At 39.0% G+C, this 72,089-nt stretch overlaps 1 protein-coding gene across 1 annotated transcript; it reads right to left on the bottom strand.

Annotated features, from left to right (window-relative positions):
- Positions 1 to 49,948: 49,948 nt before the first annotated feature.
- LOC121994795 (protein JINGUBANG-like) lies at positions 49,949 to 51,277 on the bottom strand. Its single transcript, XM_042548713.1, has one exon. The coding sequence runs from the start codon at positions 51,275 to 51,277 to the stop codon at positions 49,949 to 49,951; it is 1,329 nt and encodes a 442-aa protein (XP_042404647.1).
- Between the last annotated feature and the right edge of the window lie 20,812 nt (positions 51,278 to 72,089).

Below are 72,089 nucleotides of genomic sequence, written 5' to 3' on the forward strand. Positions count from 1 at the left end.
ACTAAGAACATTATCTCTGTTTCTTGTTTGGACAAGAAAGGATTTTCATTTGTAATAAAGGGCAAATGTTGTTCCATTTATTTCAATGAAATGTCTATTGTAGTGCACATCTTTTGAATGGACTCTATGTTCTAGACTTTGACAACCCACTCTATAACATAAATACCAAATGGTTTAAGTCTAATGATTTGAACTAAATATATCTCTGGCATTGTCACTTGGGTCACATAAATGAGAGTCATATATCTCAACTCCATAAGGATGAAATTTTGGATTCATTTGATTTTGAATCATATGAGACATTCGATTCTTGTCTTTAAGGCAAGATGACAAAGACTCCATTTAGTGGACATAGAAAAAGAGCTAATGACTTGTTAGGACTCATATATACAGATGTATGTAATAGTAGTTAGAGGAGGCTACCATTACTTCAGTACTTATACTAATGATTTCAATAGGTACGGCTATATGTATTTAATGAGACACAAGTCTTAATCCTTTGAAAAGTTTAAAGAATTCAAGAATGAAGTACAAAATCAACTTGGCAATGGTATTAAGATGTTTTTATCAGATCGAGATGGGGAATACCTTAGCCAAGAATTTCATAACTATCTCGTTGAGTGTGGGTTCATATTTCAAGTCATTCCACTTGGAACACCACAATAGAATGGTGTATCAAAAAGAAGAAATCATATTTTATTAGATATGGTAGATCAATGATGAGTTAAACAGAACTTCCTACTTCCTTCTGGGGGCATGCTCTAGAGACGACCACTTTCACACTTAACTGCATTTCATCTAAGGTCATCATAAAGACACCATGTACGATATGGAATAGGAAAAGTCCCAAAATATCTTTTATGAAGATTTGGGGTTGTGAGGCTTACGTTCAATGACAAGTCTCAGATAAACTAGGACCTAAATCTGATAAGTGTTATTTTGTAGGATATCCCAAGGAAACAAAGGGATATTACTTTTATAATCCCACACAAGGAAAAGTGTTTATTGTCAGAACTAGTGTCTTTTTAGAAACAGAGCTTATTTCTAGAAAAATTAGTGGGAGTCAAGTCGATCTTGAAGAAATTCAAGATGCACAAACTAGCACCGAAGACTTAATGGAAACTCAACAAGTACCATAAAATTTTGTGGATTATGATTTTGTTACACCGCAAGAAGTTGTGGAGCAATAACTTGTTCAACTAGAACAAGCTCTAAGCAGATCTAATAGGACCCCTCGTCAACCTAAGAGATATTATTTTCTCTTGTTTGATAACGGTGATGTAGTGCTAGTTGGTCTCAATGAGACTACATCTTATCAGGAAGCTGTATAGGATCCAGATTCTGAGAAATGGCTAGAGGCTATGAGATCCGAAATGGAATCCATGTACTCTAACCAAGTATGAACTTTGGTTGATCCACCTAAAGGAACTAAACCCATTGGGTGTAAGTGGATCTTCAAGGTGAAGACTGACATGGATGGACATATGCATACCTATAAAGGTAGATTGGTAGCTAAAGGATTCAAACAAATTCATGGTATAGACTATGATGAAACCTTTTCACCAGTTACGATGCTCAAATCCATTCGGAGCATGCTTGCTATTGCAGCTTACTATGATTATGAGATCTAGCAGATATGTCAAAACTGCATTTCTTAATGGAAATCTCCTTGAGGATGTGTACATGACGCAACCGAGAGTTTGTAGATCCAAAGCATTTGGTTTCATAAAGAATGAAAATGAACCTTGTGTCTACAAGAGGATTAGTGGGAGCACAACTATCTTTCTCATATTGTATGTAGATGACATACTTCTCATTGGAAATGATATCCCTACTTTTCAGTCAGTAAAGACTTGACTTGGGAATTGTTTCTCAATGAAGGACTTGTTGGATCGTAAGCTTTCGATAGAGGGGAGGGTGAATATCGATTAAAAATATTCAAGTGAGTAAGTGCACAGCGGAAAAAGAATGAACAAAAAAGGAAGTGACACAAGTAGGATTTTTACTTGGTTCGGAGCCTATGTTGACTCCTACTCCAAGGCCCGCACTCGAGGGTGCTTTCGATCGGCAATTCACTAGAAATTCAAAAATGTTTACAATTTAAAGTACATGAACGCTAATAAAGAAAATAATACTAACAAAAATGAAGAATGAAAAAGTAAAGCGTTGTCAACAGCGTCGCAGGAGCACCAGAGATCGAATTAAGAGTTGATGTTGGATCTTCAGCCTTGACCCTCCTTATATAGGAGGTTCAGGGTGGCTGGAACTTTCAGGATACCCTGAACATGACGTAGCCGAGTCAACCAGGGTGCTTCACGTGGTGAGGTGATGCTGAGGATAAGTTTTTACCTCCGGGCGCCCGGGTTCCTCCTGGGCGCTCGGATCCATCCCGGGCGCCCGGACCCTAGTTTTCCAGCAGTTTCCTCCCTGCAAGAAAACGTTAGTCCGGAGGCAAATATATAATACATATATCCTGCAAAACAAAGTGTTAGCACAGTTCAAGTTTAACAAGTAGAGTATTAATTAGATTCCGTCTCTCCGAGACCGGAATCTAGTCAAGATCTCGACTTAGAGTTCTGAAATGGTTCTAAGTCGGATCAGCACCTAAGTTCCCTTCCCGGGAACGCGTCCTCACAGTCTCTCCCCTCCAGTGACTTACCTTCACTTACCTGCCAGACGTCCGGTTAGCCCTTCGACCCATCTAGGCTTCATGACAGCTATCAGGTCAGCCCGTCAACCTAGCTGGACTTCGTGCCAAATGTCCAGTCAGCCCGTCGACTCATTTGGACTTTGTGCCAGCTATTCGGTCGGCCTGTCAACCTAGCTGGACTTCGTGCTAGACATCAGGTCAGCCCGTCGACCTGTCTGGACTTCTCCTGTACACTCGATCAGAGTGTTAGATAACAATGAAACAAACCTAACCTATTTTGTCATTAATCAAAACTTGAGTTACACTGTTAGTGCTAACCGCACCAACAATCTCCCCCTTTTTGATGCAATGACAATCTGGTTAATTTAGTGATAAATATGCATGTAAGAAACAAGCATAAGTTGTTAAGTTAGCTTTTAGATTTTGTTCTGTTTCTGTTTGTTTAACTAACTTAACCACCTAACCCTCCCCCTTTGGCATTCATCAAAAAATAACATAGAACAGCAAAGTAACTTAAAAAAATGCAAGGTAAACGATGCAGATTATTTTGGGGGTATATAAAAAATGACTTAAGTTTTAAAAATAGCCGCTATTAATTTTTTAACAAGATAATTTCAATTTAACTTAATCTTTCAAAAAGAGTTTTGCAATTTGGAAACATAATTTGCAAAAATATTAGGGTTAATTTTCAAAACTGAAGAATCCAATTTTCAAAACTAACTTTTTAAAACTAAGTTTGGAAGGTTTAAATCAGAAATCAAGTTTAGAATAAAGCAAATTTTCAAAAAATAATTTTTAACTTTCAAAACTAATTTTGAAAAATCCAAAGAAATTATAAAGTACTTAGTTTTGATTTAAAAAAATATTTTGCAAAAATTATTTTTAAACTAAGTAAAAAAATAATTAACCTCCCCCTGGACCTGACATTACAAAATCTGTCTAACCGGTTAGCTACTTACTGACTATTCAGAGGATAGCAGCTTTCACTTGGTTAGTCAAGTTAAGTCTAAGCATCAGTTAGTGTTTGACTAAACTGAATGACTTAACTGAATTAATATCTATTTGGTATTTAACGCTCAGACTTATATCGATGCACTGACATAAGCATCTTAAGTCCAGGCAATTCGCCTATGCATATCACCCCTTTCTATGCTTGACAATCACAAACAAGGAAATCCTAAGGTGTTGGTGAGATGCTTAAGTACTATCCCTAGGGGAACATGTTTTCTAAGGGATTGTCCTAGTTTAAAGCTAAAACTGTTTTGAAATTCTAAAAATAGGAAATTTTAAAAATATAAAAGTATTTTACCTTAGAATTTGAAAGTAACCATTTTTGAAACCAATTTTAAAATTCTTAAACAAATCAGAATCAATCATTTTCAAAGTTGAGAAATGCCTAAGTAGGTGTAGCCCAGAACATCATAAGTCAATATCAAAGTCAAGGTACAATGATCATAATAAAATATACATAGTGATCAGGAAGTCTATCAAGATAAGGAGGAGGGTGGTCTGGGTGGGCCAGATCCCAAGGAACGGAACATCTCGATCAGCTCAGTGTGACGGGTCCGGGCATCCTCTCAGGAATTGGATAAATCACATTGTAGGTCAGAGATATTCTGTCTCACATCTCGTCTTAAGTCAGAGACCTCCTGACGGAGACTCATCATGGATATCTCGAGTCCGACAACTCGATTGCCTAGAGTGCGAAGAGCAGGACGAGGTGCTCGGCGTGCAGGTGGAGGTGGTACATGGGTCGGAGCATCGTCACCGAATAATGCAACCATAAACCCATCATGCTCTACCTCCTCCTGAGCATCTGGGTCTGGCTGGTGCTCGCTCCCCTCCGAAGAAATATGAGTAAATTGTATCAAGAGTAAAGTGTGAGTAGGGATCACCAAATGGTAGATCCCTAAGAGGGTAACATTGAAAAGGACACATAGATGGTCGTAACTCTAAAAAGTTCTGAATAGTGGTAGGAGATAATGTAATATCCATACCAGTTACCCTAGTAACATAGGTAAGATCATCTATGCTAACCAAGTTATTATAAAATTCAGTACATAAATTTATGTTTCCCGAACTGGTACAGTAAACAAGGTTCCGGAAGTTATAGTGGCTAATAACCTCTACAACTGGAACACAGGAACGCAAGAAAAACTCTCTATATAAGCATTTAGTCTTAATAGGCATATAGATGGTCGACTCAAACTTAATCCTAAGTTCGTCAGTAGGAAACGTAGGGTCAATACTAGCAGTATAGGGCCCAGCACCAGAACTAGAACATTTTCTACATTTTTGAAAAAACAATACTAAGATTTTTGAAATAATTTTTAAAGAATTTTTAAAATAATTTAAAAAGATTTTAAATTTTTTAAAAGAAGTTTTAAAAGAATTTTTAAATATTTTTAAAAGCTTTTTTAAAATAATTTTTAAAAATATTTTAAAGTTTTTAAAAGAAGTTTTAAAAGAATTTTTAAAGTTTTCTAAAAGAATTTATAAAATGATTTTTTTAAGTTTTTAAAAGAATTTTTAAAATAATTTTTAAAGATTTTTTAAAATAATTTTAAAAATAATTTTTAAATTTTTTAAAAGAATTTTTAAAATAATTTTTTAAAGTTTTTAAAAAAAATTTTAAAATAATTTTAAAGTTTTTAAAATAATTTTTAATGTAATTTTTTAAAATATTTTAAAAGAAATTTTAAAATAATTTTTAAAGTTTTTAAAATAATTTTTAAAGTTTTTAAAATAATTTTTAAAGTAATTTTTTAAAAGATTTTAAATGAATTTGTAAAGTTTTTAAAATAATTTTTAATGTTTCTTAAAATAAATTTTAAAGTTTTTAAAAAAAATTTAAAAAAAATTTAAAGTTTTTAAAAGAATTTTTAAAATAATTTTTTAAGTTTTTAAAATAATTTTTAAAGTTTTTAAAATAATTTTTAAAGTTTTAAAATAATTTTTAAAGTTTTTAAAATAATTTTTAAAATGATTTTGAAGTTTTTTTTTAAAGAAGTTTTAAAAGAATTTTTAAAAATTAAAAGAATTTTTAAAATAATTTTTAGAGTTTTTAAAATAATTTTTTAAAATTTTTAAAAGAAGTTTTAAAGTTTAAAAAGATTTTTTTTTAAAAAAAAAGAAGGTTTAAAGGAATTTTTAAAAAGATTTTAAAAGAATTTTTAAAGTTTTTAAAATAATTTTTAAAGTTTTAAAAAGAAGTTTTAAGGTTTTTAAAAGAATTTTTTAAAATAATTTTTAAAGTTTTTTAATGAATTTTTAAAATAATTTTGAAAGAATTTTTAAAATAATTTTTTTAAAGTTTTTTTTAATAATAATTTTTAAAATAATTTTTAAAGAATTTTTAAAGTTTTTAAAAGAATTTAAAATAATTTTTAAATTTAATTTAATTTAATTTATTTTAATTTAAATTAATTTAATTTAATTTAATTTATTTAGTTTTTAGTCATCTCACCCGATCTACGTTTTCAATCAGGAAATCTTATAATTTTGTGAAATGAATTAGGTTCAATTTTAGGGTTTGGTTTAACTTTGTGTCAGATTCAGGTTTAGTTTTGGGTCCAACAAATAGGCATTCTCTGGATAAACTTCTAGGCTATGGTGAGTCACTTGGACATCATTAAAGTAACCATACCTTCGAGGTTTTCCAAATAGCCCTATCCATTGGACTTAGTACAAAACCTTGGTCTAACTGGTTAGGATCCATAAAGGGTAGGTTCGTTCAGTTCCACTTAGCCAAATGCACCAGGTCGAAGCCATATCTTCCTAGACATGCATAGACTGAGCTTCCCTAACATACTATCATCCAAAACTTCACTAGTATCATAGGTCAAGTTAAACTAGGTCCCTTTCTAATTAGTCCTTATTGCCCTACCGGGTAGGTTGGTTTGGGTTACCTGTCGGGTAGGTTAGTTTTAGAGGTGTCAGCTATTCTGGAGCCTCCCCCTGAATTATTGCCCTTAAATTTTTGGTTCTTGGTTTATGTCTATTATTTTTGTAGTTGTAATTTACTTGATGATATTCTAAGTCTTGGTGTGGCTTAAAATATTTAGATTTTGAATTTGTTGTTCTAGGATTATATTTTAATTTTTGATTTGATTTATTTGGTTTTATATAATGTATTTTTTCTTTGGGTATGTAGTATTGGTTAAGTCATACTTGCGTGGTTAAGCATGCTTTCAGAACCCAAGCTTTACTCAATTATTTGTGTTGGGTTATTAACGATTTAAATGTTTTATTCGAGCTTGACTTGTAGCTAAGTCCGGTTTTGTTGTAAATTACTTTTTCATTATTTAATATTAGATCTAAATTATTAGATCTAGTTGAAAATTTTTCTAACATTTCTTTAAATTTGTTAATTTCTATTTTTAGTGATAAATTTTCTTCCTCAAGTGTTGGATCTTGAGTTGGATTTGATTTTGTGCTTTGTTCCTTGAGGTTTTGATTTTCCTCAAGGAGCATTTTATTTTCATTTTCTAAAGTTATCAATTTCTTATTCAAGCACGAACTAATTTTAAAGAATTTTTTATTTAAATTAACATTTACCTCGTCGGGGCCTTCGGAAACGAGTACGGACTCGTGGCTCGATTTAGGTTCGAACCCGTCTTTCGATTCTTCGTCCAATTCTTCTTCAAGGGCCATCAGTGCGAGGTGGCTCTGGTGCTTCTGATCTTCAGCCTCCGATTCGTCCGAGGAGTCGCCCCAAGTCGCTTTGAGAGCCTTCTTCTTGGATGCCTTTGTTTTGTCGTTCTTCAGTTTCGGGCACTCGTTCTTGTAGTGTCCCTTCTTGTTGCATCCGAAGCACGTTACGTTCTTTGGTTTGGGGGAGTTGATCTTCTGTAGGTCCTTCTTGCTGAAGTTGTTCTTTCTCCCAGTGAACATCTTCCTTACAAGGTTCATCAGGTACTCTTCATCTTCAGTCTCCTTATCAGACTCTTCTTCGGGTTCAAACTTATTTTTAGATCTCTCCTTGGAAGAACCTGCAAACAAAGATACACCTTTCTCAGTCCTGGCGTTAGTTTGCTCATGCAATTCTAATTCACATAAAAGTTCATCTAATTTTAGTTTGGATAGATTTTTAGAGATTTTGTAGGCATCCACGATAGATGCCCACAAATTATTGCGTGGAAAAGCGTTCAAGGCATACCTTGTTAAGTCTCGGTTCTCCATTTGATGTCCTATTGCGTGAAGTCTGTTAAGGATGTCCTTGATCCTTGCGTGGAGCTGACTTGCTGTTTCTCCTTCCTGCATTTTAATGTTAAATAATTTATTTAAAAGCAAGTCGTGTTTCGTTACCTTGGCGTCGCTCGTTCCTTCGTGTAGCTCGATCAACTTGTCCCAAAGTTTTTTCGCATTCTGGTGAGGTCCTACCTGGTTCAGCTCTTCCTTCGTCAGCTCGCATTGCAGCGTGTTGAGGGCCTTGAAATCTATTGAAGCTTTCTTCTTCATGTCTGGAGTCCACTGCTCCGGCTCCAGTGGAATTCTGGAGTTGTCAATTGGTGCTCTGTAGCCTTTTGTGATGTTGAACCATTGGTCGAAGCCCGTCTTCAGGTAGACCTCCATCAGCTTCTTCCAGTTTGGAAAGTCATCCCCGTTGAACAAGGGAGGACATACTGTATTGAAGCCTTCAATTTGAGACATCCTGAACACAAGAAAATATAGACAAAGGAGTGTCCCAAGACTAGGTCTTGGATTAGCAGTGCGAGATAAGAAGAAATAAACTGAAAAATGATTTGATGTTGCACCAAATCAGATTAATAGCAATGAAAAGAATTCCCAAAAGGTAATAATACCAGTTTGGAATAAAGATGAAAAAACTAAAAACCGACAAAGAAAAGGAAAGAAAATTACACCCCCTGTCTGATTGGTGGTTGCACCAAATCAGAGCGGTACCTGCTCTGATACCACTTGTTGGATCGTAAGCTTTCGATAGAGGGGGGAATATCGATTAAAAATATTCGAGTGAGTAAGTGCACAACAGAAAAAGAATGAACAAAAAAGGAAGTGACACAAGTAGGTTTTTTACTTGGTTCGGAGCCTGTGTCGACTCCTACTCCAAGGCTCGCGCACGAGGGTGCTTTAGATGAGCAATTCACTAGCAATTCGAAAATGTTTACAATTTAAAGTACACGAACGCTAATAAAGAAAATAATATTGACAAAAATGAAGAATGAAAAAGCAGAGCGTTGTCAGCAACGTCGCAGGAGCACCAGAGATCGAATTGAGAGTTGATGTTGGAGCTTCAGCCTTGACCCTCCTTATATAGGAGGTTTGGTGTGCCTAGAACCTTCAGGGCGCCCTGAACATGACGTAGTCGAGCCAACTAGGGCGCTCCACGTGGAGAGGTGACATTGAGGATAAGTTTTTGGCTCCAGGCGCTCGGATCCATCCCGGGCGCCCGGACCCCAATTTTCCAGCAGCTTCCTCCCTGCAAGAAAATGTTAGTCCGGAGGCAAATATATAATACATATATCCTGCAAAATAAAGTGTTAGCACAGTTCAAGTTTAACAAGTAGAGTATTAATTATATTCCGTCTCTCCGAGACCGGAATCTAGTCAAGATCTCGACTTAGAATTCCGAAATGGTTCTAAGTCGGATCGACACCTAAGTTCCCTTCCTGGGAACGCGTCCTCACAGTCACGCCCCTCTAGTGACTTACCTTCACTTACCTACCAGATGTCCGGTCAGCCCTTCGACCCGTCTGGGCTTCGTGCCAGCTATCCGGTCAACCCATCGACCTAGCTGGACTTCGTGCCAAACGTTCGGTCAGCCCGTCGACCCATTTGGACTTCGTGCTAGCTATCCGGTCAGCCTGTCAACCTAGCTGGATTTCGTGCCAGACATCAGGTCAGCCTGTCAAACTGTTTGGACTTCTCCTGCACACTTGATCAGAGTGTTAGATAACAACGAAACTAACTTAACCTATTTTGTCATTCATCAAAACTTGAGTTAGGCCGTCAGTGATAACCGCACCAACAGGACTTAGGTGAAGTAGTCTACATTTTAGGCATCAAGATCTATAGAGATAGATCTTAGAGATTATTTGGTCTAAGTCAGAGTACATACATTGACAAGGTGCTAAATCATTTTGCCATGTAGAATTTCAAGAATGGATTCCTACCAATGTCACATGGTGTGAGTCTTTCGAAGACTCAATGACCCGCTTCTAAGGAAGAAAGGGACCGCATGGATCAAATTCCTTATGCATCTACTATAGGGTCTATCATGTATGTCATGCTTTGTACTCGCCTAGATGTCTCGTGTGCGTTAAGCATGACGAGCAGATACTAATCAGATCCAGGTGAAGGTCACTGGACAATAATCAAGAATATTCTTAAGTACTTGAGAATGACTCAAGATTATTTCTTAATTTTTTGAAGGTGATGAAGAGCTTGCTGTAAAGGGTTTCACTGATACTAGCTTCCAAACTGACAAGGATGATTCTAGATTGCCGTGAGGGTATTTATTTTATTTAAATAGTGGTGTTGGGTATTAAATACTACAGTTGTTCCATCTCATTCAAGAGATCGTCGAAAGATGAAATGTGAGGATATGCAGAGTACCGACCGATGCTAATATTGTGGATCCCTTGACGAAGGCTTTGGCAAAGAGGAAGCATAATGGTCATACTAGGTTACTGGGTATTAGATATTTCAGTGATTGAAACTAGTGCTAGTGGGACATTATTAGTATTAGCCCTAGTATCAATTATGAGATGATTGTAAATGGCTCCTTTTGTATCATATTTCATTACTAAAAAAAGCAAAGTTAGTTATTATATTTACTTCAATTCAGTGGCAAATCAATAAGTATAATAATGCCCTAGAGTAGGAGGTTCTAATCTACAGCATATCAATTGGTTAAATTGATAGTGAGATATTGTAGATATACATAAAACACTACTCTTAACTATTCCTAGTCAAGTATTAATATGCAATGATAATATTAATGCATTGAGACTAGCATGTAGGCCAACATATGACTTAATCTCACAAGTCATGGATATGAAATATCAGGTTGACACATGAGTATATATTAGAGAATATATACTGAATGACCAACCATGAAAATATTTCATGGATTGTTATATGAGTGTCATAACATTCTCATGTGACTATTAGTATGAATAGTCCTTAGACCTGAAGTCACTACAGTTCCATACATAAGGAGTTGTATACTTTAGTATTGACAAACGTCACCCATAACAGGTTGGACCATAAACTTGATCACTGGATATCCCTTCTATATAACGGAAGTGATATTTGTGAGCCCCTTGATTAGTAGGACACAAGAATGCATGGTCATGCTTAAATGAGCAATATGCGATATTGAGCTTATTTGATTAAGTATGTCTACTTAGAGATCAAGAAAAATAAAGATTGATAAGAGGATGACACGATCTATGCCTCATTGATTAATCTAGATATCAAGCATAGAAGGATTAAGTCATACAAGATAATAGCCACGAAAAGGTTAAGTCGGATCTCGACATTCTCGTCACTTGGGTAGTAATGATGTCTTGCTAGATGTCACTCATTGCTTATGTATCTAAATGTTGATTTGGATACATTGCCAATATTACGAGAACCTATTGGGTCACACACAAAGAACAAGTCAATGGAGATGGATTCATATGATGGATCATTGGATAAATCTAATTCAAATTAGACTCATTAAGTTAGACTCAATTGGATCCAACTATTGGATTGAGTCCAATTTAAATTAGACTCATTGAGTCAATTGGATTGATGATTAATGAGTTGGACTCATTAAGTGATTTCATGAATTTGAATTCATGAAGAAAAAGGAGTGTACAACTTGAATTACTCATGCATTGGATGAATTGGATGAAGAGTGAATAATTTGAATTGCTCATGCATTGGATGCATTTGATTCATTGGATAAAAATAAATATTAATGTAAATTAAGGTAATTGACATTAAGGCATGAGCAATTTCGTGAATCTATAAAAAGGGATTTTTTGGATTCATTTTATGATGAGATTTTAGTGTTCTTGCTATTCTTCTTCCTCCTCTCTTCCACTTGTCCAAAACTTCCAAGAAGCATTGTTAGCACAACCTTTGGTTGTTTCATTCTCCACTTTGTGAGTTTGTGAGACAAATGAGACTTGTTTGTGTGGATACCATAGAGGTGCGACCACTTGATCGCGCTAAGATTTGCATCTAAAGATGTCACGCCCCAGGTAGTCTCTGCCAGAAGAAATTTCGGCAGCATCTCCCCTGAACGGCGGACAATATGAATCTCAGTATACATATATCTATACCTCGGCCACACTCGGCCGGAACAATACACACAAATAGTAAACAACCCACGCAGTTATATTCAACATTTCTACATAGATATAATATGAACAATCCACGCAGTTATATAAAGAAAAGATGATATAGAAATCACGAAGATATACGTACACATCCTACTCCACTACAACGAAGAAACGAAATCCACGAAGTAATGAAATATTCGCAGCGGAAAACAAAGTAACAAACCCGAATGTTCGATATAAAGTCCACAATACAAACCCACATCACAAGTATACGTATAAAAGCTAATACAGAAAGCGATATCTAGAAATCCTCGCGACAAAGGGGCTAGCGACTGGAATCTCCCCGACGGCCTCAACCTGAAATGGTAATAAAAACGGGGTGAGTTCAATGAACTCAGCAGGCAATCCAATAGACATGTACAGCAATATATAACTACCAGCAATATCCTAATGTACAGTACACTGACAGTGTACCCTATGGTACAATCATCCTAAACCATAGAGCCTATAGTACAGTCTCCTAACAGTATAACAGATATGCATAGCTGAAATAAATTGTAATAACCAACAATAGGCACAAAGTATAGTCAATAGCAAGAATAATAAGAAAATGCATAACTGAAATAAACTGTACTCACCTGCGAGGCTTGTGCAACTGACTGTGAACATACACAGATAGAAATAGTCAGAGCAAAAGCATGTATCCTATATGCATGTCAATCATATGAAATCACCAAAATGCATCAATCATAAAGAATGCAATCCGTGCATATGATGCAATATGACATGGTCACCCCTACTGCCATGCTCAACCGTCTCACACGCGATGGCGAGACTGAGTGGTTAGGGCTATGACAACCGTGCACTCTGCCGTCACTACCCCTGATGAGTGACCGAGTGGACGGGATGCTGTCAGAGTACACCTATCCTCCTGCCTCAAACATAGTGAGGGAGCGCAATGCTCTCATCTCCCGGTACGCGATGACGGGGAGGGACCCCGGCGTGCTACCACGCTCCTGTCACGCTACCCATGAGCGTCCTAGCGGAGCACTACCGGGCAACCTACCATACACACCCTGAGTGCTGTGCCACTACCCATGCAGTGGTCACGTTGTGTGCAGGCCCATGTAGCCGGCCGACGAGCTCAACAATAATGGAGTCGTCAATCGCCCAGCATGCAATCATGCAATATGGTGCATGCGGCTACAGAATGTCATACCTGAACATGTCCTCCTCCATATGCGTAGGTGCCAAAATAGTGAACGCATATATATATAACAGAGATATAAACAACATGAATCCAACAATATATAACAAGTATCTCCAGCAACTAATCATGGGTAGATAAGCACTATAAGCAACCATAACCACGAACACATATATACATGGCAAAAGATACAAGTAAAACAGACTAATGTAAAACATCTAGCAGTAGAAGCATGTGATAGGTATCAACTAAGCTAAGATCAAGGAAGAGATAAATCTACCATCTATCACTAGTAACTATATATAAACTATACATATCATAAGACAGTATCAAAAGATAAGTCAAAGGGTACCCGCCTCAAATAGAAGGTACAATCCAAACCTGAAGTCGAGATGTCCGTCTCGAATCAGAGTCCTGTGTCAAGAAAACAGTATTATTTAGCTAAATCAAATGAATAGCCAAATAAAATCCCTAAAACTAAATTATGGTAAAACCCTAATCAACACAATCACAACCTACCTAATTAAATCTAGCGGTCAATTAGGGTTAGTTACCTAATCCCTAATCACCAATAGATTAGAAATCTAAACTTAGATTAAATCAAATAGTTGATTAGGGTTAATCGTCTTAACCCTAATTATTCCATTAGATTAATTTAAGCAATTAAGTCTAATCACAATCAACATAACCCTACTGCAATTCTACACATCATGTATCAACTAATCATGGATTAATCCAATATATTCCTAATCCAATACATGCCTAATTCATCAACAATATGAATCGATTACCATACACCTTACCTCCAGCTACTGTTGATGCTGGATTAAGGTGATTGTTACTGCCGAACCCAAGCAATCCACAGAAATGACACATTGCTGGAAATTCTTCCCACGGAACAGATCAAGATGATATCAAGCAAGAGTATCACTGATCAGAACAAGATTGAAGATCACGGATCAACTAGTAGATCACACCATGGAAATCATAGATCAAACAATACCCTAACCTTACCTCAACCAATTGTCTCCAGAAGGTGTCGCCCGATTCGATCGAATCTGTGAAGCAACGTACCAAAGATTCCTCTGATCCTCAAATCAACAATCAACAAGGAAGAGAATCCAAGACCTGAGCTAGGATCGCCAACAATCAGGGAGGCAACGAGCAAGAATCGGGAAAGAAGACTCGATCTAGGGCACAACCAGAGAACAGAAAAGAGGAGTAAGGTTCGGATTGCTTACCTTTGAAGCCCTAATCGCCCCTTCACGTCGGCGATCATGTGGATCTCGCTCGATCCAGTGGCATCAGTGATCAGCGCAAGGAGACGCGAGTGTCTATAACCCGGAGACGAAAGGCGTCGGCCAGATTTGAGCACAATCCAAAGGTGCCGGAACAAGAACTAGGGCTCGACAGGTAGGCGTGAGAAGACACAATGCTGTGAACCCAAAGAGGGAAACGCCAGCCGGATCTAAGCTCAAACGGAGACGATGCCGGCGGAGAAAGATCGCCGGAGTTGGGGCATCACTCACATCGGCGTCGCTCGTCCGCGAGGAAGAACAGAGAAGGAAGGGAAGGAGCTCGGGTGAGGAGAGGAACGGGATCGACGATTGGTTTATGGAAAGAATAAGAAAAAGAAAAGTATTTATATTTAAAACTTTTCCTCACTTAAACGGGTATCCCAACCAGGCTTTATCTGTACCCGTGATTGATCCCTTCAAAACCCATCGTACGAGCTCCGAAAAATTCCCATAAAATTCCTAAAATTCCGGAAAAATTTTATAAGGCTATTTCTGAAATAACCCTATTTATTTAAATTTTCTGAGATCTCACAAAAGAAACATTGATGTCAGAATTGCGAAGGACACTGTAATGCTCGAAAATTCTTAAATAAATTTTAAAAATATTTTATTATTTTTCTGAAATTTTAGAATATTTTTATGAAATTTTTGGAATAGCAGAAGTAGCAAAATTAAATAAAAAAACATAAAATAGCCTAAGCAGGAATTGAACCCGAGACCTATTAGACCCTACGATTTATAGATGACTTTAGTAACCAGGGGGGCCCAGCAGGGGTGTGCTGAAAGAAGAAGAGAGAAATTATATTTATGATCGAGTTGGGTTGTATTAATCACTTAATATAAATAGGGAATTTAAGTGGGAGATTATTATTTCGGATCGACAACTCCTCCTCACCCTCAAACCCTCACCGCCGAACCTCTCTCTCTTCTTCACCCTCTCGGCGCATAAGCCCAAGAAAACCTAGGGTTCCATCTCTAGGGTCGTAGGAGCATCGTCCGGCGATAACTCCAATACGAGGACGCTCCTTTCCGCGAGAAGAACGCGTAGACGTAAGAAGGTCGCCAAAGAGATCTTCTTCTTCGGAAACCTAGCGATCGGAATTGTAAGAAACTTAGCACAGGAAGTAAGTAACCCCTCACCTGTAGTATAAGTAGCTAATCGTATGCTTTTATGTTCTTAGTTCGCATTTATGTTCTTAGTGCAGCCACATGCAGAGATAGAGCACACCAGGTGCTCGATAAAATGACTAGTACAGTTATATGCTACCGTAGGCATTTTAATAACTCAGATAAATGTCATAGATGCATTTTAAATAGCATACATAGTCTTTCTTTAGTTTATATGGGACTACGGTCCAATGGGTGGGCTCCCATAGTCGCCTCTAGGTTCAGATAACCTAGCTCTAGGTTCAGATAACCTAGTTCTAGGTTCAGATAACCTAGTAAGAGCAAGATAAGATAAATCAATTTATGAACGGTATTTTACTTTTATCAATGGCACTGCACTGGACTCTTAGTTGTCCTTGGGTTGGGCTCCCATAGTCGTCCCTAGGTTTAGATAACCTAGTAAACCCTACTGGATTTGGAACTAGCTACCTCGGGTCTAGTTAGGGATGTGCGCATAGCAAGTACAGTTGTCGGGCCCATCAGCAGCATGATTATTATTTTATCTATTATGAAAGTAGTTTTCAAAGCTTCACAACTCAGTTAGGTGAATACAGTTCAGCTTCAGCATTAACATAACATAAGTTTTAACTTAGCTTATGTATCGGTTTAGTTTCTTTGATAATACAACAATTAGTTTTATGTTCAGTATTTGATTGCCATGACTTACATGTCCAGATGCCATGTTTTTTTTAGCATTTCAAGTATGATCATCAGCATGTATTTCAAATAGCATCTTTTAAAAGCATGATTTCATCGAATGCATGTTTTGTGAGGTAGATGGTTCTTACTAAACTCCCAAGCTTATAGTTTCCTTTTCCTTATACTGCAGATAAAGGTAAAGGGAGCATGGATTAGCGGAGGCTAGAGGGCAATGCAATAAGATGTGTGTGAGAAGGAATCTGGAATAAAGATCTTTTTTTGGGACTAGCAAATTTAAAAACTTAGTACTTCCTTATGCTGTTGCTTTTCTGCACTTTTAGGATGCTAAGTATCATGAATTGTGAAACTATGTATTATGTCATGCTTAAACTGCTAATTGTCTTGATTTTAGTTAGCAAGGTATGAGTAATAACATGCCTAGTAGTATTGTTTTATGTTTTAGTTGAATTCTGAAAGTTCTGAATGAGTTCGTGAGGGATTTCAATGAAATCAGAAACCCAATCGATTAGTCGATCGATTGAGGAGTCCTCAATCGATCAACCGATCGATTGGGAGGTAACTCCCCGCGAACAGAGAGCAGCTAAGTCAATCAGGTGATCGATTGAGAAGTCCTCGATCGATCAGCCGATTGATTGAAACGCGACTTCCGCGTACAGAGAGCTGCTGAATCGATTAGCTGATCGAGTGAGGTTTCTCAATCGATTAGCCGATCGATTGGGAGAATTCCCCGCGTACAGAACTTTACTAAATCGATCATTGGATCGATTGACTAGGCTGGATCGATCAACCGATCGATCCAGAAGGTTCTTCCGTGCACAGAAGCACGTTGAATCGATCAGTGTATCGATTGAAGACTTTTCAATCGATTGAGTCCTAAGCCAGTCGATTGGGGAAGTCTAATTCAGCTGGAAATAGTTAATTTCAGCTCCTAGACTATATGAGAAGTTTAGATTCCAGATTTTACAGCAAATAGTAGAGATTTTAATTAATTCAGCTTTGCACACACAATAGTTAGATAATGTAAGTAACCCCCGGCCTCACAGTTTAGCCAGTAGAAGGCGGGACGTTATAGAGTAGTATCAGAGCCAGGTTCTATACTTCCTCCACACACACATCAGCATTGAACCTGCAGCTTCCAAGTAAGAATATCTCTCACTTTATTTATGTTTCTTGCTTTCATGTTTATAGATAACTAAAGCATGTTTATATATGATAGCATCTAATATGATAGTAGTAGTTATATAAATATGATTGTATTAGTTATGCGTGCCCTCTATTTCCCTAGAAAATGGCACGAGGACGCCCAGCAAAAAGGGCACTAGCTACTGAGCCCTAGCATGAGGCAGACAGCTCAGTGCTTCCCCCAGACCTTACAGTAGTAGTGGTTCAGTTACAGAAGCAACTAGCTGAACAGCAACAAGAGATAGTCACCCTAAGGGCTTATCAGCAAAACACTCCCACTGCCACCTCGGAACCTAACATAGCAACTCCAGTAGTTACAGAGGTTCAACCAGTCCAGCCTACAGCACTAGCAGCCCCAGCAGCAGGGGCAAGGAGAGAAGTCTATCTGATCCAGTGGCAGAAAATCAAGCCAGAGAACTTCTTAGGCACCAGTGAACCATGGGATGCCCAAGCCTGGTTTAAAACACTAGAGAGTATGATGGAGCTTCTAGACTGGCCAGAGTATGAAAAGGTGAAATGCACCTCCTTCTGCCTGACAGGAGACGTATGTATGTGGTGGGAGAGGATTAAAGTGAAGCGCCCAGTGAACCAGATGACATGGGCCGACTTCGATAGAGATTTCTTTGAGGAGTTCTTTCACATGCGGGTCACAAACCGCCACTACGACGAGTTCACTGAATTTCGTCAGGGCAACCTTTCAGTTGAGGAGGCCATGAAGAAATTCAACAGACTGGCTCGTTTATGCCCCGAACTAGTCAGCACTGAAAGAGAACGAGTCCGATTGATGCTCAAAATGTTAAGGCCGGAAATAGCACTGAACGTGGCCAGCGGTGTCCATAGGCCGCAAACCACTAAAGAATTGGTGAGTAGTGCTCTGATCACCGAGTATTAGCAGAACAATATCAAGCAGCAGAAGCAAGCCTTCTCAGAGTCCAAAGGCCAAGGAGGCTCATGTACTCAGAAACACCAGGGCCACAGCTCTAACTGGAAAGGGAACTCCAGTCACAAATGTAAACCAGGGAGTTACCCAAAAGGAGGACCAGCTAGTAAACAGCCTAGCTATCCCAAGTGTTCTACTTGTGGGAAATTCCACCCCGGAGTTTGTCGCAAGGGCACATGAGGATGCTTCGAATGTGGCCAGGAAGGACATATGGCTAAGCAATGCCCAAACAAGACCAGTTTTCCCCCACCGCAGTCGATTCAGTACGGAGACAAACCAGCCCAGTTGCACCAGATGCAGGCTGCTTTAGATGGTCCACACATCAGTCAGGGCAGACTAGAAGCCCCCTCATCCATGACGAACGTGAGGATCTACTCACTCACCAGAGAGGATGTAGCGAATGCCTCAACAGTTGTTACAGGTCAGATCAGTATTTTACAGCAAAGTGTAACTGTCTTATTCGATACTGGGGCAACCCATTCTTATATATCCAGGGCATTCGTCGAAAAGTTAGCAATAACTCTAGATGCACTTAGTGGTCATTTTTTGACAACATTACCTTCAGGAGAAATCATGGCATCCACGCACTGGCTCCGAGCAGTGCCAATCATTATAGCAGACAGAGAGCTTTTTGGTGATCTTATAGTGCTCGATATGGCTGACTATGATGCCATATTTGGAATGGACTTCCTGATAAAGTACGGTACCTCTATAGAGTGTCGTAAATAGAAAGTTGTATTCCAACCTAAACCAGGAGTGCAGTTTGGGTACATCGGAGAACCAAAGAGAAAGGCCAAGAAGTTTCTCTCCGCTCTGAAAGCACAGGAACTACTGGATTCAAGATGTACAAGATTCCTAGGACAGGTAGTCAGTACCAGTCAGGACAAGGACCAAAAGCTAGAAGAGGTCCGAGTTGTATGTGACTACCCAGCAGTCTTCCCTGAGGAGTTACCAGGCCAAGCACCAGACAGGGAGATTGAATTTGAGATAGAACTTATCCCCGGTACAAATCCTATCTCTAAAGCACCCTACCGTATGGCTCCAACAGAACTGAAGGAACTTCAGGAGCTGCTCGACAAGGGCTTCATACGCCCTAGTCACTCACCATGGGGAGCGCCTGTATTGTTCGTGAAGAAGAAGGACGGGAGCATGCGCCTGTGTATAGACTACCGGGCACTAAACCAAGTCACGATTAAGAACAGGTATCCTCTTCCAAGGATAGATGACCTGTTTGATCAGCTAAAGGGAGCAGCAGTGTTCTCTAAAATAGATCTCAGATCGGGATATCATCAGGTGAGAGTTAAAGAAGGTGATATACCCAAGACAGCTTTCAGGACCAGATACTGACATTATGAGTTCGTAGTCATGCCCTTTGGCGTGACAAATGCTCCAGCTACTTTCATGGACCTCATGAACAGAGTATTCAAAGAATACTTAGATAAGTTTGTTATCATGTTTATCGACGACATTCTTATCTATTCTGGAACTCAGGAAGAACACGCAGAGCACCTGGAGATAGTACTGCAGACCCTTCAGCAGAACCAGTTGTACGCCAAGTTCACGAAATGTGAATTCTGGCTCGATCAGGTATCCTTCCTGGGTCACATCATCTCCAGAGATGGTATCATGGTAGACCCCAGTAAGATAGAGGCTGTGAGAAACTGGAAAAGACCTAAGAACGCCAGGGAAATTAGAAGCTTTCTGGGATTAGCAGACTATTACAGAAAATTTGTAGAGGATTTCTCCAGGATAGCCTTCCCACTGACAGCTCTCACCAGGAAGAACAGGAAATTTCAGTGGATAGAGGACTGTGAGAACAGCTTCATTGAGCTAAAAAGAAGATTGACCAGTGCTCCCATTCTGACTCTGCCAGAAAATACAGACAGCTTTAATATTTACAGTGATGCTTCAAAATTGGGGCTAGGAGCGGTACTGATGCAAAATGGAAAGGTGATTGTCTATGCCTCTAGACAACTCAAGGACTATGAGAGGGACTACCCTACTCATGACCTTGAGCTTGCAGCAGTTGTCTTTGCCCTCAAAATTTGGAGACATTACTTGTATGGAGCTCAGTGTAGAGTGTATACAGATCATCAGAGTCTGAAATACTTCTTCACCCAGAAGGATCTTAATATGCGACAGCGTAGATGGCTCGAGCTGGTCAAAGACTATGACATAGACATCCTCTACCACCCAAGAAAAGTTAATAAGGTGGCAGACGCACTTAGCAGGAAGTCCAGTGCCACCTTACTATCCCTAGCAGCCATGTCACCACCCCTACAAAAGGAAATCATAGAGTTCGGTCTCGAACTTATAGTTGGACAGCTCTCTACTATGACATTAGCACCTACCCTGCTTGGTGACATTCAGACAGCTCAGGATCAGGACCCTGAAATTCAAAAAATCAAGCAAGGGTTAGCAGAATCAGAAAGTGGAGAGTTCAGAGTGTCCGATAGTGGGGTATTACAATTTGGTGACAGACTATGCGTTCCGGATCAGGAGGAACTACGAAGGAAGATCCTAGACGAGGCTCACAAGACTCCTTATGCGATGCATCCTGGTTCCACCAAGATGTACCAAGACCTAAAGAGACGTTTTTGGTGGCCTGGAATGAAGAGAGATATCACTAGATATGTCAGTACCTGTCTGACCTGTCAGAGGGTCAAGGCAGAACACTAGAGACCAGGAGGAGTTCTGTAGCCTATTCAGATCCCAGAATTGAAGTGAGAGGACATTTCCATGGATTTCATAGTGGGACTACCCAGAACCACAAATGGTTTTGATGCCATCTAGGTAATAGTCGACAGATTGACTAAATCAGCCCACTTCTTAGCTATCAAGATATCCTATTCCATGGAACAGCTGCCTCAGTTGTATCTCAAGGAGATTGTCAGACTGCATGGAGTCCCACGGACCATTATATCAGACAGAGACAGTAGATTCACGTCACACTTCTGGGAGTGTGTACAGTCAGCATTGGGCACCAGGTTAAAGTTTAGCACAACTTTCCATCTCCAGACAGATGGTCAGACAGAGCGAGTAAATCAGGTACTCGAAGATATGCTCCGAGCGTGTGCCCTAGACTTCAAGGAAAGTTGGTGTAAATACCTGTGTTTAGTAGAATTTGCATACAACAATAGCTATCAGGCCACTATCGGCATGGCACCCTACGAGGCTCTCTACGGGCGGAGGTGTAGATCTCCAATCTGCTGGTATGAAACTGGTGAACAGAAAGAACTAGAACTTCAGACAGATCTAGTAGCAGATCTGCCAGAGGATAGAGACAGCTCAGAGCTGCCAGAAAAGTTATGCTGATACATGGCGTCGATCCTTAGAGTTTTCAGTTGGGGATACAGTATTCCTTCGAGTGGCCCCCATGAAGGGAGTAATGCATTTTGGGAAAAATGACAAATTAAGTCCCAGATATGTGGGACCATACCTTATCACCAGAAGAATTGGCAAGGTAGCATATGAGTTAGAGCTACCCCAGGAGATGTCATCTATCCATAACGTATTTCATGTCTCTATGCTGAAGAAGCATATCCCAGATGCCACCCAGGTGATTGAGCCTCAGTCGGTACAAGTCCGCGAAGACCTCAGCTATGACAGTCGACCTATTCAGATAGTAGACCGAGCAGTTAAGAAATTGTGGAACAAGGAGGTACCATTAGTAAAAGTCATTTGGAAAAATCACACAACAGAAGAGGAAACTTGGGAGACAAAAGCTAGTATGAGACAGAAGTACCTAGAGTTATTTTAAGTTCGAGAACGAACTTTTTATAAGGTATGGGCGATTGTAACGCCCGAAAATTATCAAATAAATTTTAGAAATATTCTATTATTTTTCTGGAATTTTAGAATATTTTTATGGAATTTTTGGAGTAGCAGAAGTAGCAAAATTAAATAAAAAAATATAAAATAGCCTAAGCGGGAATTGAACCCGAGACCTATTAGACCCTACGATTTATAGATGACTTTAGTAACCAGGGGGCCCCAGCAGGGGTGTGCTGAAAGAAGAAGAGAGAAATTATATTTATGATCGAGTTGGGTTGTATTAATCACTTAATATAAATAGGGAATTTAAGTGGGAGATTATTATTTCGGATTGACAACTCCTCCTCACCCTCAAACCCTCACCGCCGAACCTCTCTCTCTTCTTCACCCTCTCGGTGCACAAGCCCAAGAAAACCTAGCGTTCCATCTCTAGGGTCGTAGGAGCACCGTCTGGTGATAACTCCGATACGAGGACGCTCCTCTCCGCGAGAAGAACGCGTAGACGTTAGAAGGTCACCGAAGAGATCTTCTTCTCTGGAAACCTAGCGATCGGAATTGTAAGAAACTTAGCGCAAGAAGTAAGTAACCCCTCACCTGCAGTATAAATAGCTAATCGTATGCTTTTATGTTCTTAGTTCGCATTTTTGTTCTTAGTGCAACCACATGCGGAGATAGAGCACACCAGGTGCTCGATAAAATGACTAGTACAGTTATATGCTACCGTAGGCATTTTAATAACTTAGTTAAATGTCATAGATGCATTTTAAATAGCATACATAGTCTTGCTTCAGTTTATATGGGACTACGGTCCAATGGGTGGGCTCCCATAGTCGCCTCTAGGTTCAGATAACCTAGCTTTAGGTTCAGATAACCTAGCTCTAGGTTCAAATAACCTAGCTCTAGGTTCAGATAACCTAGTAAGAGCAAGATAAGATAAATCAGTTTATGAACGGTATTTTACTTTTATCAGTGGCACTGTACTGGATTCTCAGTTGTCCTTGGGTTGGGCTCCCATAGTCGTCCCTAGGTTTAGATAACCTAGTAAACCCTACTGGATTCGGGACTAACTACCTCGGGTCTAGTTAGGGATGCGCGCATAGCAAGTACAGTTGTCGGGCCCATCAACAGCATGATTATTATTTTTATCTATTATGAAAGTAGTTTTCAAAGCTTCACAACTCAGTTAGGTGAATACAGTTCAGCTTTAGCATTAACATAACATAAGTTTTAGCTTAGCTTATGTATCGATTTAGTTTCTTTGATAATACAACAATTAGTTTTATGTTCAGTATTTGATTGTCATGACTTACATGTCCAGATGCCATGTTTTTTTTAGCATTTCCAGTATGATCATCAATATGTATTTCAAATAGCATCTTTTAAAAGCACGATTTCATCGAATGCATGTTTTGTGAGGTAGATGGTTCTTAATAAGCTCCCAAGCTTATAGTTTCCTTTTCCTTATACTGCAGATAAAGGTAAAGGGAGGATGGATTAGCGGAGGCTAGAGGGCAATGCGATAAGATGTGTGTGAGAAGGAATCTAGAATAAAGATTTTTTTTTTTTGGGACTAGCAAATTTAAAAACTTAGTACTTCCTTATGTTGTTGCTTTTCTGCACTTTTAGGATGCTAAGTATCATGAATTGTGAAACTATGTATTATGTCATGCTTAGACTACTAATTGTCTTGATTTTAGTTAGCAAGGTATGAGTAATAACATGCCTAGTAGTATTGTTTTATGTTTTAGTTGAATTCTGAAAGTTCTGAATGAGTTCGTGAGAGATTTCAGTGAAATCAGAAACCCAATCGATTAGCCGATCGATTGAGGAGTCCTCAATCGATCAACCGATCGATTGGGAGGTAACTCCCCGCAAACAGAGAGCAGCTGAGTCGATCAGCTGATCGATTGAGAAGTCCTCGATCGATCAGCCAATCGATTGAGAAGTCCTCGATCGATCAACCAATCGATTTAAACGCGACTTCCGCGTACAGAGAGCTGCTGAATCAATTAACTGATCGAGTGAGGTTTCTCAATCGATCAGCCAATCGATTGGGAGAATTCCCCGCGTACAGAACGTTACTGAATCGATCATTGGATCGATTGACTAGGCTGGATCGATCAACCGATCGATCCAGAAGGTTCTTCCGTGCACAAAAGCACGTTGAATCGATCAGTGGATCGATTGAAGACTTTTCAATCGATTGAGTCCTAAGCCAGTCGATTGGGGAAGTCTAATTTCAGCTGGAAATAGTTAATTTCAGCTCCTAGACTATATGAGAAGTTTAGATTCCATATTTTACAGCAAATAGTAGAGATTTTAATTAATTCAGCTTTCCGCACATAATAGTTAGACAATGTAAGTAACCCCCGGCCTCACAGTTTAGCCAGTAGAAGGCGGGGCGTTACAGACACTCAACAAAGGAATACCTCCCTCTCATGTAAATCTTAGTATATGTTTTTCTTTCGTATGGATCCTCTGGAGGAACTAGATATTTTGCGCTGTGCTTTCGCGTGTTTAGCGCCCTAGTTCCTTACACTATCTCCTCTCTTTGGTAACTTTATTGTTACTTTTGGCTTGTTATAATTTGTAATTCCTTGGCAACTATTTGTGGTTGTCTAGCACGGTAGCAATTCATTTGTTTGAACATTGTTCTGGTCTTGTTTTGTAGTCTTGATGATAACTAGGCGCACAATGATATATAACCAAGTACCACATAATGTGATTCCATATGCCATTCAATTAGGGATGGCAATTTTCCCCGCGGGTTTGGGGCCCCGTGGGGAAAACCCGAAATGGGGATGGGGATCCCCGATTTTTCGGGGATGGGGCGGGTTTGGGGCGGGTATGGGAATGCTATCCCCATCCCCGAACCCGCCCCGAATATTATTATTATTAATATTAATAAATAATAATATGATTTTTTAAAAAAATACTAATAATAGTGTTAATATTAATATTAAAATTTTCGAAAATATTATTAATAATAATATTATTGATATTGATATTAATATTAATATTATTATTAATAATTATTATTAAATAATAATAATAATAATATAAATTAATTTAGAAATGGGGCGGGGATGGGGAATCCCCGAACCCGTGGGTTCGGGTTCGGGGAATCCCCGAACCTGAAAAAATGGAAACGGGGTGGGGATGGGAATGACAAACCCGACCCCGCCCCGCCCCGTTGCCATCCCTACATTCAATCAGTGATAATTATATATATTTTACTTTTTCTTGACAAAGAAAAAAAGTATCATTCCTTTTTCTCTTGGTCGATTGCTTATAGTTTTAGGTACATGAACTAAACCCAAAACACTTCACATGTCAATCCCAGGTAATTCATTTTTTAGTAAACTATCAACTGTTTAATTTTTCAGCTAGTTTTATGTTCCTTTTTTCCCGACTCTTGAGGTACTAACTATTGATTTTCCATCAACATAATTGTTAATAATAGATGCTATTGTTATTATCCCTTTTCAAACTATCATGATTATGATTCCTTAAATTATAGAGTTGAATAATATGGGAAGTTGCAAGTTATGGAGTTCATAGGCTAAGTGTTGTAAATGCAGTTGTTATAACTCGTATGCACCTAATATAGCTTTTATCTTAAAGGAAAAGTGTATTAACTAGTCTTTATACCTCTTGTATCTTTTAGTTCCATCTATTATTGCAATACATTGTTGTTCAATTACAAATTCTGCTTCACTAATTAGTTGGTATAACTCATTTTAGAGTATGCTTTTGCTTGTAAATGCAGTTGTAGCTTACTGATTTTTATACTCTTTCATGATTTTGATTCTAGGCAACAAGTTCTGGCTTGAAAGAACAAGAAGTGATAAACTTCTTGGAAAAGAAAATGAATAATGATTATGTATTCTTATACAAGGAAACAATGTAGGTATGCATATACGATAAATTGTTGTTAGTATCACATAACACTTGGTTCAAATAACTCACATTCTCCATTTATTTAGAATTGAATGAATACTCTCTTGATCAACAAGTTACTTTCTCACTAATAAGTTTTAGTACACTGCGATATCTAAATCATGTTAAGTGGCTGAGAACTAGTTAGCAAGTCTATTCTTCCTAAATTGTTGCTTATATATTATAAGGATAAAAATTAATTTGTTTGTTTTAATAATACTAACCTTTATCTCATAATTTTTGGCAAGCATATTACTCTATTTAATTATTAATTAACCTTATGCTACACCCTTTTCTCATTCAATGATTGGTTATTGTTAGGTAAAATATGTGTAAAGTGATGTTTTCTTGACTTGTTTTTTCATAGGCTATAATATCTGCTTTGCAATCAGTTCTGTAAGAGGATTTCAAAGCTACAGAGTTAGACGTAATCTCTTATTTTAATCTTAAGACTAGATTTTCTCATAAGATGTGAAAACATATGTAGTCACTATTAATAGTTCTTTATCCTTTAAAATTTTCTATCATTATAAATGCTTATGTCCTAGGTGTGAGTTGTGAGGGCATAAGATCCTGCATTTAGAGGCTTATGGACAGAGGAGATCAAGGAACATCTAACAGCAATCATCGAATGAGATTGATGGAAACTCATTTCCATAGCATGACTCAATTTCAAATTCCTTGTTTTACGTTAGGTGATGTAATCTATAAGTGTTTTGGTTATGAACTTTTGGTGTAGTGAGCATCTGATGTGTACATTTTTGCTATTGTATATATGTTTATAAGGAGTGATCATTTAAAATGGGATGATATGAGTTTGAACTTCTACAAGTGCACTTATATATGTGTTTTCTATAATTTTTGATGTTGTTGTATGATATATATTAAAAAATTGGTAAATTATTATTTAGACAATGGTTTATTGTGTTGAGAAATGACAATAGTTAAATGGTTAAAATAAAAATGACAACGGTTAAAAATTATTGTCTAAAATACAAAAAATTATGGTAAATTGATGCGTTGAGAAAGATGAAGTGCTCAAAGACAACGGTTATAACTCGTTATCTTTGCACTTGAATAAAACGGTTAAAAATCATTGTCAAAGATCCAAAAAAAATCATTGTAAATTGGTGCATGAGAAAGATAGGGATGTTCAAAGACAATGGTTAAAAATCGTTGTCTTTTTACTTGAAACACAATGGTTAAAAATCGTTGTCATTTTAAGGAAATAATCATTGTCTTTTCACTCAAAACACAATGGTTCAACTTAAAACACAATGGTGAAAAATTATTATATTACAAGTGAAGAGATAATGATTTTTAACTGTTGTCTTTGAGTGCTCTTATCTTTCTCAACGTGTCAATTTACAACATTTTTTTGGGTATTTGACAATAATTTTTAACCGTTATCTTTTAGTAATTTTGTTGTAGTGTTTATTGTTTAACTTGATTGTTTATTTTATTCATTAAAATGCCAAGCTTTCTTTATGTTTAAATTAGAACAGTTAGATATGAAAAAAGTTTAACTAATCTGGATAACCTAGAAATAGAATGGGTTGGGATGATAGTAGGCTAAGGAAGTTTTGTTGAAGGCATGCCTAAGTTGAATCATATGTGTTCTACCTGGTTCACTGGATCTAGTGGATCTAGCTGAAGTAATCCCAGTCAAACATGAGCCACTTAGACCAAAACCTAGTATTAAGTTCTTTAGGTTGGTTGTTTTTAAGAAGCTTTGTCTAGACACGTAGTTACTTTAATGATGTCCTTATCACTCACTACAGCCTGGAAGCTTACTCTATAAACTCCTTCCTGATGAGCCCAAAAATAAATTTAAATCTAACACAAGATCAACTAACCTTTCTCAAATTCAAAATAATCAATAATTAATCAGTTTAAAATCAACCTAAACTAGATTCAACTTAAATATTTTTATGTTTCAATATGAAACCTAATTAAATTTTAAAGTTAATTATTAATTAGTTGTATCACAATTCAAATTAATTCAAAAATAATTCTTAATTAAATCTTAATCAATAAACTAAAAGGTAATTAACACTTATTTAAACTTTAATAATCCAAATCAAAATTCAACTAAAACTTAATCAATAAATCAAAAGGTAATTAACACTTATTTAAACTTTAATAATCCAAAACAAAATTTGATTAAAACTTAATCAATAAATCAAAAGTTAATTAAAACTTATTTAAACTTTAATAATCCAAATCAAAATTTAATTAAAACTTAATCAATAAATCAAAAGTTAATTAAAATTTATTTAAATTTTAAATTAAACTAAAATTTAATTAAACTTAAATAAATTAAGTTAATTCAAATTCAGAAAGCAATCTAACTTAAAAAAAATCAATAAACAAAATATTTGGCCAAGATAAAATCTAAACTTACCTTGATAAGTTAAGCATCTCACACAACCACCGTCATAAGATTAACTTGCTTGATCACTTAGGATTTGTGAGATGTTAAAATAAAACTGATAATTTTTTTATTTACTTAAAACTAATAGAATATACTTGTGTTAATACTATACTTATCTATTTTGGAAATAACCTAGGTTCTACCATATATTGCATGAACTTATAGATCTAGGTAGCCTTTTGCATCTCATAAACACTTAAGATTTAACTTGTTTGTGTATCTCACATAGATGGGTGTGAGATAATAGGATTTACCCCTAATTCAAGATGTAGATAAGTGCATCAATATGAACCAAGTGGTCTAAACTCAAAAGAATAATTGAAAGTGACAACTTCATATTAAACTCATTAATCATTCAATATCAACTGAGTAAAGGAAAAAAAGGGTTAGACATTTCCCTAAGGATGGATTTTAGATGTGTTACTTTGAAACAAATTGCTTTCAAAAATAGTTTTTCAAATTTTTTTGAAAATAGGTGTTCCGTCGACTAAACTTAAAAGTTTCATCGACCGAATATACATGACCTGTTAAAACCATGATAAAATTTTGACCATGAATTTGACACATCGGTCGACCGAATGAACTATAGGTCGACCAATAAACCTTAGAACCATAAAAAGGTGACACAACCTAAAACTATCGGTCGATCAATAACCCTCTCATTCGACCGATAATCCTATCGGTTGACCTAAGCCTTAAAACTCAACCATCCCAACCTTGAAACCCTAAAACTACTGTAATCTTTAATGAACTAGTCGACCGATACCCTAATTAAGTCGACCGATAGGGTTATAAAAATGATGATGGAGAGAACAGAACCCTCAATCCTCCAAGTTTTTCTCTTCTCTCCCTTTTCTAGCTCTAAAAATCAATTTTTAAAGCTACTTGAAATCTTTCAAAGCTGCCGAAGCATCAAAATGCCTCAGTAATGACTCTTGACTTCTCCTTCAATAAGTTTTTATCTTTATTTATTTATTTATTTTTCTTTTACTAGTCAAAAGAAACATCAAGCTATTCAAGATTAGGGTGGTTCTTCTAATCTCAACCAAGACCCTAAGTTTCCCACTGAAGAATTAAGACAATAATTTTCAACCAAGACATTTTATCATTTAGGAACTTGGTACATGATATGCGTAGATTATATATAATTTTATGCATTGTTTGATGTACATCTACTTCCATTTCATGAGTATAATTTATATTTATTGCACTCTATTTTATTATATAGTCATACTTCTTTTTTTTTATAGATCTTCTCTTTACTTGTTTTATTGACAAGACGTAAATTAGAGAGGAAATAGAGCAAAGATGCACATTAGAGAAACACATAGAGAAAATCAGCAACCCAAGTCATGCCCTAAGGCACAACTGTGCCTGGTCTCCAGAGAAAAAGATGACCCAATCGTGCCTCTTATTCTAGACAAAGACGTGCCTAGGTTATGCCAAAAGGCACGACAATGCCTTATTTCTCCAGCAACACCCATAGGTAGATTGTGCCCTGAGGAACGACCATGCCTCCCCTGGGGCATGGCACACATGCCATGACCTTGCCTTAAGTCGCGGTTGTGTGATAGAGAAAATGAGAAGGTTGTATCCCTTGCTATAAAAGGAGATTTTCTCCCCTTTTTACTCATCTTTGGATTGGGGGTTTCTATCCCTCTCCATGGGGAAGCGTTCTCCCCCATGGGAGAACCCAAGAACTTCATTTACCTTAGATCTGCATGATCCGTCCACCTTTAGACTAGGACTTCATCTGAGGAGACCAACAAAGCATTGATAAGCATTCCTTCATTCTTTATCTTGTATTTTGATTGAAGGATGCTTTATTTCTGGTCTCTCGATTGTATTTTCTATGCAATGGAGTAGATTCTTTAGATTCTAGGAGTAGGGAGTAGTTATGATATGGTATTGATGTATGAACTATGTATATGGTCATTTCTTTGTTCAATGATATGTTTTATAGCCTTGTTCTTATGTGTTGTTCCTTGTATGTGTTTGATGAAATGCATATGAGGTTAATACATTTAGATGTAGAGTTTTGGTCACCGTATAGAGAAGGTGCTTTGGATTGTATAACCATGGGATACTGTGATCGAGGGTATCCCTTACTTTCTACGATATTTCCTTGAAATGATATTTCTTATGAGTTTGAAGAGTTTTTTCCAAATTAATGTTAGGAAATGACTTGCGTAATCTAGAGATTATATGACCAGGGGGCCCTATGACAACGGTATCCCTTTAACAAGATTTTCTAGGTTACCTCTTCTACTTAATTTCATTAATCTACTGTTAAGTACATTAGATAACTCTAGCGATTATATAACTGGACTTTCTATGGTTGCTTTTTTATTAAATGGCGTTAGAACTAGAGTAAACTCTCTAATGCGATCTTCATGAGGTTGTGCCAGACTTTGGTTAGAATAATCATTGAGTTTAGGAGATGAACAATTCATAGGGAGCTTAACTAGTATCATAGTGAAAATGAAATCCCAGAATTTATCATTCAGCCATCCACCTTCACCTTGTCTTTATTCACTTTCCTTCTCTCTTCTCTCTTTTTCCCTCTCTCTCTCTCTTCTCAATTCTTAGTTTTTAGCACTCTTGAACTAACCCTAGATTATCTAGATAATTCACTGTGTGAAGTTAACTAGTACTTAATCTGTAAGATACTGAAAAATTAAATAATAGATATTATTGGACGAAAAATATTATTGGATTTTTCCAGAATTTTTAGAAATTTTCTGGGAATTTTTCGGAGCTCGTACGGAGGGTTTTGAGGGGATCGATCGGCGGGGTGCGGATAAAGCCTGTTTTGAAATACCCATTTAGGTGGGAGTTGATTTGGAAATGTACTTAGGCTTTAATTAGTCTGACCTAGGTTTAATTTTCCGATTTCCTTAATCTTTCCCCGATTCTTATTCTCCCTCCCCGATTCCCTCTGCCCGAAACCTCTCCCTCTCCGGCGATTTCTTCCCAGCGACGCCGAGCACGCCACCTCCCGCCGGTGTAACCTCGACCGAGCCTCCCTCTTCCCTCTCCCTCCCGAGGCATGGAGTCTTTATTCCTCTCTTCTCCTCTTCACCGCCAGCGCAACCCTCTTTTCTCCTGATCTCGTCGTCGTGCCCTAAATGGTTGATGTCGGATCTCTCTTGTCGAGCTCTCCCGACCAGGCCACGCCACATGGTGTAGCCGGTTCACCGTGAGCACCAGCGACACTGCTCCTTCCCTTCCGGCCAACCGTCGCCGTCCCTTTCCCGCGCCTAATCGCCGACCACCAGAGCTTGACCTTTAATTGTCAACCTAGCTTCAAGATTGATGCTAGGCATGATCCCGGTTCTGATGTGAAGTGTCCGACCAAGCTGGATTGATCCAACAATGTGACCAAAAGGTGAGATTTGATCTTGTGCTCGTTTAAGGAAGTGTTGATTTTGATTTAGGGTTTTGTTGCTTTGTGATGTTCTTCCTGAGGCTGGACTTGTGGGAAGCATCGGATCAACTTCTTGGTGGATTCTTAGTGAGCATATCACTGCCCCTTTACTTCTTGTAGCTGTTGAGGTCTTGATTGAGAGGTGGGGATCGATTTAGGTAAGTTCTGCTTCTGTTTTGTTAGAGTTCAGCAATTCTTTGCTGTATAATTTGGATTCTAGACTGATTCTTAGAGAGGATTGGTGAATAATATCTTTTGTAGCTTACGGGCAGTGTTCGTGCTGGGGATTGGTGCTTCAGAATTATTATCTATACATCAAGGTGAGTTCCCTTTAGTGATGTATCTCTAGATCTTTCTATTATTGCTCTGTTGTATCAGTGCTATTAATGGTTATTAGATTAGGTTTAGTTTAGAGCACATGGAAACATGTAGAAGGATTTGTTGTAGTTGGTTGTTCTTGTGTGGTTGATGGAGTTTGATTCTAGATTTCTGTGGTGGATGGGTGGTTAATTTAAGTTTATGGTGAAGTAGGATCGATCCAATTGTGTGTTTGGAGATTAGGATGCATTTTTATTGATGATATGGTTTTTAAGTGATCATGGTGCTAGGTTTGGTAGGAAATGAATTACTAAATATAGATGTGAATTGGAGGAGGAAATGATTGTGTTGATTGAGGATTATTGGAGTTGTGATTGATTATGGTTTGATGATTTAGTTGATAGGTTATTGTAGGTTGATATCATTTGTGTTGTGGATGGATAAATCAAGATTTGTATCATCTTATATTGGAGACTTTGTGATCTGTAGTTGTTTGGATCGAAGTGAAGGATTGTGGATTATGTTTGGTTTTAGGAGTTGGATTAAGAGTGGATTTATTATCGTATTAGATTTGGATCATTAGGTGGAGTTAAACATGATCATTATTGGTATGTGTTGGATTGATTGTTGGTAGGGTTATCAGATATGGTGGTTAAGGATTATTTGGAGGATTAGCCAGGGATCAGATTAGATTGGAGTGATCCTATTGGGTTAGGGATTTTATTTAGCTATTTAATTCATATGAATTTAGCTAAATAAAATATAAATATATTGATTTCTACAGGACTTGGGTTCGGGACGAGCATCTCGACGCGGGATTACTTGGCACGATCTACATTTTAAGGCGGGTATTTCTTCCTTGACCTCTATGTAGATTTTCTTATACTTAGTGCATGGTTATTATTGGATGAATTAGGTTACTTTACCCTATATCGTGTTCAGTTGCTGTTTTTCCTGCTTGTTTCTTTTGCTTGAGCTTAGAGATGATCTATTTAATTCATATCTACTCTGTTGTGATTACACGTGTAGAGTATGCCTTGTAGGGATTGTCGGGTTGTTGGTATTACCATGCTGATTGGGTGTATGATGTGGACTGTACATAGATGGGTATGTGTCATAGGAGTTATCTTGTTGACCGTACATTTACATGTGGTGTGTACATACGTATTTGTCATGTACTTTTGGAGGAGTTGTGTTGATTGTATGTTTAGAGTATATACACATGTCTGTTGTATTGTTATTGGAGGATACATGTTGATTGTACTTATCTTTTGTGCACATGTGTCTGGTGGGATTTTTGGAGATTTTTGGTTGATTATACATGTGTAGTGTGTACATATGTTTGGTGGGATACGTGGAGGTATCATGACGATTATACTCATGTTGGAGGTATTTATGAGGTTTGGAGTTATTGCATGGATGATGATTTTATATATATATATCATGTTCATCATTCATTGCATCTGATGACCATTGTCTCCCTTGTGGTGAGAGAGTCGTCAGTTGGTTTGGTTTAGCGCCGCACACTCGGCCACTCATGGGTAGTGGTAGCTGGAGTAGTTGCCGCTCGTCCTGTCGTGCCACCCGGTCACGAGGTTTAGTGAGATCCGGCGTTGTGAGCAGTCAGGGACCCTGATGCTATTTAGCTAGATAGCTATTAGCGGACTGTCCGCCTCGACCACTATATAGTGGGCTGGAGGGTAGTACAGTCGTCACAGACCCAAGCCTCTCGGCCATACAGGGGTCGTGGTGTTCGGAGAGGTGGCGGGGGGTGACCATGGAGCATGCATGCACTTTTGCATATGATGCACGGTGCATCTGGGGGTTATATTTGCATACATGCCTACTAGATACTAGTTGCATGTGTTTGTGGTATGTTGCATTTGTTTGCGATATGATTGTTGCATTTGGTTGCCATGCTGCATACATGTCATTTATTTACATGTATATTCAGTCGTACTTATATTGCACAGGTGTCACGGGTATATCTGTTGCAGATCCGGTGAGTTTACTGATCATTGTACAATGTGTCGATTCCAGATTGGGTATGTATCTGTCATTATGTTAGTTGTGGTTTGTACAGTTTATGTCAGGTTATTATGTCAGGTATGTTCAGATGCATTGATTATGATAGTATGATCATGTTTTTATTCCCTACTGAGACTGTATACTTGTGATCTCCATGTTTGTTTATGGACCATGCACTATCTTTTCTATTACCCGCTGAGTTACCTATACTCACCACCGCATGTATATCTTTATGTTTTCAGGTAGATGGTTGGAGTGTCGCTCGGAGTATCCTGTCTGCCGGGTCCTACGTCACATCCGAAGACTGTGTTCGTTTTCTATTGTATATTCTTTTCTTATTCGTGGCATTGTATTTGTGTTTAGTCATGTGGCTATCTTATTCTTTTGGGGTTGTATTTAAGCCGTGCCGGCATGCATTGTATCTATTTGTCTTGTGTGGGCTTTCCGTTTTCGTTTTTCCGCTGTGTTGGTTTGTTTTGTACAGCCGTGTGGGCTGTTTTATATATAACTGCGTGGTTGTGATTGTTTCATTCCAGTCGTGTGGGCTGTTATTATAACTGCGTGGTTGTGTATATAAATATTCCAGCCGCATGTGGCTGATGTATATTTTGTTTGTAGTGATGCTTCATATTGTCACCGGTACAGGGGAGATGCTGTCGGATTTTTGTCTGGCAGGGACTCCTTTGGGGGCGTGACAATTTAGTGGTATCAGAGAGGGTACGATGCCTGTTTTGTTTTTGTTTTGGATTTTTCGAGATTTATCTGATATCAATTTTTGATATCAGAGCAGGTACGATGCCTGTTATTCGTGTTTTCGGATTTCGTGTTTTGGTTTCTCTTGATGTGACTTTTTTGGTTTTGGAATCAGGCAGCAGCAGGACATCTCCCGGGCTATAGGAGGTATGTTTGCATATTGTTAGCATACATTTCTGTTGGTGTATGTATTGTTGCCCATGATAGTTAGTTATGACATGTGTTAGTACTCTTTGGTTAGTACATGCCTATTTGTTTGTAGCATCCATTGCATGTGTGGGGTCAATCACTGATCACGGTTGACCTAATGGAGATCAAGGATTACAGTCTCAAGGGATTCTTCATATCATACTACCAGTTGTGTTAGTTATTGCTACTATTAGTTGGTTGAGATTTAGAGTCACATATCAGTGTCTATTATTATTAGCTGGGTAGTGGAGGGTATCTGTATACTCATATTGACTCAGTTAGTAGAGTACCAGTTTACTCCTGTTGAGGATTGATTTACCTGTTTGACTTGTGCAGTAGGTTTGACTTATCTTAGTTGGTTTCGTGATCCTATGAGTTCGGTCAGTAGAAGACTAATTTGGATTCTTTCAGTTCTGTCTGTAGAGGATTGATTTACCCAGGTTGACTTTGGTGGTTAGGTATCGATTTACCTTAGTTAGTTTCATCAGTGGATGATTGATTTACTCTTGTTAGATCAGATAGTGTTGATCGATTTATTTTGTTGGTCCGACCAGTAGGAGACTGACTTACTCTATTTTTAGAGATTCTGATCTTTGGGGTTACTTGTGTTGGGTTAGATATTTGGGAGATACATTTGAGTACATGACTCGTACCGGTGTAGAAAGGACTGAGTTGGCCGTATACCATTATCGGCTTAGTCAGTCTATAGAGGATCGATGCATCTTATTCCATGGGGACTTTGACTATGGATTGTCTGTACCTGATTGGGTGACTTAGAAGGTACATTTGGATAGGATACCTCCACTGATGTGGAAAAGTGTAAAGCTACCTGCTTAACACTTATGAGATACATCCATTACTGGGGTGTATGAGTTGGACAGTACATTTGGATATATGATTTGTACCGACATGAGAGAGTTGAAGTTAGCTGCTTAACTCTTACGGGACCCGGTACCATGTAAAAGGGGAAACAGGGAATGCTTTTTGGAGATCAGGTCATCACTTAGTGATTTCCTTGAGGTGTTTGGAGAGAGAGTAGTTCTCTACTTCTTCGTTAGCATGATGGATTATAAGGCGATGACCAGTCGACTCGCCTAACGTTGTTCCATGGGAGATCCTGACTCATGGAACTATTGGATATGATTAGATACCCACGATGTACTTAGTGATGTATACCCCGCAATGGTGTGGAGGAATGGTGTTAGTTGAGTAATACCTAGGAGGTCCGATTGTAACTGGGTATAATTTCAGATGATGATCTTTGAGGTGCAGACGTTGATTGACGGACATTTTGATCAGCTATTTAGTTGTAGCATTCCTTTATCTTTGGGTTCGTTGCTCGACACTGGAGGTTACAGAACCTTAGGGTGGAGCAATCACAGTATGAAGGGGTACAAGGCAATGGTTAGACGACTCAGCTAACATTGTCTCGATCAGGTGGCTTAAGGCCTTGATCACGTGATCATGTTACCAGATCTTGTAGTCTATACCTCGTATTAGAGGGTTTGACCTTATATCGGTATTAGTCGAGGGACCTATATAGGATGATTATGAGGGTGGTGGAGATATCTTCTTGATGGATAGACTCTTAGTCAGCAGGTTGTGTGACCCTTTGACTTTGGATTGATATTCTTTTACTATGGATATTTGATTATCAGAAAGGATGAGATAATGAGATTTGGCAGACTTTATGGATACATTTAGTTTGTTGGCAGTAGGTGTTGAGGGCTGGATGCTTTCGTTTTTCTCTATCATTGTTTAGGAGACTATCTGGTATGATTGATTGATATTGAGGATGATTATGATTGGTGGATATTGGAAGATCAGGTATGATGATATGTTATTTGTCGATGATTTATTAGTGGAAATTGGATTCTTTATTCCATAGGAGACTCGCAGCTTCCTTTAGTTTGGCTGGATATTACTAGAGATTGATTGAGGGTTTTCTCCAGCATTTACGCAGTTGACCGGATTGTCTAGGAAGAGTATGGAATTTTCTTAGATAGATGCTTGTGAAATCAGTTTAGATAGCTGCACCGTTCTTAGTAGTACTTTCTAGTGTAGACGGATTTGCACTCTACACATATGTATCGTACTTGGGGTTTGGTGTAGTTCCGATATAGCATGAGCAAAGTAGTCTCGTGCTAGTAGTTAGAATTCTCATGAAATGAGAATTTGATTTTTATTTTCATGAGAGATTATGTGTGTTTCCGAGTCACTTCTTATCCGAGAGGAGTTACTACAGGAAACACATTAATCTGGGTTTGCGATACATTCGGGTGACATATGATGTGTTGAGACATTGGAGCACTCTTATTTATGGAACGATATGAAAAAAAAAGACATCGCGGATTTTGTAACTTGATGTCTATTATGTCAGCAGGTGGAGGCTGAACATCAGTGATTAGTAGGATTATTTCCGTTGATTTGGATACTAAAGTAGAGTTGGGAGCAGGTGTTGATGGATTTTGTTGTGGAATTATCCAGGATATGGAGAAGATAGGATGGTTTGACAATCATTGTTGGCGACGACTTGCTCCCTAGTTATCGACTTGTAGGGCAGATTCCTTTGGATCGAGTAGCAGGATTATACTCTAGAGGGATTTCCGGATTGGATGATGTATCTCTGAGTATAGTATTGGATGGAGATCAGTGATTTCACATCATGGTTTGACTGTGGTTATAGCAGACTTTGGATTAGGAGATTTGCTTTAGTATAGATTTTTACCCTCAGACTGATGGATATTTCGAGTGCCTTATACAGATGTTTGGGGATCTGGTGATAGTGGATTTTGGATGTTCGAGGTAGTTGATTTATCCCGTAGTTGGCTAGATTGCAGGGTGGAGTAGTGGTTGAGGATGTTGTTTGGTTATTATACTGGGAGTGAGTGGTATATGAGTATGTGGTTCGGATGTTACCCTTGGATGATGATCCCCGAGTTGACCAGTAAATTTGGGGACCAAATTTTTATTAGTGGGGGATAATGTAAGATATCAAAAAATTAAATAATAGATATTATTGGACGAAAAATATTATTGGATTTTTCCAGAATTTTTAGAAATTTTCTGGGAATTTTTCGGAGCTCGTACAGAGGGTTTTGAGGGGATCGATCGGCGGGGTGCGGATAAAGCCTGTTTTGAAATACCCATTTAGGTGGGAGTTGATTTGGAAATGTACTTAGGCTTTAATTAGTCTGACCTAGGTTTAATTTTCCGATTTCCTTAATCTTTCCCCGATTCTTATTCTCCCTCCCCGATTCCCTCTGCCCGAAACCTCTCCCTCTCCGGCGATTTCTTCCCAGCGACGCCGAGCACGCCACCTCCCGCCGGTGTAACCTCGACCGAGCCTCCCTCTTCCCTCTCCCTCCCGAGGCATGGAGTCTTTATTCCTCTCTTCTCCTCTTCACCGCCGGCGCAACCCTCTTTTCTCCTGATCTCGTCGTCGTGCCCTAAATGGTTGATGCCGGATCTCTCTTGTCGAGCTCTCCCGACCAGGCCACGCCACATGGTGTAGCCGGTTCACCGCGAGCACCAGCGACACTGCTCCTTCCCTTCCGGCCAACCGTCGCCGTCCCTTTCCCGCGCCTGATCGCCGACCACCAGAGCTTGACCTTTAATTGTCAACCTAGCTTCAAGATTGATGCTAGGCATGATCCCGGTTCTGATGTGAAGTGTCCGACCAAGCTGGATTGATGCAACAATGTGACTAAAAGGTGAGATTTGATCTTGTGCTCGTTTAAGGAAGTGTTGATTTTGATTTAGGGTTTTGTTGCTTTGTGATGTTCTTCCTGAGGCTGGACTTGTGGGAAGCATCGGATCAACTTCTTGGTGGATTCTTAGTGAGCATATCACTGCCCCTTTACTTCTTGTTGCTGTTGAGGTCTTGATTGAGAGGTGGGGATCGATTTAGGTAAGTTCTGCTTCTGTTTTGTTAGAGTTCAACAATTCTTTGCTGTATAATTTGGATTCTAGACTGATTCTTAGAGAGGATTAGTGAATAATATCTTTTGTAGCTTACGGGCAGTGTTCGTGCTGGGGATAGGAGCTTCAGAATTATTATCTATACATCAAGGTGAGTTTCCTTTAGTGATGTATCTCTAGATCTTTCTATTATTGCTCTGTTGTATCAGTGCTATTAATGGTTATTAGATTAGGTTTAGTTTAGAGCACATGGAAACATGTAGAAGGATTTGTTGTAGTTGGTTGTTCTTGTGTGGTTGATGGAGTTTGATTCTAGATTTCTGTGGTGGATGGGTGGTTAATTTAAGTTTATGGTGAAGTAGGATCGATCCAATTGTGTGTTTGGAGATTAGGATGCATTTTTATTGATGATATGGTTTTTAAGTGATCATGGTGCTAGGTTTGGTAGGAAATGAATTACTAAATATAGATGTGAATTGGAGGAGGAAATGATTGTGTTGATTGAGGATTATTGGAGTTGTGATTGATTATGGTTTGATGATTTAGTTGATAGGTTATTGTAGGTTGATATCATTTGTGTTGTGGATGGATAAATCAAGATTTGTATCATCTTATATTGGAGACTTTGTGATCTGTAGTTGTTTGGATCGAAGTGAAGGATTGTGGATTATGTTTGGTTTTAAGAGTTGGATTAAGAGTGGATTTATTATCGTATTAGATTTGGATCATTAGGTGGAGTTAAACATGATCATTATTGGTATGTGTTGGATTGATTGTTGGTAGGGTTATCAGATATGGTGGTTAAGGATTATTTGGAGGATTAGCCAGGGATCAGATTAGATTGGAGTGATCCTATTGGGTTAGGGATTTTATTTAGCTATTTAATTCATATGAATTTAGCTAAATAAAATATAAATATATTGATTTCTACAGGACTTGGGTTCGGGACGAGCATCTCGACGCGGGATTACTTGGCACGATCTACATTTTAAGGCGGGTATTTCTTCCTTGACCTCTATGTAGATTTTCTTATACTTAGTGCATGGTTATTATTGGATGAATTAGGTTACTTTACCCTATATCGTGTTCAGTTGCTGTTTTTCCTGCTTGTTTCTTTTGCTTGAGCTTAGAGATGATCTATTTAATTCATATCTACTCTGTTGTGATTACACGTGTAGAGTATGCCTTGTAGGGATTGTCGGGTTGTTGGTATTACCATGCTGATTGGGTGTATGATGTGGACTGTACATAGATGGGTATGTGTCATAGGAGTTATCTTGTTGACCGTACATTTACATGTGGTGTGTACATACGTATTTGTCATGTACTTTTGGAGGAGTTGTGTTGATTGTATGTTTAGAGTATATACACATGTCTGTTGTATTGTTATTGGAGGATACATGTTGATTGTACTTATCTTTTGTGCACATGTGTCTGGTGGGATTTTTGGAGATTTTTGGTTGATTATACATGTGTAGTGTGTACATATGTTTGGTGGGATACGTGGAGGTATCATGACGATTATACTCATGTTGGAGGTATTTATGAGGTTTGGAGTTATTGCATGGATGATGATTTTATATATATATATATATCATGTTCATCATTCATTGCATCTGATGACCATTGTCTCCCTTGTGGTTGAGAGAGTCATCAGTTGGTTTGGTTTAGCACCGCACACTCGGCCACTCATGGGTAGTGGTAGTTGGAGCAGTTGCTGCTAGTCCTGTCGTGCCACCCGGTTACGAGGTTTAGTGAGATCCGGCGTTGTGAGCAGTCAGGGACCCTGATGCTATTTAGCTAGATAGCTATTAGCGGACTGTCCGCCTCGACCACTATATAGTGGGATGGAGGGTAGTACAGTCGTCACAGACCCAAGCCTCTCGGCCATACAGGGGTCGTGGTGTTCGGAGAGGTGGCGGGGGTGACCATGGAGCATGCATGCACTTTTGCATATGATGCACGGTGCATCTGGGGGTTATATTTGCATACATGCCTACTAGATACTAGTTGCATGTGTTTGTGGTATGTTGCATTTGTTTGCGATATGATTGTTGAATTTGGTTGCCATGCTGCGTACATGTCATTTATTTTACATGTATATGCAGTCGTACTTATATTACAGTGTCACGGTATATCTGCGGATCCGGTGAGTTCTTGATCATTGTACCATGTCGATTCAGTTAGGTATGTATCACATTATGTTAGTTGTGGTTTATACAGTTTATATGTCGTTATTATGTATGTTCAGATGCATTGATTATGATAGTATGATCATGTTTTTATTCCCTACTGAGACTGTATACTTATGATCTCCATGTTTGTTTATGGACCATGCACTATCTTTTCTATTACCCGCTGAGTTACCTATACTCACCACCACATGTATATCTTTATGTTTTCAGGTAGATGGTTGGAGTGTCGCTCGGAGTATCCTGTCTGCCGGGTCCTACGTCACATCCGAAGATTGTGTTCGTTTTCTATTGTATATTCTTTTCTTATTCGTGGCATTGTATTTGTGTTTAGTCATGTGACTATCTTATTCTTTTGGGGTTGTATTTAAGCCGTGCCGGCATGCATTGTATCTATTTATCTTGTGTGGGCTTTCCGTTTTCGTTTTTCCGCTGTGTTGGTTTGTTTTCTACAGCCGTGTGGGTTGTTTTATATATAACTGCGTGGTTGTGATTGTTTCATTCAGCCATGTGGGCTGTTATTATAACTGCGTGGTTGTGTATATAAATATTCCAGCCGCATGTGGCTGATGTATATTTTGTTTGTAGTGATGCTTCATATTGTCACCGGTACAGGGGAGATGCTGTCGGATTTTTGTCTGGCAGGGACTCCTTTGGGGGCGTGACATAATCAACAGTCCCTGTGGGATTGATATTTTTATTACTTGATAACAATGCCTTGGTAACGACTCTTGACTTCTCCTTCAATTAGTTTTTATCTTTTTTTAATTTATTTTGTTTTTACTAATAAAAAGAAATGTCAAGCTATTCAAGATCATGGTGGTTCATCTAATCCCAGCCAAGACTCCAGGTTTCCCACCGAAGAATTAAAACAATAATTTTCAATTAAGACATTTCATCATTTAGGAACCCGGTATATTGACATGCCATTTTTTACCATGTATTTGTAGGTCTATGTAGCCAGCTAGAGGGGAGGTTAATAGCCCTGAAAAGAAAGGTAGAAAAATATCTTTCTTTGAACTTGGTAAGGACACAATATTAATTAATCACAATTAATTAACATTAAAAATAATAACATAAAATAAGTAAGAGGATAAAAAGATTTGCTTAGTTATAACCAGGATGATTGTTAATCCAAGGTAATGAGAAAGTTCTACTAGAAAATACTCCTTCGTTGAAGGCATAGTAACCTCTTACAGACTTTGAAAAGCTTAGGAATCAATAAGAAAGTAATATAATTATTATTCTTTAATTTCTAGATTCAGGGGTTTTTATAGCCTCTTAGGAGAATGTTACCATTGGCTGACATGGCTTGAAGGTGCCTCCAATAGGATCCAGAGCACATCCAGTGTGGATAAAATTTTATTCAAAGTACAACGGTCGACCAATGGTTCTGTTCGATGGGAGGTGCCTCGATTGAATAGAGGTGCCTCTGCTAGTATTCATCTGAGGTGTTGCGGATCACCTAAGGCGCCCTCATGCTCAGCAAATTGGAGGTGCCTCTAGTTACCCTGAGGTGCCTCAAGCCCTTTACTCGACAGCTTCAATAGATGGGCATCCAAGGTGCCTCCAAATAGCTGAGGTGCCTCGGGACTTCAAGGCAACCTTTGAGTTGACCTCTTTCGAGATCCCGCGCGCTTGGGTGATGTTCCATTCAATCATAATTAAGCTTACTCTATCCTTCTCATCTACCAGTGTATTCTTTCATAATTTTTTGTCCCTCGGATGCACCGAGCCCCTCGACTCATTTTCCATGCCATCCTTTTTTCTCGTCATGTCTTCCACCCAACTTTTTATATTCTTAAGTTCCTGCACACTTAGACACAAGGTATCAACACAACAAAGGACCTAACTTGACTCGATTAATCACATCAAAACTGTTGGGGTTCAATCAAAGTATCACAATGGAAAGATTTGGTAAAGATCATCGGTTTAAAAGGATGTAGAATATCTCCATTGGTATGAGGCCTTTTGGGGAGAGCCCAAGAGCAAATCCATGAGGGCCTAGGCCTAAAGTGGATAATATCATGCCATTATGGAGATATGTTGACATCATTGGGGCACAACAATGGTACAAACATTTTGATTCATATATAATTCAAAATGGATATAGGAGATGGAGTCGTTGCATAAGAACCAAACATGAAATCTAGTGGAACTTCCTGAAGGAGAGAAAGCTATAGGGTACAAGTGGATATTCAAGAAGAAAGAAGCAATGTCAGAGGGAGAAGAAGTGAAGTTCAATGTTCGGTTGGTAGCAAAGGGGTATTCACAGAGAAAGGGAATTAACTATGAAGAAATTTTCTCTCTGGTGGTAAGACATATGTCAATTAAAGCGGTGTTGGCTTTAGTGGCACATCACACTAATTATGACATCATGTTCAGTAGATAACCGGAAGATCCTTTAGTTGTAGGGTATGTAGAAGTAGACTATATAAGAGATTTAGATAACAAGAGGTATACTACAGGATACGTGTTCACTATGGCAAGAGGACCTATTTGTTGGAAATCTATGATTCAATCTATTGTTGCATTATTTACTACGGAGTCCAAGTGCATGGCAGTAGCTGAAGCATTGAAGGAAGCTTTATAGCTTACAGGATTGGTCAGAGAACTGGGTGTTCAGCAAGGTGGAGTTAAGTTGTTATGCGATAGTCAAAGTGCTATCTATTTGGGAAAGAATCAAGTGTATCATACGAGAACCAAGCACATTAATGTGAGGTTTCACAAGATCATAGAGTTTATTGCTTCCGAGAAAATTTAACTTGGGAAGGTTCACACTGTAGACAATGCTGCAGATATACTGATAAAGCTAGTGACTACAGAGAAGTCTAAGCATTGCTTGAACTTGATCCATCTCTCTAGATGCTAGAGGAAGGAAGATTAGACCTAGAGATCCAGGTGGAGTTTTATTCAGATACTCGTGTTCTTCAAAGGGGTGAATATTCGCCAAAGTGGAGATTGTTGATGGGGAGGCTCGAAGTAGGTCAGGGTGACCGGATGTTCACAGGGAGCCCAGAGTAGGTCAAGGTGACCAGATGCTTGCGAGGAGGCTTGAAGCAGGTCAAAGTGATCAGATACTTGCGGACCGAATACTCGTAGGGAGGTCCGAAGCAGGTCAAGATGATCTAATGCTCACGGGGAGGTCCGGAGTAGGTCAAAGTGACCAGGTATGGATGCTTGCGGGGAGGCCTAGAGCAGGTCAGGGTGACCAGATGCTCGCGGGGAGGTCCGGACCATGAGAGTAATTATGATCCTTCGTTTGAGGGGAGGATTGTTGGGGTTCAATCAAAGTCCCACATTGGAAAGATTTGGTAAAAATCATGAGTTTAAAAGGATGTAGAATATCTCCATTCGCATGAGACTTTTTGGGGAGAGTTCAAGAGCAAAGCCATGAGGGTCTAGGCCCAAAGTGGACAATATCATGCCATTGTGGAGATATGTTGACATCCTTTAGATACAACAAAAATCAATCTGGTATACCTACAATCTCCTCCTTTTTTATATGCATCAACCCGAGTTAAGATTAGGGAAAATCTAAACAAGTAAAAACTAATTATAACTTAAATATGATAATTAAACATATATATTTAAATTGAAAGTAAAATAAATATGACAATTTAAAATAAAAGTGCCCCCTAAATTTAATATCTTGTTACTCTCCTACATTGATCACGTCAAAAAAATAAGGAAAAAATTAAAAATAATAGCAAAAAAATATAATAAAAATGTGAAGGTCTAGTTGCAAAATACCTAAACTCCTATATTTTACCAAAGTATTTTTTCACATAAAATAATTGTTAAGAGATATTTCTTATTTTGCTAAAAATAATTTAAAATTTATTTATATGTTGTGAAAATTTATGAATTTTTTTCAATGTTTAATAGAATGGTTTGAACCAAAATAAAATTTTTCAAAAAAATACTATTTTTTCATAGCCAGAATAAATATTTTACAAAAATATGTATTTTTGAAATGTAACGATTAAAAATAGTTGCAAGCTTTGAAAAATCTTCCTAATTTTTCTGAGTATATAAAATATAATGTTTATAATTTAAATTCTAAAAAACTTATTTTTATTAAAAATTCATAAAAATAATATAATTATCAAAAATTTTGAAAATTTTTCTGTTAGCAGATAATATTTTCATTTTTGATAAAAAAATTTGGATAGAAAGTTTGAACAGAAGGTCTATGAATTTAATTTTGCTAAAAATATTAATAAATCAAAACAATTCAAATTTCTAGCATACACATGAAATTAATTTAACAATCTAGTACAGATTTAGGTATTCAAAATAATTTCTACTTACTAGATTTATCAAGTATTTTCTAGGAATATTATTTCTAGTCATTTTTATAATTTGACCTTTATGGTTTCTTAAATACCAATTAAGTTTATTATAATTTCTAAAATTTGAACTACAAAGAATGTTAGGATTTGAGCATGCAGAATTTTCTAATAATTCTATCTTACCTTTTAACTTTATATTTTTAGTTTTAAGTTTATCCAAATCTTCTAAGGAACATGCATATTTCTTCTTGTCATTTATATACTTAGTTCTAATTTTACAAAGCGATCTACTTAGCATTTGTACAACTTCATATAATTGATCGGATGGAAGGTTACATACCTCACTTACCATATCAGACTTATAGTTCATCTCTCCCCCTTCATCATTGCTCTTGATGCTCATATTAGATGAGCTTTACTCATCTTTTTCTTGATGACTTGCCATAAGTGCAAGTCTGACGTAGGCCTTGATTTCAGACTCTGACGACGACTCATCCCACATGACTTTTAGATTCTTGTGCTTTGTTCGTCTTGGCCCTTTGTCTTTTTCTTTCTCTCTTTTTATCAACTTTGGGCAGTTATCCTTGATGTATCATTCTTCTTGGCAACTATAGCAATGAACCTTCTTTTTGCTTCGTAGTAGCTTCCTTGCCTGTTTCTTATCAAAATTATTAGTTTAAAAAAAAACTTACTGAACTTTCTTACCATGTAGACTTCTTCATTTTTGTTAGACAATGATTCTGACTCTGGCTCGATCTTCTTGGCTTTGAATGGAAAATTCTAAATTGACTTTTCTTCTTTATTTCTTAAACCTGCACATCTCAACTCATGTAATTTGAAAGTGTAAAATAGATTTTCTAAAGTACTTACCTCGAGATCCTTGGAAATATAATAGGGGTCTACTATTGACATCTATTCGGGTGTTCTTAAAAAAGCATTTAATGCATACCTTAAAGAATCATGATTTCTTCCTATTTCTCTAAGATTTGTGAGTCTGGCGATCAATTTCTTGATCTTTGCTTATAGTTGGGCTTCTATTTCTCCCTTTTCCATTTGAAGGTTGCTGAGTTGGTTTCAAAGCAAGTCTCATCTTACGAGTTTAGCCTCGAAGGAACTTCTCCCAAAGTTCTTTAGCGATTTGTATGCATCGATCCAATTGACTTCTTGGGGTGGAAGTACACTCAGTAGGTAGAATTCAACTCTTCTGCTTGCTACGAAGTCATTCTGCTCTTTCTTTTTCCACAGATGCTCTTCCTTTGCTTCTCCATGTTGATCTTTGGGTATTAGAAAACTATATTTTATTATTAAAAGAATGTCAAAATCAGTTTTGAAAAATACCTCTATTTGGTGTTTCCATAGTGTGAACTCCCCCTCAAACTTTGGCGGTTAGATGTATAATCCGACCATCATCTCCTTACTTTAGCAGGCGGTTAGTCCTTTAAGGATGGTTTGACACTGATATCAATTATAAGTCCAGGTAGGTTGGCTAGAGACCGGGGGGGGAGGGTTGAATAACCCTAAAAAGAAAGTTAGAAAATTCTCTTGCTTTGAACTTGACAAAGACATAATATTAATTAAACACACTTAATTAACATTAAAAAAAAATAAAATAAAATAAGTAAGAGGACAAAAAGATTTATTTTGTTATAACCAGGATGGTTGTTAATCTAAAGCAATGAAAAAGCTCCACTAGAAAAGACTCATTCATTGAAGGTAGAGTAGGCTCTTATAGCCTTTCAAAAGTTCGGGAATGAATAAGAAAGTAATACAATCGTTATTCTTTAATTCCTAACTCTAGAAGACTTTTTAGAGCCTTTTGAGAGAATGTTACCGTTGGCTAACGTGGCTCCTAGGTGCCTCCAAAGGGATCCTGGGCACCTCTAGTGTGGATAAAAATGTTATTTCAACTACAATGGTAGCTAACAGCTCTGCTTGATGGGCGTCGCCTCAACTGAAGGGAGGTTTCTTGACTATTGTTCATCCGAGGTGCCTCGAATCACCTAAGGCACCCTCGTGCTCTGTAGATTGGAGGCACCTCTAGTTGCCCTAAGGCACCTCGAGTCCTTTACTTAGTAGCTTCAATAGATGCCCATTCGAGGTGCCTCGGGTCTTCAAGTTAACCTTTGAGTTGGCCTCTTTTGCGCTTCTGCACGCTTGGGTGATATTCTAATTGATCGGAGTTAAGCTCACCCGAACCCAACTCCGTCCTCCTCGAGCAGGTTTCTTCCCGACTTCTCATCTCTCGAACGCTCCACGTGCATCCTTCTTATCCACCGATATAGTTTTCCATAGTTTTTCTTCATTCGGATGCATTAAGTCCGTCGACTCATTTCCCATATCATCCTTCTCACTTGCATGTCTTTCGCTCGACTTCTTATATTCCTATGTTCCTGCACATTTACACATAAGGTATTAACACAATATAGGACCTAACTTAACTCAATTAATCACATCAAAATCAACCTAGGGTACTTATAATATTATCCTAATGTGATGGAAACATTCAATCACTATGCTTTGTCAAACCTACTAACATGCATGAATTTCAATAATTTTGATTTATGTGCTGAATTTTATAATATTCTCTAGTAAATTGTTGAATTTCATCATGTCTTGATTTTCTGTTTACTGTTGACTTAGTCTGAACTTTCCCTCATACTCAAGTAACTAAAGGCACATTTTATTGTTTTCCAAATTTTCCCGAGGTTTTACCTGAACCTTATAGTCATATTACTTTGATTTTCTGTTTATTGTTGACTTAGTCTGAACTTTCCCTCATACTCAGGTAACTAATGACACTTTTTATTGTTTTCCAAACTTTCCCGAGGTTTTACCTGAACCTTATAGTCATATTACTTTGATTTTCTGTTTACTGTTGACTTAGTCTAAACTTTCCCTCATACTCAGATAACTAATGGCACATTTTATTGTTTTCCAAACTTTCCCGAGGTTTTACCTGAACCTTATAGTCATATTACTTTGATTTTCTATTTATTGTTGATTTAGTCTGAACTTTCCCTCATACTCAGGTAACTAATGACACATTTTATTGTTTTCCAAACTTTCTCGAGGTTTTACCTGAACCTTATAGTCATATTACTTTGATTTTCTGTTTATTGTTGATTTAGTCTGAACTTTCACTCATACTCAGATAACTAATGACATATTTTATTGTTTTCCAAACTTTTCCGAGGTTTTACCTGAACCTTATAGTCATATTACTTTGAACTTTATGTCTGCCAATTTCTTTGAAGTTACCATCCTAAAATAACAGAGTCCTATCACTTGACCCCAAGATAATGCTTTCAAAAAATTAATTGTTAGTTGTATTTTACCACTAGCCACTTTAGATCAGTCTCAGTCTGTTGTTAGATCCTATCATTTATTTTTCATGTATGCTCTTAAACACAGATTTGACATTGACGTAGAGTTATGGGTATTTAAGATTATCATTTATTATTCTAATTTTATTTCCTCCAAAAGAGTCCACATGACATATTATCATGTCATCACATCATCACTAGGTTCCTTCGGTATTAACACAGCACTAGGAAATGTCGAAGTATGGATGGGATGTTTTAATGATTTTTAAAAAAGAGTGCTCCTTAATTTGAAGATATTGATTTTTTGCCTAGTCCAAGAGGAGGGATAACACCAACCTACAAGTTTAACACATAGAACAAGAACTTCATGTAATGTAATCGAGAAGTGCAACTTCAATATATGATTTGTTTGTTTTTTCCCTTCATCTATCATTCTGTTTAATCCTATATTGCTTCCCCTTTCCAAAGAATCAAATCTTCAGTTTGGCATGCTTGGCTTGCAGTAAGTCTTCCAGACAAAACAAATTTATTTCAGTCACTGATTTCTACAATCTAATTGTACATGAAAATTTCTCATATACGGTAGAAAGAATCATAGAACAAAATCTGAAAAATCACATCAGATCATATAAAAGAATGAGAGATTCTTAACAGAGATGTTGGAGAAAAGTCCTACAGAAGCATAAGCATATGTGTTGCTTAGGGAGTTGGAGCAAGGGGCTCTTCTCAGGTGTAAAGAGATAGAGTTGAAGGTAGTTTAAGGAGAACCGGAGAAGAGAAAACGAAGCAAAGGGGTGGTTGAATTCAGGGACAATATCACAGTTGATTGCCTTCCTCGTCGCGCGCGCAATGTTGACATCCTCGCTGAGGAATCAGTGTTCAGGCGCAGAGATTGATTGGGAAGACGAGAGCTTTTTGTTTGCTGAAGACTCGCCAAGGGTCGGTACTGGTTCTTTCACCAGCTTAGTGCGCCGCCGCCTCCATGTCCGTCGGCGTGCTCACTGGGACCCTCCGACACCCGCCACACCTTCACCGACTTGTCCAGACTGCCGCTATACACTATCCAACTTTCGGCGCCGACGTCGCCTTCAGCGCCGGCGTCGCCATCTCCACCACCTGGTTCTTCCGCCTCCCCCTCCGACACCATTGCGAGGCACTTCACCGGCCCCGTGTGCCCGCTCAGCACTGACAGGCAGTTGTGCACCACGCCGTATCGCCGCCACACGCAGATGTTCTTGTCGGCGGAGCCGCTCACAAGTAGGCTCCCCGACGCCACGAGGCAGAGCACGGCCATGTTGTGGCCGCGGAGCACCCCTCTGTGCGCCAGCTGCATCTCACCTTCCCAGAAGTTCACGAGTCCGTCGGAGGAGCCACAGTAGACGATTGGCGCAGCAGGACTGACGGCGAGAGAGGTAACTGCGCACTCCTGCTTCAGCAGAGTCTGCACCGGCGTGTGCTTGGTTGCCTTGGTCAGCAGCTCGCGTCGCCACACTTTGACGGTGCCGTCAGCGGAGCCGGTGAAGACGAGCCCACCGAAGGCGGCGACCACGACAGAGTTGACAGCGTCGCCGTGTGCGATGACGGACTCGAGGCAGCGGGAATCGGCAATGCGCCAGACCTTGAAGGTCTTGTCCCAGGAGCCGGAATAGAGCAAGCCGTGGTCCTCATTGAGGCTGAGGCAGGAGATGGCGTCGGAGTGACGGATCCAGAGCGCGCTGCGGTGGCGGCGGACCTCGACGTAGTTGGAGGGCTTGAGCGAGCCGCGGAGGACGTCCTTGAGGCGGGGGAGGTTGCCTATGCGCTTGTGGACGGTGGGGTTCTTGGGGGAGACTCGCCACAAACGGATCTTGCCGTCCTGGTGGCCAGTGAAGATGCGATCGGCAGCAACGACGATGGCCTTGACGAGGCCACTTCTGGACTTGAAGCCGGCGAAGTCCTTCTGCTTCTTCCACACACGGATGTTCTTGCTGTCGGATCCGGTGTAGAGGACGTCCCCGACGGCGGCCAGGGAACAGATGTGCCCTTCCTCGCGGACGAGCGATGCTATGAGGCAGGTGGCAGAGGAGGATGAGGAGGCTGGATCGCAGGGGAAGGGGGAGGCAGAGGACTGGTGCCAGGGGGACATGATGAAGGGAGAGCTTTGACCGGACATGGCCATGGGATAGTCGGAATAGAATCCAGAGCCATCGATGGTGGAGGAGCTGGAATGGCGGAGGAAGTCGTCGACGTTGTCTACGGAGGAGGCGGCGGAATGGTGGTGCCTGAGGGGATCTGGGTGCTGCATGGTGGCGTAGTGGGCGCGTTGCTAGCTGCTCCTGTCGCCGTCGTCCACCATGGCGCGCGATATCCCAACTTACGGGTGGTGTGGAATTTAGAATGGGATGGTGGCGAAGTTGGATTTTAAGAAGATTGAGCGGCGTAGGGAGGAGAGTTGATGTCGATGGTCAGGGTGGCGACGAACGCGCGCGTCCGCTCCTCGCCGTCTCTTCACCGTGGCCGTTCGTTCCACTGCTTAATCGTTTTGCTATTAAAAATTTTAGTTCATAATTTTATTATACGTGAGTAATTAATTTAGTTGAGAATTCAAAAAATAAAAAAATGTGCATGATACAGTTCATAATGGAGGACCCTAGTGTTGCTTGAAAGTTAACGGTCAAGGGAACATGAACGTCAACGATCGAGGGGAGATGGTAATCGAGTACTTTTAGTTCTTGACTGAGTTCAAAAAGGGATACTCCTAGCCGGCCATATGCCGGTTATGTCATCAATGCCCAATCCCCTCGTCTCTCCTAAGCACAGCTCCTAGCCAACTCTGGACCGGCTCCGTGTCGGTCAGGTCAACAAGGCTCAATCCCTTTCCATTTTTCTTGGACATTAATCTTAATCTACTCTTGGTCGGATCAAGGTCGGCCGGCTAACGCTAAGCGACAACGTTGTCAGATAATCGTAATCGTCTGTCAAAGAATAATGACTATTGGCCGGGGAATATTCTAATGCTCTACCATATGCCTGAAGCGGAACCTTCCTCTACTCAGGGGGAGTCCGCCATACACTCTCCATCACCGAACATACTCTGACACCTGACATTCTCTGATACGACATAATTTCGGAGGTTATGCAAAGCAGTATAAAAAGTGAGGTCCACTCCGGTGGCTAAGTACACACACATATGCACGCATCTACTATTGTTCATTGTCTTTCATACATTATTTTCGTGGTAACTAACTTGAGGGTCGGAGGGTTTGCGTGTTAACTATGATTTTACCACAATATTTTGATTCATAAATACATGCTTTTATGATCTTTTCATAAGTTAAACTCATATTTACATCACATTTTATGAATTGTATTTATTCTTGGACTTAATTATAAATTATCTCATTATTGTGATATTTGATGCTAATATTCGAATATGATCTTTGTAGGTATCAAAGGGTAAGGATTCGATCAGATTAGACTAGATTTGGGCTCAAATATAAGGGTAATAGAGAAGAGTCAATCTAGAACCAATTTGAGTCGTTCATCAAGATCATGAGAGATCTGAACCATCTATTGAAGTTCTGGTCCATCCAAGCTAAGAGAGAATAGATCAGGACCCTTGATGAAGATCAGTACCTTTTGATCAGATTTTGGGCAACTTCCACCATTGGATCGATCCAGAGAAATCTTAACCGTTGATTCAGATCTCATATCTAATTTAAAAGGGAGAAGCTACAGTGTTGTTTGCTTCGTCAATTAGCTACAGTTCTCGTGTCAAAACAGAGGAGGCGCAATCCTACTCCAGTGATCCCGATTCACCTTTCACCGCCGATGAGAAATTGAGGTCAAGGGCACTTCCCTTCCTCTGATCATCACTCGTCTTCGAGCTAGAGATGCCACTTCACCCATCCGGTCCAAATCTGATCGTGATTCCTAAGTGAAGAAGAAGAAGCTGAGAAGTGGAGCAATTCAGTGGTTTGAGCAGATATTCTCTCCTTCTAGCCGGCGATCTTCTTGCGTCAAAGCTCCGATTGCATGCAATTGAATATGAGTGTTTGCTTCTATTTCCATTGGTTCTCACCTCGGTTGTTGCTACTGATTCATGAGTTATACATCAATTTCTTATTTCTGGTTGTGTTGTTGGATAAGAACCGATTGTCTGAATTGATCGGTTCTTCACTGATCTGAGAGTGCTCGGGATTCTCCAGCTCACCTTGGTTTATCACTTCTCCCAGATTCCATTTTTGTAATCTTATTTTTTTTTTTCAATTTCCAGCTCAGTTCTTGTTTTCTTGGTTGTTTAGTTTCATAGATCTGAATTAGTTAGGGTTAGATGAAGGTTTGGATCTGTTTTCTTATCTTCAATTCATCTGAATGTTCATTAGACCATGAGTGGAGATCTGATCTGTTCTTAAGTTCATGTTTAGTTCACAAGTGCTTAAATCTGACTTTATTTCTATTTTGGTACTATATGGTTGCAAAGATCTCAATTGTTAGGTTAGATGAAGTTTAGATACGTTTCTTATCTGCCTATTGCAGGGATCTGAGTAGATCTTCGTCGGCTACCCTCCCCCTCCCTTCTCGTCGAGGCGGTTAGCGCATGAGCCTGTGGTACTTTATAGTCTTCCCTCAATCAACATTCAGGGCATTGTCACCAGTCTCCGTCTGACTCAACTTCCGGATGAGATCAAATTTAGCGTCGTCTATGGAAATCTTCTCAGCCTGTTCCGGGACATGAAGATGGAGGATACTGGTAGAATCAACATAGCCATAACACTTGACGAGTACGAGCTATTCAAGGAGGCCAAAATACGAGCATCCTCTAAAAAATAGACGGTGGGCTCTCACCTGCGCCATACACCAACGACCTCCAAGGATGTGTTGGATCGTGATGCACGTGAGAGCTATTCAAGGAGGCCAAAATATAAGCAGCCTCCAAAAAATAGACGGTGGACTCTTACCCGCGCCATACACCAGCGACCTCCAAGGATGCGTTGGATCGTGACGCACGTGAGACGGGGGTGAATAACGTGTTTTTAAAAACTCTTCTTTTTCGGTTTTTAAAACTCGAGTATGCAGCGGAAAGTAAGAAAGCAAGAACTTGGTTCAGAACCTTCGACGACTCCTACTCCAAGGCCCAAGTCCCGCGGACCTATCGATGGGCAATCCAATAAAAATCTCTTCCGGTACCCCCAGAAGAGATAGTTGAGTACAAGAAGATTGAATAAGTGTAAAACACTGCAGTTGTTCTTTTGCAGTAATTAATTACAAGAAAAAGGTTACCAACACTTAAGGATCTAAGTGGAAGTGTTCGTGTGTCGGTGTCGGTCTACCAGCTGTGATCGAAAGTCCTCGGAATAGTCCTCAAGCACAGTAGCTTTGCAGTAGAGTCGTAGCAGAGGCCTGGAGCAGTCGGAAGCTCAAATGGATGTGCAGTAGCTCATATATCGTTGTTCTTCCAATGCCTCCTCAAGACTGCCTTATAAAAGGCTTAGAGGGCGCCTCCCATAAGCATGGAAGACGCCTCCAATGGGATAAAATTTATCCCGATTTCGCTGCGCCTTATCTGCGAATCGACCAAATTTTATCCACGGAGGGCGCCTTCCATAGCCATAGAAGGTGCCTTCCATGAACAATACTGAGGCGCCTTCCATGAACAATACCGAGGCGCCTTCCAAAGCCATGGAGGACGCCCTTGGGTACTGTTCACCCGAAGACATCTTTGCTTCCTTGCTTGCTTTCTTGCCCTGCAATAAATGTGTTAGTACAAATACCCTGCAAGACAAGTGTTAACACAAATATAATAAATAGAGTAATTAGTTCCTGTCCTCCCAGGACCAGGAACTAGTTAGGGTCTCAGTCTAGGGATCCCAAATGGACCTAAACTGAACCGACACCTACTGTCCCTCAATTGGGGCGCGTCCTCACAGTCACTCTTCTCCAATGACTTACCTTCACTTACCGTTTGCCAGACATTCGGTCATCCCATCGACCAGTCTGGACTTCGTGCTAGCTATCCGGTCGGCCCATCGACCTAGTTGGACTTCGTGCTAGCTATCCGGTCGGCACGTCGACCTAGCTAGACTTCGTGCCAACTATCCGGTCGACCCGTTAATCTAGATGTATTTCACATGCACATTCAGTCAGATTATTAGATTACAATGAACCTAACTTAACTTACTTTATCATTCATCAAAACCTGAGTTGGACCGTTAGTGCTAACTGCACCAACAGGATGGACCGACCACCTTAGACAGGAGGTCTAAGAGAAAGTAGCTTGACAACTTCCCCTGGACCTTCTATTGATCTTCGAGAGAAGAAGGTAACAAGATAGAGTGGTCTCAGGCCTCCTCGACCGGGAGCTCGCCCCCAAGAGATCCCAAGAGAGGGAAGGTGCCAGCTATTCAGGAGAAGCCCGAACAACCTGGTGTGCCTTTCTCTCTCAAGGGCTAGATAAGAAATTGTCCAAAAGGTATAAATCTTTGGTCATTGGAGAATATGAAGGTAGTAAAGACCTATAGGATCACATTCATAAATTTTAAAATGCTGCAGTTAGTATGTGTGTTAGATATCAAACGTGTGCTAAGGAATTTCACTTAACTAATTAAAAAGAAATTTTATATATCTGAAAGGCACACTAAGTGTAGGAATTTGGTACCCTAGGACACCTATTTGAACTAATAGGTTACTCTGACTCAGATTATGCCGACTATAAACTAGATCAAAAAAGTACAAGTGGTGGATATCAATTACTGGGACCATCACTTGTCAGCTGGTTTAGTAGAAAACAACAATGTGTTTCTTTATCTACTACTCCAATTGAGCACAAAGCAATAGGTGAGTGTGTAGTACAACTTTTATGGATGATGCACACATTAAAAGACTTTAACCTATAATATAAAAATATAAAAATCCATATTGATAACATTAGCTTAATTAACTTAACTAAAAATTCAGTGCATCATTCAAGAACCAAACACATTGAAATTAAACATCACTTTATTAGAGATCACGTCACCAAAGGAGACATTAAACTCAATATGTTGAGTCTAAGTCAAATCTGGTTGATATCTTCACTAAACCACTACTAGAATCCAATTTCAGTAATCTACGAAGAAAATTGGGAATATGCACAATAGACTAGGACTATTATTTTTGAAAAATGTTTACTTATATTTTTCTAAAAATTCTCATTTTCTTAGTATTTCAAAATTAATTTTAGCCTAGTCTAGATCAAACCCATAAAAACCATGTTCCTATAGTTCTAGGACTTGAGCATCTCACAAACACAATAGGTATACCTTGGTTGTGTACTCACAAACTTAGAACGGTGTGAGATGTATAGGCAGATTGTCTGGACTTCAAATGTTTATATTAGTGCATCAACACAAGTCTGGGTTTAAAATACCAAAATTATAGTGATCAGGTTAAGTAATCTATTTTAGTCAAACACTACCTGGATCCACTTACTTAACTTGACTAACCAAGTGAACACTATTACCTTCTGGTAGTTAGTTAGTAACTAACAGTTAAACATTTAAGATGAATATTTTTCTAACTATATATCAGGTTCAGGGAGAGTTTTTCTTAACTTATTTTAAAAATCTTCTTTGAAAATTTTACTCTCAAAACTTGCCTTAAAAACACACGTATACTTCTCAAATATTCATTTTGAAAAATGCTTTGAAAAGTGTTTGTTTAAGTCCTTTGAAAAAAGTTTATAATTTTTTTTTATGCTTATTTTTGAAGGAAATATACTTACATGCATTTTTTTATGAATGCCAAAGGGGGATGGTAAGAGTTAAGTAATAAAAACTAAAACCAAGTGAAAACTTGAAAACACTAACCCAAAAATGCTTAAGGAAATAAAACAAAACTTGCTAGTTTTTATTGCTATTTCCTTCTATATTATTTTTCCTAACTCTAACCCAGGTTGTCATTGCATCAAGAAGGGGGAGATTATTGGTGTAATTTACACTAACAATCTAATTCAAGTTTTGATGAATGATAAATGAGTTAAGTTAGGTGTTGTCATGATCTAATGCATTTACTCAGTGTGCAGATTTCGGGATGTTCGATTCCTGATTGGCAGTTGGGATGTTTGATTCCCAATTGAAAGAAAGTTCAATCAGGATGTTTGATTCTTGATTGGCAGTCGGGATGTCCGATTCCCGATGGACGAAGTTCGGATGTGCGATTTCGATAGGTCAGGATGTGTGATTCCTGACTGGAGAAGACCGGATGTGTAATTCGGGTAGTTCGGGATATTTGATTCCCGAAGTTCAGATATGCGATTCTGAAAGGTAACTCTACACCTAGCAAGTAGATGTAAGTCACTAGAGGAGAGTAATTAAGTGAGGACGTATCCCCGTTCGAAGGGACAATAGGCGTCAATCTAATTTAGGTCCATTTCGAAAACCTAAATTGAGACCCTAACTAGATACTGGTCTTGGTAAGATAGGATCTAACTTAAAAATATATATGAACTATTCATGCATATATTCTAACTCTATGTTATAGAGATAAACGTAGATCTTTGAATTTTGCACGCATGGTAACTAACAGAGCTTGATTCCGAGCTCAGAGTCAAAAGATATGGCCTCTGAAAAATGGTGAGTTGAACCAGCATGATGGAGGCACCTCAGATCAGGCAGATTTGAATAGTAAAGGATAAGGCTGAATTATGCTCGTCTGATCTGAATTTTGGGGATCTAATAAGCTCTGGAGACCCCTCCAAAGGGCTATAAAAGGAGGGGTTGAGAAAGCTTCAGAGACACCTTTGATATGTGCTTCTATGCATCCAAATAGCTTTCCGACTGCTCCCGTCTCCTGCTGTCGCCCTGCTACAACTCTGCTATGCCCGACTATCACTGAGAAGCCTACCAAACACTGAGCTCAAGTTGACCAACTTCAAACATTGTTTGGTAACTAAAGTTCTTTTATTGTACTTAATTTATACAAACAGGAAGTGTAGCGTGTTACACTTCTCCAACTTTCTTTGTACTCGATCCCCTCTTCCGACGGTTCCAAAAGAGGTATTTTAGTGGATTATCCATTGATAGGTTCACGGTACCTGGGTCTTAGAGTAGGAATCATCGAAAATTCTGAACCAAGTAAAATCTCTTATGTTCTTGTTCTTTTGCTCGTTTTTCTACTTCGATTTCTAACTTAGTTTTCCGCCACGCACTTTGACTTCAAAATAGAAAAGAACAAATTTTCAAGACCACGTGATTCACCACCCTCCTCTCACGTGTGACTCAATCCAGATGGTGGATTCAACTTCAGGGTGCAAGTGGATCTGCATGCTCGACGCCTATCAGGGATATCATCAGATCCCCCTCACTTTGGAGGATCAAGAGATTAGTTTCATCATCGTGGATGTTGCTTTCTGCTACATAGTTATGCCATTTGGGTTGTAAATGCAGGATTCACCTACCAATGGATGATGGACAAGATCTTCTGAGAGCAGATAGGGCAGAACGTCAAAGTCTATGTAGACGACATTCTCATCAAGTCCACCCTGGCAATAAACCTTATTACAGATGTTGAGGAAACTTGTGGAATGCTAAACAATATGGTCTAAAACTAAACCCACTAAAATGTTTAATCAGAGCTAGGGGATGAAATTTTCTAGGATATCTGGTAACGGAGCGAGGTATAGAAGAAAATCTAGAGAAAGTGCAAGCCCTCCACGATATGCAAGCTCCGAGAAATCTCAGGGAAGCTTAAAAGCTAGTAGGACATATCACTATGGTCTCAATATTCATATCCAGATCAACAGGCCGAGCTCTCCCAATTTTCAAAATACTCCAACAAGCAGTAAAATTCCAGTGGGATGAAGTATGCGATAATGCCTTTGAGGAGCTGAAACAACATTTAGAAGCCCTGCCTCTCTATGCAGGCCTACTAAGAGAGAACTACTCTGGATATACTTATCAACAACCTCTGCAGTCGTGGGGGAAGTTCTACTGAAAGAACAGGATAATGTGTAACGACTAGTGTATTTCTTTAGCCACCTATTAAAAGTAGTCGAGTCTCACTACACGGTACTCGAAAAGTTGGCTTATGGGTTAGTTCTCATGTCTCGCCGCTTAAGACCTTATTTTCTAGCACATCTAGACACGGTGCATATGACCAATTCCTTGGGGAGAATTCTTACTAACCCATAGATAGTTGGCTGGCCCATCAAATGGGTGACCGAACTAAGCGAGTATGATATACACTATTAGTCTCGAGTAGCCATAAAGCCAAGGTCTTGGCTGATTTCCTGACAAAGGTCCATTAGCCTTACTCTAATGAGACATGGAAAGTTTATATAGATGGGTCCTCCACTCGGTAGGGGTGCAACGTAGGAGTGCTGCTCATATCCCTACAAGAAGACATTATGCAGCTAGTTGTTTGGCTTGTAACGACCACCCTTCTTACTACTACTATTACCTAAGAGTGACCGTTACTTAACTACTAACTCTACTTAACCGGTATGATTAAAATCACAAGGAAACCCTACCAAAAAATTTCGGCAGAATCTCCCCTGTACCGGTGACCTTAAATTGACATACATACATAATATACACAGCCACAGGCGGCTGGAACATGTAACAGACTCTCACGCAGTTTAATAAATCCAAAACTAAAGAGAACAACACCAGAAATCATTACACAAGATTACAATTCTTCTACTATGTCCTCATCGCATCAAAATAACAAATCCTATCTCAAATACTCCTAACATAGCAAAAGACAATGGAAACTAAAATAAAACTTCTTTCCTAGTCCCAAGGCTTCCATAGTCCTGGCATCACACATCCTTCGACCACCTCCTTGTCGCCTTCCTTTCTATATCTTTTCCTTTCCTGTATCTGCGGTAAGAGGAAATATAATCTATAAGTAAAATTTACTTAGTAAGCGCTATCTAACTCACGAAATCACGAATGTGCATGTATACGAAAAGAACTAGAAACTATATGCTCTAAAAAGAAATACAGCATAAACATAACTGCTCATGTCAAACTAATAGCAAAGAAAAGCTAAGGAATCTACTCATGTAATTCTAATAGCTAATCATGCTGCTCATCTAATAGGTAAACATGAAAAACTACTCATCTACTAGATAAACATGGTAGAATAAAGAACTAAACTTACTGATTTTTAGAACTATATGAAACTTATTTCATTTGTTCTAAACTTAATCTTTAATACTTTATGTTTATGTAAAACTCATTTTACTTGTTCAAAAACTTATACTTATAACACTTTAAAATAGTAATCAACTTCTCTTGGGCCCGACAACTGTACTTGCTTTTACTTTTGTAACGACTCGACCCATTTGACGGCCCATTTGGCGACCCTCGGGTCGTCGACCGTCGACCGTCGACCGTGCCGTTACTACTAGGTTATCTAAACCTAGGGACGACTATGGGAGCCCAACCCAAGGACAATTGAGAGTCCAACACAGTGCCACTGATAAAAGTAAAATACTTGTTATCTTTTAATACTTCTATATAATGTCTCGACATTTTCTTTAGCACCTTGTGTGTCAAAATCCCTAAAGTCTTGACTTTAGGATCTACTTAAGGCCTTGGCCTTTTCTTTCTTTTCTTTATCTTTCTTATACTTTTCTTAAACCCCAAAATACTGTTAGGGTATCTTTCGTATGCATCTATGAATGAAACTAAGTATGTAACACATAATCATGCATAGAATACAAAAGAAATCTGCACATACAATACTTATCAAAAATCTGCACTAATGCTTAACAGAAATCTGCATACTAGCTTAACAAAATCTGCACTTGCTTAATAGAAATTCTGCAAAGAAACTTAACAAAAGAAACATATTCTGGCTAGTACAGATTTTCATCGTCTCTCAAACTTCCTTTCCATAATATGACTAATACACAGCTTATCTGGAATTCACTCAATAAAGATATTATAACTCGTAATCCATTTAAAATTCCAGAATCAGCCAAGCACAGATGTTATCCATATACACTCATTAACACAATACAATGGTATTACACTTGCACTAAATTCTGCACTACAAGGATATCTCCCAAACCTGAAGATTTCAATACATATAAACTGTACTCAATCATTTCTTAACCTCCTTACTCTATACTTGAACAACAAGGAAACAAGATCTCAAAGCCTAAATATTTTACACCTAAACTAATCCCACTTGATCTCCTGAATAAACTAGTATAACAGAATGTTATATCTTATAGACAACTGATTATATGTAGTGAAACCCCCATTGAAATAAATCATATAATCTTCTACCTAGCAACTCTAATGCATGGACTCTTAATCTAGAAAACATAGCTTCAAATTGTCCATCTGCTTCAAACCTTTTCAAAGCATAATCGATATCCTGCTTCTTAATCCGCTGATTTAGTTCTAAAATCTCCATCAAAATACCAATCATCAAGCTAAATCCACCGACAGAATCTGTCCAAGATTTTGGAAGCTCTCAAAAGAATAAAACCTTCAACCATTGAATCTTAACCTACCAATAATCTGTACAAAACTTCTAGAAGCCATAAAGAGGAACAAAGGCATCATCAATCAAGCTTAATCTATCAAAATCGGTACAACAGTTGCTAATTCGACAGGGAGAAGCAATAACATCCTAATTAAGACTTAATTCCCAACAACCAATGGATCAAACACTGTATGCTTAAAAACTAATAACAAAAGAAATCTATTCCAGAATTTCTACAAGCTGAAATGCTAAACTACATGCTTATCTGATCAATTTGTTCATTTTCCAAACCTAAACAAATATGAAATTGAGATTCACGGCAGTAAACCTCAAGAACAACACTCCTACTGCATACTTCGGCCAAACAAGAAGAAAACGGAATCCGATTGCTACTCTTACCGCAGGTGAAAAGCACTTACCTATCCTTGGACTCAAAACCGGGAAGAGGAGCTGCTAGGGTTTGGAGAAAACTCAAGTTTTTGGCTTCTTCTTGTGCCCACAGATCCTCCTCGACGATGGTGGTCGCACACGGTTGAGGACCCGCCGGAAAAAGGCCTAGCTCCGTCGCCTTCTCCGCCCGAACAGTGGAGTTGCCGTCGCTGTCACCGTTCGCGAGAGAGGAGGAGAGGGGTTCGGGAGTTTTAGGTCACGGGAGAAACTTAAGTCCTCTCTTAACTTAGGTATTTTATTATCTAACTACTGCTTAAGTATTATTCATCCCTTTCCTTAATTAACATCGGCCGCCAGCACAGCTGGTCAAGCGGGTTTTGCTCAGGTCAAAAGTCTCGGCTTCGATCCCTCAGCCACGCACTTTTATTCCAATTTATTTTAAACGTTCCAACTATTGCTTAAATATATATCGCTCCATATATGATTAAAAAAACATCCGTAGACCAGATGGTTGGGCTGAGTTCATTAAGACTCGGGTTCGGGTCCGTGATCTTGGGTTCAAAACCCGGCTTCAACATATATTATTATTATTATTTTTTACTTCTTCCTCTTGGTAAAAATATCAAATGAACTCCAAAAATTATGTAAAAATACTCTAAAAATTCCTAAAAATCTCTATAATTTTTCTATAGCATTTCAAAATATTTTTGAATTATTTTTGGAGCTCAAAATGAGGAAATTTGGGTCATTACATGACTAAACTTTTGAGCTTCCAATAATGAGGCCAAATACAAAGCATTGTTGGCTAGGTTATAGGCAGCTCGACATGTGGTAGCCACTCAAGTGATCATCCACTCAGACTCCTAGCTCGTGGCCCAGCAGGTGGCCGACAACTTTGAAGTCAATAGTGGGAGGTTACAAATGTACAAAGAGGCCTATGAGAAGATGAAGGAAATTTTAGGGAGATCACGCTTGTCAAGATACCTTGGATGGACATGTAAAATACCAAAAAATGGAGAATAAGAATAAGGGAATTTTTTGAAATTTTTAGAAATTTTTTGGAGCTCGTACGGACGAGTTAACGAGGATAAAAACGGGGCCCGGGAAAGCCTGTTTAGGCTACCCATTTAAGTGAGGAAAAGTTGAATTTGTTTATTCATTTTCTTTTTCTTTTCTTGTTTTCACCGAATTCTTTCCCTCTCCCTCGCGCACCCGAGCCAGAGCCAGCACCCCCTTCCTCGCCCGACGTCGCCTCCTCCTTTACCCTAACCGTCGACGGTTCCTCCTCTCCCTCGCGTGCATAAGGCCGGGACCAAGAGAAGTCGACATTTCTCTTCTCCCTCTCCTCAGCCGAGCGACCTCCCTTATGCCCTAGCGAGCCCTCTGCCGATCTCTCTCCCCTGCGCTCAATCCGCCGGCATCCGAGACCCCGCAGTCGATACCTCACTGTGCCCTAGATAAGCTTTTGTGCAGCACTGCCGACAGCCAACGCTAGCCGAGGACCCTACTTCTTCCATTCCCCTCGTGGTTGTGCCCTAGAGCAGTGTGTCATCCTTCTTTCTCTTCGCATCACCGCCATGCCCTAATTCATCGGTAGCACAAATCTACTGATCGACCACCAGAGTTGATCCAGTGCCGACCTTCCTTGTTCCCTAGCGCTGGCGCATCTCTATGGTATTTGTTTTTGGCCAAGAGCAGGGTATCAGTGCCCTAGTTTGGGGTTCACAAGCGCTGCCGCACCCCTGCACAGCGCCGATGGCTACTGGTCTTTCAGATTTGAGGTGCCATCTCTACACGAGTTGGGCTTCATCCAGGGGCAAAGGTTTGTGCCCTAGTTTGTTCTTCACTATGGTCCTATCCTTGTTGTTAGCGGGCTCTAGTTGTGATTTATCTGGGATTGTTGCTAATTTAGGGATATTGATTTGGTGGATAGCAGTTTGACCAAGGCAGAGAAGTTGATTCCAGCAGCAAGAACGGCTGTGGAACTTGAGGTAAGGTTTAGGGTTTTGATCTTCGTGGTAGATGATTGCTAGTTGTGTTAGCAATAATTGTTAACTTAAGTTTAGAATTAACCTAATGGTGTAATTAGGGTTAATGAAGCTAACCCTAGATGGTTGGTGGATTAGGAATTTGTTTAGCTATTTGTTTATAATTAACTTAGCTAAACTGTACGATTTACTACAGGACTTTGACGCGAGATGAGTATCTCGACGTCGGATTGGACTTTTCGATTGGAGGCGGGTACTTTGACTTTATGTCATTTGATATGCATAATAATGTCTTTAACAAATAGCAATGATTGTGTTTTCTTATCTGTTTCGGTTGATCACTACCTGATCTATTACATGCTTGATTGTTTATTTGCTATACACATCATGTTAGTATTTACCTGCTTATAGAGGTAGTGACACAACCATGTTATTTATCATGTTTAGGACCTAGGGTTTTTGATACCTTATCTGGTCTGTGTACTTTGATTGATTCATTTTCTGATGGTACACATTTTACATATATATGGATATTGCTATGCTGCTCAGTATTTTGCCATGCTTAGTATCATGCATCATTCGCATGATTGCATGCTGCGCGATAGTCTGCTCTATTATTGTTGAGCACATCGCCAGTTTCATCACTGCCGGTGCTCCGTTGGTCCGCTCATGGGTAGCGTGACGCAGCGTGGTAGCACGTCAGTTTGGCTCTGTCGGTGCTCCGTTGGTCCGCTCATGGGTAGTGTGATGCAGCGTGGTTGCACGTCAGGGATCCCTCCCGGTCATGGTGTACCGGGAGATGAGAGCATTGCGCTCCCCCATTTATGATTTGGGGTAGGAGGACAGGTGTACTCCGACAGTATCCCGTCCACTCGGTCACTCATCAGGAGCAATGACGGTAGAGTGCACGGTTGTCACAGCCCTACCCACTCGGTCTCACCATTGTGTGTGAGATGGCTGACTGGCGTCAGGGGTGACCATGACATTTGCATCATATGCATGATACATTTATTGCTTGTGTTTGCTGCATTTACTTGCTGCATTTATATGGATGCATATGATTGACATGCATACAGGATTTATGATACTCTCGGTCTGATGACCTTGTTGTACTTATACCTTGGTCATGGTTAGTACAGTTTTCTCCTGTTTTATTCAGTTGCATTTATCCTTCTTGTATCAGGAGACTGTACGCATGATTAGTGCTGGACGTTATTTTCTTTATTATGCATATCAGTTGATACCCGCTGAGTGTTGGACTCACACCCTCCTCCGTTACTATTTTCAGGTTGATGCTGTCCGGAGAGTTCCAATCGCTAGTCCCCTGCAGTCCACGAAGACGAGTGTTGCTCTTTTAGTTTTTTCTTGTTTAGACTGTGTTTAGACTTATTCTGCTTTTGACATCTGGACTTGTATTAGTTTACTTTTGGAAATTGCCTATGAGTTTTATTGGATTTGTTTTACTACACGCCTGCCTAGACGACAGAAGAAGTAAGTTGATTTTATCGTCATATTTGAGCTTTATGAGTGTAGTGGAGTAGGACATCGGTTTTGTGCTTTATGGGTGTAGTTGAGTAGGGTTGTTTTTGAGTCTTATTATTACTGTGCTAGTTTGTTAACTATTAAACTGCGTGGATGTCTATGTGTTGTGCTTATATTATTGTTATTGTTCCGGCCGTGTTGACCGATGTATATATGGCCCAAAGGGCATTGTAGAAAAGTTTCAGATTGTCACCCGTACAGGGGAGATGCTGCCGAAATTTCTTCGGATAGGGACTCCCCCGGGGCGTGACAGGACAACCATAGGGTAGACGAACTAGTCAAAATGGCTAGTTCATTATCTACCTAGGTTCTAGACCATCCGATAGTCTAAAGACTCTTAATAGTTCAAATTGATTTGCAAGCCAACATAGAAGAGTCGATTGACTGGAGAGCTCCAATTACCCTATATCTACAACAAGGTATCTTACCTACTAATGTGGAAGTAGTTCGGTTGATCAAGAAGAGAGCTAACTCCTTCACACTGATTAAGGATAAACTGTATAAGTAGGCATTTTCTAGACCCCTACTCAAGTGTATAGGGCCAAATGAGGTGAAATATATCCTACAAGAAATTCATCAAGGTTGCTGCAGCAATCACAGGGGAGGAAGAACGCTAGCACGCAAGGTGGTACTGGCTGGATATTTTTGGGCCACCTTGTAGGTGGACGCCGGACGGTTGGTGGCTACTTTCCTTTCCTACTAAAGGTACCAAAACATACCTCATCAGCCTATCAAGACCTTGAAGACTTCCATAGTCTCCTATCCTTCGACTAGTGTGGTATGGATATCATGGGACCATTCCTCATTACCCTTGCTTAGAAAAGGTTTTTGTTCGTGGTTGTAGACTATTTCTTCAAATGAGTGGAAGCAGAAGCCTAGGCCAAAATCACGGAATAGGCCATTATCAAATTCCTATGGAGGAATATTCTATGCTGGTTTAGAATTCCCCATAAACTGGTCTCAGACAACGGATGGCGGTGTTGGTGTAATTTGAACTAATGATCTAACTTAGGTTTTAATGAATAATAAGTGGATTAAGTTGGAGTGTTTTGTGATCTAATAACTTTACCAAGTGTACAGGAGTTGACGGGTCTGAAGAACCTGACACTAGGCTAAAATTTATCTAGGTTTGCGAGATTCGATAGCTGGTGGGAAGTCCAGATATGTCTGCGAGACCTGATATCTGGTGGGAAATCCAGTTTGATCCACATGACCTAACAATCGGCCGAAACCTAGTTGGGTTTGTGGACCTGACATCAGGCAAGAAAACCTGGTGGGCCAAAGAGAAGTCAAGCGACTGCAATTGGTAAGTGGAGGTAAGCAACTGGAGGAGAGATCCAGTGAGGACACTTTCTCGGATGAGGGAACTGTAGGCGTCGGTCCAACTTAGGTCTATATGGTAAACCTAAGTTGAGACCTTGACTAGATCCTAGTCTCAAAGAGACAAGATCTAATTACTACTCCTAACTTATTATGTTGTGCTAACTCTATTTTATAAGATAAATATATTTTTATTTACTTGGACTAACTCTTTTTTGCAGGAAGGAGATGCGTGAAAAAGGGGGGTCCGGGTGCCAGGAGCTGGTCTTGGTGCCCGAACCAGCCTGGCCGGGCGGGCGCCAGGCACCCGGGTGGTTCGAGTGCCCGGAGATAGTCCAGGCACTCTGACCATAAATTTTATCCCGAAGGTGAGTTGGAGCGTGATGATTGGCCAAACCCACGTCAACAGTCCAGGCGACCGGAGGGGGTCCACGCACCCAAAAGTGGATAAACTTGATGGATCAAGTTTTGACAAGAGCTAGCAATGTCAACACGGTCCAGGAACCCAGGAGGGACTCCAAGCGTCCAGAATGGGCCTATATAAGGGCCTTCGGCTAGCAACTTTAGGATATCATCTGCTACAACTTTCATATTCAAGTGCTGCTCCAAAAAGACGCCGATGACACCGAAAGGCTACTTCGAAGTTTGAAGATCGAAGACTTCTTCAATTTCTTTTTTGTTTATCGGTAATAGTTTTATATTCAGTTCTTGTACTCAATATTTGTAATCCATTTACTAACTGATACTGATTGCCCAACGAAAGCAATCAACGATCGTGGGCCTTGGAGTAGGAGTCGTCATATGCTCTGAACTAAGTAAAAATTTGGCATTGTTAGCGTTATATTTTTTTTTTCCCTTTTTTGCTGCGTAATTCATTTTAACTCATGATTTTTGACGAACTCTATTCACCCCCCTGTCTCTAGCATATTTATGGTCCTACAAGTAGTATCAGAGTGGATACTGCTATGAATTGGTGCAACCACCAATCAGGCAAGGGGTGATTTTTAAAATCTCTTTTAATATTTCTTTTCAGTTTTTAAGCATTTTGATATAGTCCAAATTGGTGCAATTACCTCTTTGGACAAGTTTTTTTTTTGTAAAATACTCTAAATTGGTGCAACACCAATAGAATCTTATTACTTTTATTATCTCCCACACTACTAATCCAAGACCTAGTCTTGGGATTTCCTTTTTATTCTTCCTTGTATGCAAGGCTCCTTAAATGACCCAAAATAAAGGATACAACACCGTTCGTCCCCCGCTCTTAATGGGGAAGACTTTCCATATTGGTAGAAGCGGATAGAGGTGTACCTGAAGACTGGCATCAATCAATGGTTCAACATTCAAAGAGGATACAAGGTGTCAGTAGATGAAGCAACCAAAGTACCGGTCAACACAGAAAGGTGGAATCTGAATGATAAGAAAAAGGCCCAGATCGACTCGAAGGCAACAAATACAATCCAATACAGACTTACTAAGGAAGAACCAAACCGTGTTGGCCCATTCAAGAATGCCAATGAGCTCTAGGACAAACTGATCGAACTACGCGAAGGTACAAGCGATTCAAATGTAACGAAGCATGACTTATTATTGAATAATTTGTTTACTATTAAAATGTAGGATGGAGAAATGACTACTCAACTACACGCAATAATTAAAGACATTTTGAACAGGCTCCACCTAATCCTATCACTAGTTAGAGAACAGGGATGTAATTAGGTAAGAATTAAACTCTTTTTCTCAAAATGCACTGTGAGCATCTATAGTAGATGCATATAAAGTTTCAAGGAACTTAAATAAATTAAAATTAGATGAGTTATTTTGTGAACTTAAACTGTACAAACAGACTAACTCAAAGTCGGTCAAGAAAGGTATTGCACTTTTTGTAGGTTCTTCAAAAGAAGCCAAGAACAAGAACAAACCAAAGCTAGAATCCGAATCTTAGAAGACGAAGAAGAACAACTCATGAACATGGTCAGAAAAATGTTCATAAGAAGAAAGAACAACTTCATGAAGAAGGTGTAGGACCGTTAGATTCGATAGAGGGGGGGGTGAATATCGATTAGAAATTTTAGAGTATAAACGCAGCGGAAAAGTAAAATAGACACAAATATTTTTTACTTCGTTCGGAGCCTGTGACGACTCCTACTCGAAGGCCCGTGGTCCTTGACCACTTTCGTTGGGCAATCACTAACAAGTCGAAATATGATTACAGAATGAATACAGGAAATGTTAGTGAAAATAAAGCAATACCGACAAGGAAATTAAATAAAAACCGAAGGAGCACTTTGTCGGAGCGTTGTTGGTGTCGCAGCCGAGCAGCAATACCAGCAGTAGAAGAGTTCTCAGATTAATTATTGATTATCAAGTTCCTGCCGGGCTTCTTTTATATCTTGCTCCGCGCCTGGATTCCTTCCGGGCGCCTGGAATGTGACGTAGCTGCTCAAACCGAGATGCTCCACATGGCGACGACTTGGCTGGATAGAATTTGCCTTCAGGGCGCCCGGACCTCCGGGCGCCTGGACCACCTTGTTCCAGAAATCTCCTTTTTCCAGCAAAACAAAGTTAGTCTGAGGCAATATATATCCTGCAAAACAGATTGTTAGCACATTTTATCATAGTAGGAATTAGCACAAGTAGTATGACTTAGATTCCGTCTTTCCGAGACCGGAATCTAGTCACGATCTCGACTTAGACATCCGAAATGGTTCTAAGCCGGATCGACGCCTAATGTTCCCTTCCCGGGAACGCGTCCTCGCTGTCACTCCCCTCCAGTGACTTACCTCACTTACCTGCCAGACGTCCGGTCATCCCTTCGACCCATCTGGACTTCTTGCCAGCTATCCGGTCAGCCCGTCGACCTAGTTGGACTTCTTGCCAAGCGTCCGGTCAGCCCGTCGACCCGCTTGGACTTCTCGCCAGCTATCCAGTCAGCCTGTCGACCTAGCTGGACTTCTTGCCAGACATTCGGTCAGCCCGTCATCCTGTTTGGACTTATCCTGCACACTCGATCAGAGTGTTAGATAACGACGAACCTAACTTAACCTGATTTGTCATTCATCAAAACCTGGGTTAGACCGTTAGTGCTAATCGCACCAACAATCTCCCCCTTTTTGATGGAATGACAACCTGGTTAAGTTAGTGATAAATATATGCAAAAATCAAGCCTGATTTTCGAGGTTTTTAAGTTAGTTTTTCAAGTTTGCATTTAGTTGCTCTAACTTAACCACCTAACCCCCTTTGGCATTCATAAAAAAAAACAAGGGTAAACATAGTGTAGAGTTACTGTAAAACAGCTGATCTTGAAAAATATTTGAGTTTGGTTCAAAAATTCAAGAAAAAATCCAAGTAAAAGTATAAAGTTAATCAAGTTTTAACCTTTCAGGTGTGTAAAATTTTAAATCAGGTTTTTCAACTTTTCAAAAAAAAATTTCGGTTTAAGTAACATTTACTTTTCAAAAGGTAAATTTTCAACTTCACTTTTTCAAAACAAAGCAAAAATTAAGTGAGATTAAATTTTGCCAAAATAAATTTTGAAGGCTAATTTGATAAAAGCTAAATTTGTAAAGTTTAATAGTCAACTTTTTAAATCAGGTTTGAAAATTAGGTGGAATTAACCTTCCAAGTTTTTCAAACACTTAGTTAAGTTTAACTTTTTGTAAACATAAATTAGTTTTAAAAACATTTTTCAAACACACAAAATTTTAGTTAATTTCTCCCCCTGAACTTGATACTTAAATTTAACCAGCTGTCTAACCAATTAGGTACTAACTGACTATCAGAAGATAGTAGCTTTCACTTGGTTAGTCAGATTAAGTTGACTTGACTGATAAACTTAATCTGATTAATATCTGAGTTGTATTTAACGTCCAGACTTATGCTGATGCACTGAAATAAGCATCTTAAGTCCAGACAATTGGCCTATGCATCTCACCCCTTTCTATATTTGTTAAACACAAGCAAGGTAAAACCTAAGGTGTTGGTGAGATGCTAAAAAACTAGGCCTATGGGTACATGCTTTCTAAGGATTCAAAACTAGTCTAAGGCCAAAAATGTTTTTGAAAATCTAAAAATGGAAAGCTTTGAAAACAAACAAGTTTAACTTATAAATTGATAAAACCATTTTTGAAAGTATTTTTGAAATTTAAAATTTCTAGTCTATTGAGCACATCTCTAATTTTCGACGTAAGTTGCTAAACTCACTTTCAGGGAGTGGTTTTGTGAAAATATCTGCTAAATTTGATTTGGACTCAATATATTTGATTTCAATATCACCTTTAGTAACATGATCCCTGATAAAGTGGTGCCTAATTTCAATATGTTTTGTTCTTGAATGATGCACAGGGTTCTTGGTTAAGTTAATTGAACTTATATTGTCAATTAATACTTTTATATTTGTGATATTTAAGTTGAAATCTTTTAGAGTATGCATCATCCATAATAATTGTGCAACACATTCGCCTATAGCTATGTATTCTGACTCAGTTGTAGATAGAGCAACACAATGTTGCTTTCTACTAAACCAGCTAACAGGTGATGAACCTAGTAATTGGCATCCACCACTTGTGCTTTTGCGGTCTAATTTACATCCAACATAATCTAAGTCAGAGTACCCTATTAGTTCAAAATTATTTATCCTAGGATACCAGATTCCTACATTTGTTGTTCCTTTAAGATATCTAAAAATTCTTTTAACTTGTGTCAAATGGGATTCCTTAGCACAAGTTTGATATCTAGCACACATACTAACTCAAATAAAATATCAGGTCGGCTTGCAGTTAAGTACAGTAGGCTACCTATTGCACTCCTATAATGTTTTAAGTCAATTGGTTTTCCATTTGGGTCACTGTCTAAGATTGTGTTTACTGCCATAGGTGTTTTTATTTCTTTTGTATTTTTCATTCCGAATTTTTTAAGTAAGTCTTTAGTGTATTTATGTTGATAAATATAATTTCCTTCATTTGTTTGTTTGATTTGTAATCCTAAGAAATAAGTTAATTTTCCTACTAAGCTCATTTCAAATTCTTTTTCCATTAGATTAATAAATTCTTCTAAAAATTATGAATTTGTTGAACCAAATATTATATCATCTACGTATATTTGTGCAATAAATATGTCTACATTTAAAGATTTAACAAACAAGGTTGGGTCAATTTGACCTTGGTTGAATCCTTTAGATGTTAAGTACGATGTTAGTCTTTCATACCATGCCCTGGGTGCTTGTTTAAGGCCATATAAAGCTTTCTTTAACTTAAAAACATGATCATGGTGTTCTAGACTTTCAAACCCAGGAGGCTGACCTACATAAACTTCTTTTTTAATTAGTCCATTAAGAAAGGCAGACTTAACATCCATTTGGTATAGTTTAAATCCCTTGTGGGCTGCATAACTTAGTAA

Source organism: Zingiber officinale, chromosome 6A, assembly GCF_018446385.1.
Source record: "Zingiber officinale cultivar Zhangliang chromosome 6A, Zo_v1.1, whole genome shotgun sequence".
In the NCBI taxonomy this organism is placed as follows: Eukaryota; Viridiplantae; Streptophyta; class Magnoliopsida; order Zingiberales; family Zingiberaceae; genus Zingiber; species Zingiber officinale.

Excerpts from the sequence above, each read along its gene's own strand:
- LOC121994795 (XM_042548713.1), bottom strand. The coding sequence starts at position 51,277 with ATGCAGCACCCAGATCCCCTCAGGCACCACCATTCCGCCGCCTCCTCC.